The sequence below is a fragment of the Mirounga leonina genome, unplaced genomic scaffold (assembly GCF_011800145.1).
Source record: "Mirounga leonina isolate KUSES-001 unplaced genomic scaffold, KU_Mleo_1.0 Mir_115, whole genome shotgun sequence".
In the NCBI taxonomy this organism is placed as follows: Eukaryota; Metazoa; Chordata; class Mammalia; order Carnivora; family Phocidae; genus Mirounga; species Mirounga leonina.
Window position 1 is genome coordinate 71,393,574 of NW_023270268.1, and position 62,935 is coordinate 71,456,508.

At 35.9% G+C, this 62,935-nt stretch overlaps 1 protein-coding gene across 7 annotated transcripts; it reads left to right on the plus strand.

Moving 5' to 3' along the window:
- The first annotated feature begins 1,550 nt into the window (after positions 1-1,550).
- On the plus strand, positions 1,551-56,611 carry FXR1 (FMR1 autosomal homolog 1). 7 transcript variants are annotated; one of them, XM_034999571.1, is made up of 18 exons: positions 1,551-1,655; positions 17,428-17,480; positions 19,079-19,172; positions 28,363-28,434; positions 28,848-28,996; positions 29,227-29,320; positions 29,780-29,896; positions 31,413-31,583; positions 33,400-33,478; positions 37,089-37,198; positions 42,338-42,424; positions 43,823-43,880; positions 43,968-44,030; positions 48,175-48,378; positions 50,176-50,376; positions 51,098-51,178; positions 54,716-54,807; positions 55,564-56,611. In XM_034999571.1, the coding sequence occupies exons 1-18, from the start codon at positions 1,605-1,607 to the stop codon at positions 55,732-55,734; spliced, it is 1,947 nt and encodes a 648-aa protein (XP_034855462.1). In that variant the 5' UTR covers positions 1,551-1,604; the 3' UTR covers positions 55,735-56,611. The 7 variants fall into 7 exon arrangements, with proteins under 7 accessions (XP_034855462.1, XP_034855444.1, XP_034855471.1 ...); XM_034999553.1 differs by having other exon boundaries at positions 43,823-44,030; XM_034999580.1 differs by lacking the exon at positions 51,098-51,178.
- Positions 56,612-62,935: the final 6,324 nt, after the last annotated feature.

The window sequence follows — 62,935 nt, forward strand, 5'->3', positions numbered from 1 at the left end:
AAATGGGGGGACTGCCCACGGGTACAGGAATTCTTTTGGGCCTGATGAAAATGTCTGAAATTGATTGTGGTGGTAAATGCACAACTCCGTGAATGTACTAAAACCCGATGAATTGGTATATAAAGTGTTGGACAGATGAAGCCCTTAATAAATGGTGGCCATAACTCATTGAGGGAATTTAGTTTGTTTCCGTTTTCCTCACCATAATCAACATTTTATAAAGATCATTTTGGGGGCTCCTGGGTGGCTCAGTCGTTAAGTGCCTGCCTTTGGCTCTGGTCATGATCCCAGGACCCTGGGATCGAGCCCCACAGGGGGCTCCCTGCTCTGCGGGAAAAGCCTGCTTCTCCCTCTCCCACTCCCCCTGCTTGTGTTCACTCTCTCAGTCCAAAAAAAAAAAAAGATAATTTTGCATATAGCAAAGCAATACCAACACTGTTGCAGACTGTTTTCCTTCTGAACCTTTGGAGATGTAGATGTGCTGATAAGACGTTATGTACATTATTTTTAGGACCCCCTGTCCTCAGAAGGGCTGGGCCTATGGGCATTTCTTTGCGAGTATGGAGTGCCAGCAAAGCATCCTTTTTAAAGTTTTTCTGTCAAAATGGTAATAAAACACACACATAAAATAGTCCTAGGATTTTTTCCAAAGGCCTTGCTTTGGTTAAAGGTTTTGGTATTGTTAAAATAGATATTCAAACTATCTCCAACACAATGCTTGGTAGAAAGCCATACAAGATGACTCTGCTTTGATCCTTTTTGTGGAAATTTGCATGCATTGCCGAAGGGGAAAACGTGGTGTCCTGCTCAGTACCAAGTTTCCCTACTTCTAACAATGGGTATTAACGTAAACTCTCACGCAAGTTGTAAACACGTCTGACTCAAAACTAACTTCAATACTTAGCCTGACTTTTAACCAGCTGAAACGTTAACAGGTGGGGAGAGGGCTCCAGCGAACTGTGTGAGGAGGCGTGGAACTGTGGATTTGAGTGAAGAGAAGGCCACCAATTTAAATAAAAAAGTGCGAGATGAAAGAATTTGGAGGACATAGTATGTACGATTTTACGCTCCCTCCCCCGCCCCAAAGTTTGTGCCAGTGGGCAACTGGAGCCCCCAAACTTGGTCTTCCCTCGTGAGGAAGTTAGTCCGGGGCTACCAGCACTTGCAAGAAGCTTAGGGGCAGAATGCCCCAGCGCCGCGCAAAGCAGATGAGTGGGGCAGGCGGCGGCCAGACAGTTCACGCCGGGGCGGCTGGAGGTACCCACCGGCCGGAGCAGGGAAGCCGTGGGCACTGGAGGGCGGGGACGTAAGGGCGGGTCAGCAAAGGTCTGGCGATTGTGTCGGGAGGCGAACGGGGCGTTGGCAGCGGCGGGCGGAGCCCAGGACCAGTGATGTAAGGAGCGGAGGGCTCCCACTGGGAGAGTCGAAGTTGCGCTGTGAGACCCCGAGTTGCGCTGTGAGACCCCAGGCGTGTGGGGCGGGGGATCCCAGTCCCCGCCCTGTTTTCCCCGCCCCTCCCCCGCCTCCTTTACGCCCCTCCCCCCTCCTCCCCTCTGGTTGGAAAGTTTCTAGAATCTCTTCCCAGCGGCCTTTGCGGTTCCAACATGGCGGAGCTGACGGTGGAGGTTCGCGGCTCCAACGGGGCTTTCTACAAGGTACTGACCCTCTTGCCGCTTTGTCGGGTGTTCTGGGGGCTAAGGCAGGTTTGGGGGTTGGGCTGGTGGTCCCGGAGAGTGAGGTTTGGAGTCGAAAAGGGTGGCCAGGCCGAAGCCCGGTGCTGCTGGGTTCCTCGCTTCTCCCCCCTCCACCCGCGGTTTAACGGTTTCGGGGGCCAGGGCTCCGTTATGTTTTGAAACAACACGTCGGACATCTCTTGCGTTTTCCTACTTATGAACCTTCTTCTTGGATGCTAGTGCGGCCCTTCGCGGGCCGGTGAGGAGAAGCCGAGTCTCTGCTGGGCGGCGGGGAGCTCCCTGGGAGCAGGCCTGAGCGCCGGGAGGTTGGGGAGTCGTGAAAGGAGGTGGTGGGATTGTGTGGTCACAGCCGCTCCCCCGCCCCTCGGACTGGGCCGAGCCGGAGCGCCTCGGCCCGCTGCTCCGACCCCTCCCCACCCCTTTGTGTGGGGGGGGGGGCTGCGTCGCGGAATCTTAAGAATTCACCTTTGTATTAGGGTCTGGGGATAATAAACTTTAGTGTCTCACGGTGAAGCGGGTGCCGAATTGAGGGTTAGGATCGAAGAGAAAACTGAAAACCTTGTAATGTGGCGGGTTGAAATATTTTTGCGGCCTGGGAAATTGGGCGGCGCCTTAGCCCTTTTATTACGGAAGAAAAGGCTAGAGTTAGAGGCTTTAAAGAAAGATTGAAAAAAGAAGTCGATCAGGGAGAGTGGTGGGGAGGTGACTAATTTCTTAAATTTTAGTTATCCAGTGTTTTTGGAAAGAACTGTTGATTTTTGTTTCTTCCCCACGAGGTTTTTTGTTTGTTTGCACCGCGAGATGCATTATTATGGGATGGGGACTGGAAAACAGAAGAGGAATTCGAGAGTAGAGGAATTTAGTGGGGGCTTCCAGTGTAGGGGTCACATAACTGAAAATGAAATCCTTACAGTTTAATTTTCGCATTATAACGGCCCCTTGTCCCGATTCTTTCTCCAAAAGTATACCACGATATTACAAGATCAATACAAAATCTCCCCAGCTGTGTCTGTCAGTCAATCTTACTAAGCCAGGATCTCAAATGTTTGAGAGTCCTGGCTATTTTTATGAAGGGCCTCCTCTTAATACAGGAGTATTGGGTGTACGCAGAATATATTCTCTCTGGGTTTCATTTCAGCCTACCTTTTGTCCCACAGGGTGGTCGTAATTTCCTCTTGTTAGCGTTGTTTTCCCTTTTGTATTTTACTGATAAGCTATGTGGATTTGGTTTAACTGTCACGTGGTAATAACCTGGTAGGGAATCACTTGGCGTCTAAAGGATCTCCCTAAGCTTTTTACAAGTTTAAGTCTCCTTAGGTGGTCAACATAAAGTAAAAACAGTGACTGCCCGGTGGAAAGGAGTCTTTTTGCTTGACTCCATATATTAGCAGTCTAGATTTAACATTTGGTGTCAAACAAAAGATCTAAGTGAAATTTGAGTAGATATTTCATTGACTTCTGTTATTGAAACCTAGTGGTTGCCTTTTCTTACCCTAGATACAGTTGTGGCACAATGCACAAAGAATGAGCTTGCCATACTTTTCCTGTCAAGGGTATGTAAGGTTCATCATTTTTGCACACCGCCCGTGGAAAAGTTTCATATTCCCACTGTATGGTGATACAGTTGTGTAACGGAGGTACGCTTTTTTTCCCCCTGGCAAATTGAAAAAGTAAAATTTTTTTGCCTTTACTTTGTAGCATGTGGATGGTAGATAGGACATTGCTTTTTTAGCCAAGTATTGGTGTTGATCGCTACAGAAAATACTCATTTCTTATTTTTATTTTATAAGATTATTTAAGGTTATCAGTTTGAAAGTTTAAGATTGTTTACAGTTTTTTTTTTTTTTTTTTAAGATTTTATTTATTTTGAGAGTGAGAGAGCATGAGCAGGGGCAGAGGGAGAGGGAGAAGCAGAGTCCCCGCTGAGCAGGGAGGCCGGCTTGGGGCTCCATCCGAGGACCCTGGGATCTTGACCTGAGCTGAAGGCAGACGCTTAACAGACTGAGCCACCCAGGCGCCTCTGTAGTGTTTGGTTTTTCATAGATTTTTTTAAAAATCAAATTCACAGTGAATGTCCCCATTTTGGAACTCTGAAGTATTGTTGATCCTTATCCTTACTCTACAAATCTGCTTGATTCTACTTAGACGTTGAGTCCATTACTCATTTTTACTTCACAAAGAAAGGTGGTACTTTGGCAAAGGTTGGGAAGGATCCTAGCCACATTGTGTGTACTAAAATAATTGCACTTGAACGTTTGGAATTTTATGTCCTATTGTAATCCACTTGTACATTGTGGAAACTGAGGTCTTCAGAACTCTGGAAGATCGAGAATGGTGAGGTGGAAGGAGCCCTGGATTTGAAGTTAGATAATGGTAAACTAAGTACAGACCTAGAATTCCCATGTGTTTACCCATCCGTGCACTCCTGAGCATATCTTTTCTGTAAAATGAAGGGTTTGAAGTAGTTCATATCCCCAGTTTTTTAATCCCATGGAACTGCTCACTTGGAAAAAAATTTGGTTTACTGCACAAGCAATTTATTATTTTAACTACACGAATTTTTTTAGATTAATTTACATGTGGTAAAATTCACCTTTCTGGGACATAATTACGTGAGCATTCGTAAATGTCCTGTAACAACCACCAACACGATGGAGATAGAAGAGTTCCACTGTCCCCCAAATTTCACTCATGCGCCTTTGTAGTCACCTTCTCGTTTCATCCCGAGATCCTAGAGGGTTTTCCTGTACCCATAGTTTCACCTTTGCCAGAATGTCCTCTATGTAGATTGATACAGTATGTTGAGGGTTTTGATTCTGGCTTCTTTCATTTAGCATAGCAGCAATTTAATTTTAAGTAAAATTTTCTAATTTAAAAACAATATTGGTCAGTGAGGGCATTTTGGAAACAAAAGTTGCCTTTGGATAACAGCTGTTAACATTTTGGTTTATTCTCTCCCTGGTGTTTTTTTTCAGTGTGCAGGTGATTCTGATTTTCCTCATTTTCTTCCCTTTCCCCCCACAAACACACACAGCTGTAAATGCTAATCACAGTACAATTTCAGTCATGGGTTTAGTAGCCAGTATCATCATGCCTTGAGGCAGTGCTCTGTAGACATGTATTAAAGATTTTCTGGTGGAACTGAAACTTCATCTTACAAATTAATTGGAACCAGTGAAAAGCTAAAAGAAGATGTGACCTAAAATTAAGATCTTTTTTTTAATACTGTTTTGCATCTTGCTTTTCTTTTTAAACAACTGTGGATCTGTAGTTTGTTAAGGAGATAAAAACTTGATACGCTTCTCTTTGCAGCTCTGTAAATCTTTGGGGATTGGGAAGAGTGGGAGATATGTTAAGTACCTGATAGGGGATATAATTTTATATAAAAATTTGTTTATAGCCTTTTTTTTTTTTTTACCTAGAATGAGGCATCTTAGGTTTATACTACTGGCCATTGAAGGTGCTTTTATTTAAGATAGAATTTACATTTTATGGTTGTTAGTGTATTATAGAGTTGTGCAACCATTATCACAACCTTACTTTAGAACATTTCAGTTACCCCCCAAAAAACCCTGTGCCCATTTGGAGTCATTAAAATGCTTAACAACTGATGTATATGATACTGAGCTTTGTAATAGCATTGCAACTTGCATAGCCAGGGGCCGAATATAATTTAAATAGAAGTTGAAAGTAAGTCCCTCGATTTCTGGCTGATGTGAAGGAAAGTTTCCATGGTGTTCCAAGGAAATGTGTAATCTCTAAGATGGCTGAATGAAATTTCAGGCCTTCTCTAGAAGACAATTACTTTTGGAGTTCTGCAATTTCTGCTTTGACTACAAATTTTAAAGCGCTACAATATTTCCAAAATTTCCTATTACTTTACCTTAATTTAATATTAAAATGGAATTTGAGAGTAATTAAATTATGCAGTAGGCTTATTAACATTAATGATGATGACCTATAGAGTTTTAGTAGAGGAGTTTCTTGAGAGAGTACGGACTTTTCAAAGTTAGTATTGAATATTGATTTCTTTGTGCAGATTAGTAATTAAGGAAAAGATAGGTAGTGGCTGTCTTAATACTAGGGACACTTAAAAACACATTTCAGATATTTTAAAGATAATTCTCAGTTGTACATTTTTTTATTGAAATATTTTTTTAGCGAAAGATTTAACTTAATGTTGTACATATGGGGAGTCCACACACGGAAATTCCAAAGATCGCCCTAATCATGCAGGTTTTAAAATGTGTTTTTATAAAAACCTGAAAGAACTAAGATTTAACTGAAAAGGCCACTTAATTTTTAAAAATTAAACTTTTTTGTAAAGTTTCATTTTTGTATTATAAAAGCAATATGTAAGTATGAAAAAATCTGAAAACAAAAGCAAAAAAAAAATTTTACCTACCGAGAGCTATATTGTCAAGGCCTGGCTTTATGTATGTACAGAAAACATACTTTTTCCCATCTTTTCATGCGCCTCTATGTTTCTTGTAACATCAGATATTTGTGTGCATTTTGTAAGATAATAGTTTACTGTGTCTCTTATTTACTAGTCTGTGAAGCTTATACTAGTATTTTCTGATTTTGTTCGTTCAAAAACTCCATGAGATACTTTTTTTTTTTTTTTAAAGATTTTATTTATTTGACAGAGACACAGCGAGAGAAGGAACACAAGCAGGGGGAGTGGGAGAGGGAGAAGCAGGCTTCCCGCAGAGCAGGGAGCCTGATGTGGGGCTCGATCCCAGGACCCTGGGATCATGACCTGAGCCGAAGGCAGATGCTTAACGACTGAGCCACCCAGGTGCCCCGAGATACGTGTTTTTATTCCCATTTTACATACTAGGAGACTGACAATAACAAGTAACTTGTCCATAAATAAATGTAGCTGAAATGAGATTTAACTCTAGAGCTTCTCCTTCCAATGCCTAATTTAGTATAGCAATAGAGGTTCTTCAAAGGAAATCTCAGAGTAGTGGGCTTATATTTAAGTATTTTAGTTAGAAAGACAAGGCAGGGTGCCTGGATGGTTCAGTCTGTTAAGTGCCTTTGGCTCAGGTCATGATCTCAGGGTCCTGGGATCCAGCCCCTTGTTGGGCTCCCTTCTCAGTGGGGAGCCTGCTTCTCCCTCTCCCTTTCTGTCCCTCTCTGCTGCTTGTTCTCTATCTCAAATAAATAAAATCTTAAAAAAAAAACCAGGCAAGGCAAACACTTAATAATTCAAGAAGCAAGTTCTCTACCACAATGTTAAGGATGTAGTAAACTAGTTTTATTTTTAAGTTGTTTTTTTTTTTTTTTTTTTAAGTTTTATTTATTTATTTTTAGTAATCTCTGCACTCAACATGGGGCTCAAACTCATGACCCTGACTGAGGTTAAGAGTTGCATGTTCTTCTGACTGAGCCAGCCAGGTACCCCAAACTAGCTTGACTTTTTTTTTTTAAGATTTTTTTTTTTGAGAGAGCTCGCGAGAGTGCATGAGCAAGCACGAGTCGGGGCGGGGAGAGGGAGAAGCAGGATCCCCATCCCAGGACCCTGGGATCATGACTTGAGCCAGAGGCCTATGCTTAACGGATTGAGCCACCCAGGCGCCCCGCCTTTTTTTTAAAGTAGTGGGAAGAGCTATAGGCGTTCCGTGAGTGATCCTAATTCTTGTACTAGGTGGTCATAAGACCCCTCTTTTTCTTTCATCTGCAGTATTAGGCAGTTAGATTGCTTTTTAACGATTTATCAATTGGTGGTCTCTGCTAGGTTCTGTTCATTAAGGTTCTGTCTAGTTCTAAGAAAGCTATTTATTGAGCACTCAGGCTATCAGACTGTGCAGATACTTTATGTGAATTTAGTCTTCTGAATCACAGTGAAGGGGAGATAATGTTACCAGCAGCTGAGGAAACTGAGGCCATGTGAATCTAGGTCCATAAAATAGGCTGATTCAAAGTTCAGATTGGTTTTTCAGACTTTGGTAAAGTATGATTTTTAAATTTTATTTATTTTTTTAAAAGATTTTATTTATTTGACAGCGAGAGAGGGAACACAAGCAGGGGGAGTGGGAGAGGGAGAAGCAGGCTTCCTGCTGAAGAGGGAGCCCGAAGCAGGGCTTGATCCCAGAACCCTGGGACCATGACCTGAGCCGAAGGCAGATGCTTAACTAAGCCTCCCAGGCGCCCCTCTTTTAAGAATATTTATGCATGTATATACATATGTATAATTTTACATGTAGGCATTGAGTATTCACGAACTTGCTTTGTTGTAAATTTCTTTCCCTTTTTTTTTCCTTGCTCCCCTTTGCCACATAAGCTCTCATTCCCACTCCATTTCAGGTAATATTTATAGCCAGGTATACATCATACTAGATTTTTCTCTACACTCAATAGAATGGTACATAGATACATATTTGTATACACATGTAGGTGTTTTTTTTTTTCCAATATTGCTCTATAAAAATAGGATTGTCTGTATTTTGGCTGTCTTCCCTTGGAGTGTAGTTTATTTTTAAATGGTTACATAGTATTTCATGGCAAGAATTATGATATCCAGCCATTCCCCAGTTAATAGACACTCACTCTGTTTTCAGTTTTTTGCCACTCCATGTATCTGTTTCCATTGGAGAGGTTTCAAAGAATGGGAAGCTTGGTGGAAGGGAACTTTTCTTTTTTAACATTAATAAATGTTAACATTACTTTCCAAAAGGCTTAACCCTTCCTATTTTCTCTGTGGGTAAATACAAAAGCTTTTCTGTACATCCTTGCCAGAGAATGAGTTCTATAATCTTTAATTTTGGCCAGTCTGTTGGATATAAATGGTTATCTCAGCGGAACTTCCATTTGCAGGTTCCCTCTTGTGAATTTTAATGTTTGTTGGGCATTTGGATTTGCTTTTCCATAAACTGTTGTTTACTTGTTTTCCTATTGGATGTCTTTTGTCACTTTTTGAGATCTCTTAGGATTCATTTATTGTAAGAGTGCCCTCTTCTCATTTAATACCTGTTGACTTTTTGGTATCTTTGGTTATAGAGAAGTTTTATTTTTTACATACTGAACTATTTTTTCCTTATCAGGGCTCCAGGGTTTCCAGTCCTGGTTAAACGCAGCCTGTGTCATGTTTATACATAGAATTTCTTAAATTTTCTTGTGTTTTTAATTCATGTATTTTATCTTCACTACACCAGGACTTACTTTTGAATATTCATAGGCAAATGTGCTAGTACTGCGTATTAAAAAAAAAAATCATCTGTTTTTTGGTTTTTTGTTTTGTTTTTGCATGTTGGGGAGTTAGGGGGAGGATGCCCAGCATCCAGGAGAGCTCAGTCTCATTCAGGGTTGATAGAACCTTCAGAGAATTGCTCCAGAAAGTCTTTGGAGTGCTCTGGGAAGAATGTAAAGAATCCTTGAATGAGGACATTGTGACTTGCTTTGTGGCAAAAATACAGCCAGTTAGGAGTCTTATTACTCTTGCCTTACTGCCCTCACCCCTCTTGTTTTACCTGTCACATAGTAAGTGGATCTGAGACCCAATCTTAACAGTGAAACCATTGTGCTGTAGCGAGATTTTTTTTCCTTCTCTAATGAGAGTTATTTCTATATCTGTTACCTGAATACACAGTCCAGAAACATAAATGTTTGTCAATTGTTTACATTGCTTGATGTAAAAACACCAGAAGGAAGATTTCTCATGGTATTTTGGGGGAGAGGAGTAGTTTTAAGTACTTCGGGCACTTGAATGCCTGGGAATACTAAAGTTTTGATTCTTTACGTTTGCAAATTAAGACCTATATAAAGTTATGCAATGATGATTACCTGTGCTAGGAGCCTCTAAGTCAGTTTTTTAACATAATAGAGTGTCTCATCCAAATTACAATACAGAAACACTATTTTCTCAGTTCTTGTAAGGACAGTGCACAGGTAGTACCATTCTAGATGCATGGGAGAGAAGTTAGTTCATTAACCATAGTGAATGTCTTAGTGATTGGGCTGTATTCTCTTAGAACCCTGGTTAAAAAATACTGTGTGCTGTATTCAGTTTTATTTTTACTCTTGTAAAAAGGATCATAGCATGTAGAGTGCAAAGCAGGACAAGAAATGATTCTGATTGTTGACCTGTTGATTTGAGGTATGAGAGTGAGCCAGTGGCAGAGGTGTCTGTGCAGTTAAATTGGGGTTTAGAGTCTAAGGAATAGGCTACTTTTCTATACACAGATTTGGGAAGTTAGTGGAAGATCCGCACAGTTTCATCTAAAGTGACGTTAGTTCTGAGAGACACTAAGAAGTGTTGTCAGTTAACATCTGTGAATGGTAGTTCCTACTTACTTTTAAGATCTTTTAAGTAATCTCCACTCAATGTGGGCTCAAATGTACGACCCCGAGATTGAGTCGCATGCTCCACTAACTGAGCCAGCCAGGCGCCCCTGAAAGATGTCTTTAAACGCTTGCATGCATAAAATGGAAGATATAAACAAAATAAATTGGTTTAAACATCTTCATATTCAGGTGATTGTGTTTCTTATTACAATATCTTCCTCAGTGTCATGGAGAGCATTGATGTTGCAAGCATACTTTAAAAGAGCTCTCCTCTATTATCTCCAGGATTTTCTTGCAAGAATTTTCATCCACTCTGCAAGTTTTGGTGCTGGTGCTTTCTTGATTTTATCAGAAGGTGTCAACAGAACAGCCTTCTGGTAAGAAACCTTAATCCTTCCTAAAATTGGCCTTCATTGGTTTGCTGAATGAAATGTCAAGAGGTTGCAGTCAAATGGTACAGAAAATTGCAAGCAAACCAAGTTTGAACATGCCTAGTGACATATCCTGATTGCCATGTGGTTATCTGCTATTCTCTAAGATTTGCCATCAATTGTAAGATGTATCCTGGTTTCAGAGATACTAAATTGTTAGATTTAGTATCTAACAAATTGGGCTGGGAAGGTAGACTGGGGCCAAACAATGAAATCAGTAAATAAACGGATAATTGATCAAAGGATAACAAGTGATAATCAAATCTGCAGTGGCAGTTCTTAGGGGCGGTGCATGGAAGGACCTGAGGTGAATTTTATATAAATTATGCTTTATTAACTTTTCCTTTCTCTTGGTTATGTTTTCATAATCATCCTTATCCACAGCAGTAACTGATGCAGCTGGGGAAAATGGAGAGTTAGCCCATATAGAGGTAACACAGAATCTAACAAACTTGAGAGCCCAATGTCTTTAATATAGAGAGAATTTATTCTAATCCATGTATTTTTAGAAATACGGTATCTTGTCACAAGTTTACTTCAGTAATTAAGTCATCAACTGTGATGTTTTAACACGCTTGAAAAATGTTATTTGACTGTTGTGGCCAAGTAGAAAAATAAAAATTAAAAATTTCATGAAAGTGATCCTGAGACAGACTTTAGAAAGAAAAGCTTTGATAGAAGTATTAAAGGTAGAGTGAATCTTAAATTATATAAGAATATTTTGAAGGAGGCAGTGATGTGATTGTGAGAACTTTTTACTTTTTGCTTAGGAGAATAAATGTGAACTAGAGATTTTTGATGGATCCTTTGCTTTTACTACTTGAGACTGGAGTCTCAAAAAACCTACCCTCCATTTAGGAAGATTGTATGGTTTCTTGCGGCAGTTTTTGGCTCAGTCTGTTGGCAGTCAGTAAACTCTTCTAACAAGAATTTTGAGGTTGGGGTGCTTGGGTGGCTCAGTCGGTTAAGTGTCTGCCTTTGGCTCAGGTCAGGATCGAGGGTCCGGAGATTGAGTCCTGCTTTGGGCTCCCTGCTCATTGGGGAGTCTGCTTCTCCCCTCCTACCCCTCCCTCCTGCTCGTGATATCTCTCTCTCAAATAAATAAAATTCTTAAAAAAAAAAAGTTTTTGAGGTGTAAAAGTTACAGCTTTAGGGTATACATCTTAGGATTTTGGATTTTCCACTCTAAAATCTTTAAATTGAGGGTTCAAGTTGTCTGGTTTCTGGGTAGTTTGCTGAGTATTAAGGCTTTTGAGTTTGTTTTCTGTTTGATAAGGAATGTAAATTTTGTGATGTAATGAGTTGCAATTATAGGAGGTTACGAGTGGATTTTTCAGAAATTTAAAGAAATGGTCAAATTTGAAAGGATAGTTTACCTTGCAGTCAAAGGAATTTTTCTGGACTAGGATGTGTTCTTAGTGATTTAGTGGGAATGTTCTCTAAGGGATTCATCTTTTTAGATTTGTAAATCATACTTCAAGCAAGGCTTTTGATAAATTGATTTAAACACTAAAATTTTGTTTTATTTCGAGCCTTTTTTGGTTAAGATAGCTCGCCTTTCCAGTTGTGAAGTATATATTGAGATTCCCCCCCCCCTCCTGGAACTTTGCCTTAAATAGGCTTTTTAGGAAGGGTGCTTTATTTCTTCAAATTAATATTGCTACCACACTTAACCTTTTGGAATTTAAAAGTACAAATCAGGAAAAGCATTTTATCATCTGATTGGAAATGAGTTACTGAAAAGAGCTCCAGAGAGATGAGTGTTTAAATTCAGCATTTATAGCCTCCTAGGGAGTGAATTTTGGGGCTATGTAGCTGTATGTGGTTTTAGCTTCCCTTTCACTAAAATGAGGGATCTGAAAGGTCTGTAAATGAATTTTTTTTTTTTTTTTTTTTTTAAGTAAGCATTATGCCCATTGTGGGGCTTGAACTCACAGTCCTGAGGTCCAAGAATCCCATGCTCTACTGATTGAACCAACCATGTGTCCCAGTAGAAATTTTATCTTGGGAATCAGGTAACTTTCCCACAGACAGGGTCCCTGATTTTTGTCCTGATTTTTTACTATATTTATAATCTTGGTCTTTCAATTCCTGAAATAATTCATACCATGTTTCTTTCTGCTTAACCAATTGGATTTCCCCCCCATGACTGCCCTCTCAAGCTGAAAACCTGTTTTACAGCTGTAGTGTTCTGTCATCACAAATGTATCTTTAAGTTAGGTAATTCTCTGCACTTTGTTCTTTCCACAAGCAGTTTAAGCTCCCACCTCAAAATTGCTAGGTTGCTTTTTATATTCTGATACGGAATGATCTACAGAACAAAAAGTGGGAGGAGAAAAGCAAAGTTCAGAACAAATCACAGTAAACATAAGATTATTTTTTATTATTTCTGAAAGATTTTATTTATTTTTCGACAGAGACCGCGAGAGAGGGAACACAAGCAGGGGGAGTAGGAGAGGGAGAAGCAGGCTTCCGGCCAAGCAGGGAGCCCGATGTGGGACTCGGTCCCAGGAGCCTGGAATCATGACTTCAGCCGAAGGCAGACGCTTAACGACTGAGCCATGCAGGCGTCCAAACATAAGATTTTAAAAACGATTTATATAATTAAAACTACAACTTATTTTTTCTGTGATTACCCATTCACATAGTTCATACCCATTGTCACTTTCGCTTATTAGCTTGTTCACTTGTTAGCTCCCCTGAGACTATTATAAATTGGGAATTTAACTCTCCTGTGTTTCATTCTCCTTTCCTTTCTTTGTTATGATTAATTATTTTTAGCTTTTAGGTAGTATAAACTTGTCAAGCATTTTGTGGCTTTTTTAAGATTTAGAGGGAGAGCACGCGCGTGTGTGCGCATGGGGGGAGGGCAGAGGGTGAGGGAAAGAGACCCTCCAGCAGACTCCCTGCTGAGCGCATGGAGCCTGATGTGGGGCTCGATCTCACAACCCTAAGATCATGACCTGAGTGGAAATCAAGAGTCAGATGCATAACTGATTGAGCCACCCAGGTGCTCTTGTGGCTTTTGGGTTTTGTGTTTTTGGTTAGAAAGGTCTTCCTTAGTCTGAAGTTATAAGTAACTCAGGTTTCTCTTGGAATCTCTTTTGATTTAAAAAACTTTGATTCTTTCATCCATTGATTATATTTTTGGTGAAAATGTCTATTTTCATTTTTTTCCAATAATCAGATGTCCCAATACTATTTAAAAACAAACCATTCTTCCTCCTATTTGTAATTTCCTAAATAACTTAGACCTAGTTTTGGAATTTGTTTTGTTCTCTTAAAATGTGTGTGGTTTTTGTTTTTTTTGTTTTTGTCTTGATTGTTATAGCTTTAAAATAAGCTTTAATATTTGGAAGGGATAGTGTATTTTCTTTACTCTCTACTCCCACTTAAAAATTTCGATTTTGAGTGTTATTAAGATTAACCTCTTTTCCCCTAAGAAAATCATAAACTCTTAGTTATTTTGGTAGGGTCCCATTTAGGGGCATTTTAAGTTTTTACAATATCAAGATCTCCTAAGGATGTGATATGATTTACATTTTCCTGAATATTCTATATATATATATTCATTAGTCGAATTTCAAAGATTTCTGCACATAGGTCCTGTACATTTTTGTTGTTGTAGTTGTTGAGGGCATTCCTAAGATTTTAATTTTTCATTGCTGCTGCCGTTAGATTACTTTTTATCTATTTTCCAGCTGCTTATTTTATCTAGAGAGCAAACTGATTATTGATTAACTTGCCACCTTACTGAATTAAAAAAAGTTTTTTTAGGCTGTATTGCTTTTGAAAAAAATCAGTTCTTCAAATAGTACTTCTATAGCTCAGGGATTTTTGCTGTTCTCTTCATCCCTTCCCTTACCTCCATTTTACACATCGTTTGTGGCATTCCTGGGTTTTTACTATGTAATGTTCTATTCGTTGCTTTGTTGGGGACAACATTCTAAAGGTATTTTGATCACATTTTTGATGTGTTATACTTCCTTGTTGCTTACTGATGATACTTTATAGTTAAGAATTTCACACATAAGCATATAGAGGGACAATTTTATAATGATGTTTTGGAATTTTTGTGTTTGCATATATGTGGGAAGAGGAAAAAGAAATGTAAAAGGTTTTATTCTGAGAAATACAGGTCCTGGGCCAGATGGATGGTGAATAGGAAGAGAGACAAAATTCCCAAAGGTTGTATTAGAACACGAGGAGGTACAGAAGTTGTGGAGACATAAAGCTATAAGGCCCTGCTATTGTCTTGTGCAGACAAATATGACCATTGTTATTTACTGTCCCCTGACTCGGATTTTGGCAATGACCTAACCCTGCCATTTTGCGGCTTGAGTGTATAGGGAGCTAGCATCATCATTCTGGTGACTTCCGAGCATACAGAAATACCATGAGAAGTGATGTCTGAGTCCTGCATCAAATGGACACAATTTCATGGAGTTCTGGCCATTAGAAGCACCTTGTCACTAGAATCTTTGGTTTGGGGATTAGAAAGTGTTTGCTAACTAACAGTTCATTGTTAATCTATTTAATTTTATGCTTGAAGGGTATTAGTAATTTGAGTAGGTGTCTAGAGTTGTATTTTTTCTTAAAAGTTTGTGGAAAACGTACACCCCAACAAAGCTGATGGTGGTGGTGGAAGTGGGGATGGGTTGGAAAGAGTTGAGTAAACGTTGACTTTTAGATAGAAAAGTAGATTTTTATTATAATGAAGGGTAGAATTTCCCAGTGGCTTGGAGCTCTGACTTGAACTCATTTTGTAAATTATACAGAAATGGCAAAGATTTCTTAGTAAAACATTCTAGACTCTGAAAGTTGTGAAGGACTAGAAAACTTTAGTCAAAGTCGAAAAGGACTAATCTCTTGATGGTAAGGTATGTTTTACTTCATATTCATGAACTTGGAAATTCTCGGTTTCTAAATATTCCTTACAAATGTTAAGGGTATTAATAGAGATAGATTTGTTGGTAACATAACTATGAAAGTGCTGACCAAAGTGATCGCCGAAAGTGATGTGTGGTTGAAACTACTGGGAATAGAGAAACAGGCCAGGCTGTCGTTATTATAGCATGGTCAGATAATCAGAACTGGAATGGCAGCTCTTAATTTTTAACTTTGGGAAAGAGGAATAAAAATGTCTCCGAAATTGCATGGCAGGAGCTGCTATAGCACTCTTGAATGTATCCAGAGTTTAGCCTCACATGAGGATATTTGCATTGATACGTCCCATAGCACACAAATAAAGCAGATAATAGACATTTGAAGCTGGAGTGAGATCAGGGCCAAATACAAAATCATGCAATTGAGTAGCAAATGTGAGAGGAGTGCAGTGTTTAGATTTATTTAGTTACCTAAGTTTAGATTTATTTAGTTAGCTATGTTTTGTGATTGGTGAATCTGTATTAATGAAAATGATTTTATATTTAGCCACATCTCTTACCTTCTCCTTTCCAAGAGTTTCTGTTTTCTATCTTCAGATTTTCTGGGGTGGTAGTAGTGATCTGCTTACTTTTCAGTTTTTCCACTGTGGAGACGTTTCAGTTTCTGGTTTCTATTTGCTTAGAACAGTGTCTGACATATAGTAAGCATTTCAGTATTAGTAATTGTTGCTTTGTTTTTTTAAATTACTGATACTTCTGTTTTGTAAATTTCCAAATGTTGCAATTTTTTTTTTTACTCTTTATTGTCTTTATTCTTGTTGGTTTATGCCTTAAAGTTCCTTTAGTATTACTAAATGGACTTTTGGGGGAGGAAGATGAAGTAAACTGGAAATGTTCATCCTTGCCTTGTTTTAACCAGGTACTACAAGTGTGTTGTTTATTTAGCTAGTTTTTAGTGGGTGTTATGGAGTCTAGTATGATAAAGATGTTTTAGAAAATTATTTACTGAGTACCTTGTGGCTCGAAGTGTATGTCATCATTTGACTAAGGTTGAGAACTTCGCATTTCTTCTTGACAGTCATACAAAGTGTCACTTAATGTCAGTTGTAATCATACAAGTGTCAAGTGGACTGCACTCCAAGGTTATGCAGTGGCAGAGCAAGAATTTGAACAGTTATTCTACACCCAAGTCCTTTGCTCTTTCTTGAATGTCAGATCTTAGAGTTTCTTTCAGCAGTATCAATCAAATGAAGATAGATTAAAAATACTAGTTTGAAAATTAATTTTCAGACTAGAAAATGACCACCGATTTTTATTGTGAATCTTTATATTCATTCCAAAATGGTTTTGAAGCAGTGTACTTAACTATAGTTCAATTTTTTTGTTTTTAAGTGAAGGAGGAAGGGAAGTTGGTAGGAAAAATTAAATTAACTGAAGGTTAGTATTCAAAATGTAGTTATGCTTTTTACTAATGGTGGAGTGTAATATTTATTGATATTTGTAATTTCACCAAGTACTATGGTGAACATTAAATCTCAATTTTCATAATTCCATGAGGAATAATGATGTAATGAACCATTAGGTTAAAATTAGAATATGTAAATATCTGTATATATGTAAATACATATCCCAAGAATATGTAAATGCAAGAGCTTGGGATATGAACCCTGGCAGCCTGATTCTAAGAGCCTGAACTCCTAATCACATTCCTAAAGACAACCTTGCTCAGTTTGAGTATCGATTAATACCTATGATGTTTCATGGATGTACATTCATTTTTTTCCTAATTCTAGGGTAGGTGACACTATGTAGAAACAGATTCAAAGAGGCTAAGTAACTTCTGAGGTTGTGTAGCTCATAAATGATGGAGATGGAAATCAAACCCACATCTGCCTAATTCCAAGCTTTGTGTTCTTTTCGGTGTTCCATATTTGTATGTGTAATATAGGCTTTTGCAGTTAATGTAATTTTTTTAAGTGCTCTCTCCGCCCAAAGTGGGGTTTGAACTCAAAACCCGCACAACTCAAAAGTTGCATGCTCTACTGACCAAGCCAGCGAGGCGCCCTTAACGTAACGTTTAATTGGATATTGACATGCTTTTGATAATGTTTTTGTTTTTTGCAGGGATTTATCAAAGATGTTCATGAAGACTCCCTCACAGTTGTTTTTGAGAACAAGTAAGTCATTTTTTTTTTAATCGATAGAGATCTTAAAGATTGGTTGTGCTAAATTCGTGTTTGCTTCTGGGTGTTCTAGTTTCGATAACTTTTCACTTCTTTCTCTGCCCACGATATACTTGTTACTTTTTTCATGACCTTTTTTCTTTTCTTTTGCCGAAACATGTGAACACAAGTTAGTATTTTTTGCAAAAATAGATGGCACAAATGGGATTATACTATGCCTAATTCTTAAAATCCCAGAATGCTGAAATGATGTTGTAGAAGGCCTTCCAAATGGCTACTGGTGTGTATTGGGCCGCCTTTAATTTAAACTTGATATTAATAAGGAATAATATCAGTTTTATAGTTGTTGTAGGGTCTAGGTCTTGTTTAGAAAATCTGTAAGACAGGGCCACCCAGGTGGCTCATTCGGTTAAGTGGCTGCCTTTGGCTCGCATCATGATCCTGGAGTCCTGGGTTTGAGCCCGCATTGGGATCCTCACTCAGTGGGGATCCAGCTTCTTCCTCTGCCCCTCTCCCTGTTCCTGTTCTCTGTCAAATAAATAAAATCTTTAAAGAAATATGAAAGACAGTATGTTGGGCTTGGTTCAGAAGAGTTCTAAAGGAACGCTGTATAATTGAAGGTCAGAAATCTTCAACTTTCACTTTCAAGATGCTTCTGGAACGGCCTGAAGAGAGATCTGCCCAGAAGCTGTTTCATGTAGAAACATGTGTTGGGGTGATTCCTGTCTTTGAGCAGCTGCCATTTCACAGTAATGGTGAAAAGAAAGCGCTCAAAAATCTTGTCTCCTGATGTTTTGCCTAGCATCTGCAGTTGGAAGCTATAGGAATTTATTTGCTATTTTATGTGTTAGTGTGCCTCCCAGGCATATGAATGACCTCTTAGAACTTAGAATAGGAAAGAATTTTTAACTTTATTAACCCAGTTTTTGCAGTATGACACAAAAAATGTTATCTAAGCAACAGCCAAGTTTGTTTTAATTTGGTCATATTTGCTATAAAGTTAAACATCAGCTTTTCCCAAGTTTTAATATTAACGTGTGTATTCATTGCAGAAAACGTTAATTCTGTGTAAGAAAATTAAATCTAATTCAGCTATGCAAAATAACAGTAATTTTCTGCATTTCTGTGAACACGTATACAAAAAATTATGCAATTAATATTTTATAGCTCTGAAATTCTGTTCCTTTGATAGGTCATATAGTTGTAAAATTGTTTGAAATAAGTTGGTTGCACTACTCTTTATTGACAGTGTAGATGTGACATTATTTCGAGTCTAAATTATTACGATGAACTTAACCTATTAAAATGTATGTACTGTTCCCTGAGGATGAGCAATTTTGATGGCAATACATAATTAGTATTAATGATGCTAATTTATAAACTTCCATCAAGAGTCATGCAAAATCTGTTTTACCTCAACAGACTACTTACTTGGAAAAATATAATATGAATGAAGTTTGCTTTTTATTAGAGAAAGCTAAATGATTAACTTAAAAAATACACACCACCAAGCATAGACTGTATAGCTTCCATATTAGGGACTTTTAGAATAATCTGTTTCAAAATTGTTAATTCCTTTTCTGATCTTTCAGCTGGCAGCCAGAACGCCAGGTTCCATTTAATGAAGTTAGATTACCACCACCACCTGACATAAAAAAAGAAATTAGTGAAGGAGATGAAGTAGAGGTATGTATTTTAAGTTTTTTTGTGTGACTTTTTTTGTTCTAAATAAATATTCTTTTAGGAAAATCTGTTTAGCTGATAGAGAATAAATCTAATTCCTTTTCTCTAGTTTATTATTAATTGGCTGTGTAATATGTATAGCAGGGCTTGAGTTTTGGAATCAGAATTGGGATTCATGTCTTAGCTTTACCATTTTTAGCTTTGTGGCCTTGGTCAAGTTTCTTTACCATGAAAATGAAAATAATTTGGGAGTAAGAATGATAGTATATTTGAATTGGTTTGTATAGAATCTGGCACAGAGAGCTGTGTGCTGTTGGTTGCTGTTTTCCTTTTTGCTAATTACTTTAAAATTTTTCTTGTACTTTTTTTTCTTAGTATCTTTGTAATATATTAATAGTTGTCCTTCATTATAGTGATCATTAATATAGTTGATACATAAAAATGTGAAATATTGTAATTAGCATACAGCCTTGTTGAATAGTTTAGAAATGTCCAGAAAATTTTTAAAAGTACAGAAAAACCAAAAGGACTAAATAGGAATTATGTGAGAAGAAAAAAACCACTGTTCACCATTTTTGTCATTCCCAGGCTCTCTCCCTCCCCTATTTTTAAAAATAAAAGTGGGATTATATAGTGCTGCTGCTTTGTACATTGCTTTTATTCACACTTAGAGTTTGGATGTCTATTTTGAATATGTTAGTGTTGTTAAATATGCCTGATGTTATGTGAAATGAAACATGGAAATAATTGTTAAATAGAGGTGTTGTGAGTCTGTTGGAGACAGAAAATTTGATTTGTGATTTTCAAGAAATTGATGTAATTCCTTCAAGGTGCTCTAATATGCTAAATCTATTTTTCTAGTTTATGTAGGATGGGGTTGGGGGAACTGGAGGTATAGGAGAACCTATACAGATGAAATATCTGTCTGAATGTTTTTATAAGCACTTACCAGTGCATACTCTGAGCCAGTGTTCTGAGCACTTGGCACATGAAGTCATTTTAGTTATCTGCCCTTTTTATTTTTTGTAATTCTTAACAGTAAATTTTGAGTTCCCATTAATTGTAGATGTTATATGCTAGGAAACCAAAGAATGGTGGCTCGTTTTAATTCCTGGCAGCCTAAACTCCTTTCCATTCTGAAATTTGACCTAGATTTTAATTACTTGCTCTAAGTTCACTGGGCACCCTTTTGCTTTTGCTAAATCGAAGCATGTTGTAACTTAATTGTGTCAGAGCACCATGAGACCACTCTGTAATGGTATAGTCTTCACTTCACTTTTTTCTTTTATAGTTTACTTCCACCAAAAGTGGGAACTAAGAACTTTTTTCTAAGGAGATCTGTAGTTGTAGTCTAGGTGTGGTGTATATTTGTGTCCTCTAGGGAAATGTCATAGATGGTATGGGAAGACACAGGGAAAGTGGCAGACTGCTGTAAATTAAAGGAGTGTGAAATAGGGTACTGGTGGGTACTATGAACTGTAGCCATGATCCTGCTGATTACTACTGTACTTGTTCACTTGGACTTTAGACTCCAGTGAAAATGTTTTTCTCAGTATTGAATCCTTTTCTAATCAACATCTTTTTGTAGGGATGTAAAAGAGCTTGATTTGTTTTCATTTTTCAAAATTTCTGTTTTAGAAGTTTTTTCTTCTGGAATTCTGGTGATGAGTTAGGTCAAACAAGGAATGACCATTTTGGAAATGTTCTAGAATTAGAAATGTGTGGTGGTCAATTTTGAGACTAGTGCTTTTCATACTTTTTAAATTGTTGTTCAGATAATGATAGTGTAAAGGCTCAGATTAAAGGAAAAACTTGGTGGTGTGCTCATGGTGCTTTCCCCTGTCTCAGGCTAAGAAGTTCCTGGACCATCTTTTTGGCCTGCCTCTCTAGCTGTGTACAAAATATTGGTGTAAGAGATGGAATGATTTGAAAATTGAGTGCAGTGTTTTCTTTCACATTGTGTTTTATGGTTTAGTCTTGGTGAAATTTGGTCCTTAAATTGTGAGAATCATTATCTGAAATTAAGATGTCATTTTTTTCCACTTTTGAAAAATTTGAAAATTCACATAAAGAAGTTCAAAATCGATCTTTCCACCCATGGGTTTATTGGCTTTTTCTTTGTCCTTTTTTCTCTTTTTTTGGCCACCATTAGTTAGGAAACTGTCTATATGACCTGGAATGTTTAGGAATTACGGTTGTTAATTTTGAACCAAATAAATTTTTGAAACTTCCTTACCCTTTTTTAAAATTTTTGAATTTTTAAAAATTTTAATTCTAGTGTAGTTAACATACAGTGTTCAGTTAGTTTCAGGTATACAATATAGTGATTGAATAAGTTCATATATATTACTCAGTGCTTATCAAGATAAGTGTACTCAAAATCCCCTTCACCTGTTTTCACCCATTCCCCCACCCACCTCCCCTCTGGTAGTAACCATCTGTTCTCTGTAGTTAAGAGTTTGTGCTTTGGTTTGTCTCTCTTTTTTTTCCTTTGTTTTATTTCTTACATTCCACATATGAGTGAAATCATATGGTGTTTGCCTTTCTCTGACTAGCTTCTTTTGCTTAATATTATTTTCTCTAGCTCCATCAATGTCATTGCAAATGGCAAGATTTCATTCTTTTTTTTTGGCTGAATAATAATCCGTTATGTGTGTGTGTGTGTGTGTATGTGTATGTGTATATTTATATACATAAACACCACATCTTTGTCCATTCATCAGTTGATGCACACTTGGGCTGCTTCCATAGTTTGGCTATTGTAAATAATCCTGCAGTAAACATAGGGGTGCATATAACCCTTTGAATTAGTGTTTTTGTATTCTTGGGGTAAATACCCAGTGCTGTGATTACTGGACCTTAGGGTAGTTCTCTTTTTAATCTCCTCCCCCTTTAAATTCAAATAAAGTTTAATGTAAAAAATGAAATGGTACAGAATTATATAAAAAAAACGAACTTTCCCTCTTAGTGTAGGTATGTTTGTACGCTCTAGCTTAAATCTCATTTACCAGAGTTGTGTTTTTCTTTGCATTTTAAAGAATATTTGCTTTTTTTAAATTACAGAAATTGGGATTATGTTATATATTTGTGATTTCTGTATTCAGTCAGTTGGGATATAATAGACATTTTCATGCTGTACATACAGATTTACCTGATTCTTTCTAACCACCCTGTAATAATTTTTAGTACGGATGTATCATAATTAGAAATTAAAATTATTGGCAGATTTTTTGCTATTGCCAAAAAATAAATCCAGAGTTAATGTCCTTATGTAAACCATTTTCTGATAGTATGGAATCTGAGTGGTTCACTTGCTAAATTGGAGGCATGTGTATTTAAAATTTTGATGGTACCAAAATGTACCAATTTTGTCCTCCAAAAATGCATTTTGATTTACTACATACTTTTGCTAACACATGGGAGTTCAGTCATGACAGTTTAATTCTTGTAGGTCAGGAATGGTTGAATATTGACAATTTCATATGGTTTATCCTAAAAAAATTTTTTATTTGGTTTTAGTCACCATACATTATTACATCATTAGTTTTTGATGCAGTGTTCCATGATTTGTTGTTTGCGTATAACACCCAGTGCTCCATTCAGTACGTGCCCTCTTTAATACCCATCACCAGGCTAACCCATCCCCCCCAATCCTAAAATTTTACTACTATAAAAGTGTTTGGCTACTTGAGGTTCATATTTCCACTCAATTTACGAGGCTTTCATGGAATTATAGAACATAAATTAGTGTCATGGTCTAATGTCCTCAAGAAGACAGTATATGATTTATAGGAGAGAGATGGTTTTGAAAGGTTTAAAATTCAAAGCTTTATTTTTAAACCCTCTTAGTAGCTTTTTTTTTTCCTTAGTGGCTTTTTCTTTGACTTTTTAAAAAGTGGCGTATATTTTAAAATCTTTAATGTTTAGTAGAATTAAATTTTTTCAGTAAGTATTTGCTTGGTTAATTTTGCTAACTTAAGATTGCTAAGAAAATGCTCACTTTGTGGAATTGGAAGTAATGGGAAAATGATTTTCTTAAGCTGGATATATAATACAGTATTCTGGGATATTGGAAGTGCGGTAGAAAATGTTTTTTCCCCCAGTGATTTCACATGTGAAGTGTTTTGTCTCTTATTATAGATAACTGCTTTGTTCAGCAAGTTAGTGTATGAGCTCACACAAACACATTCCATAGGAAGCCTGACACTTAAGCCAGTATATAATTTTACAAGGTTTTCCTCTTGGGTTTAATATATTTGATTAAACAACTTTTTTTTTTTTTTTTTTTTTTTGTGATGCTTTCTGGTTGAGGTAAGATTGGCAAGTTTCTGTTCTTGTGACATAAACCTTTTATCTTTTACGGTGGCTTGTCAGATATTATGTTTATATGTCTTTATATTTTAATTATAATGTTGGGATAGATGCCTTGAGAGAAATAAGGGTAATAAGAATAATTTGAGATCAGAGACCCCCTTACCGGAAAATTTAAGAAAACCTTTTTTTTTAATTTATCGAGGCGGGGTTTGCGGGGCATAGGGCTTTTGAGCGCATGTGAGTGGGGGGAGGGGCATAGAGAGAGGGAAGGAGAGACTGTCAAGCGGACTCCATGCTGAGCATGGAGCCCAGGGCAGGGCTCAGTCTTACGATCTTTAGATCTTGACCTGAGCTGAAATGAAGAGTCGGATGCTTAGGGGCAATAAAGCGTCTGCCTTTTCTCAGGTCGTGAGGATCGAGCCTCTCATCGGGCTCCCTGCTCAGCAGGGAACTTGTTTCTCCCTCTGCCTGCTGCTTCCCTTGCTTGTGCTCGTGTGCGCGCTCACGCGCTCTCTCTCTGTCACATAAATGTTAAATAAAAAAAAAAAGAGTTGGATGCTTAACGAACTAAGCCACCCAGGCACCCACGCTTATGTTAAAATTTTTAAAATTCAGTATTTTTTTTATGCAAGATACATGTAGTTTCCATTCTACCTTTATTATTTTTTAAAGATTTTAAGATTTTATTTGACAGAGAGCACAAGTAGGCGGAATGGCAGGCATTCTACATTTAAAAAATATCTCAATTTGATTCTTGCAACCAGTCTGAAAATTTTACCTATCTGTATTTAGTCTGTCTTATAATGCCAAGTTTATTGTTAGTCTTAGTGCTTAGGAAATTTGCATATGTTAAAGAGGTAAACATTCTTGTTTATTATATAGGAAATGGCTATTTTCCAAGACTTAAGAAACGCATTTGTTAAAAGTGTCAGCAACGTATCTGAATGAGAAAATACTATTACTTAGGTACATAAATCACATTAGTGTGCTCTAGATGTTAAACTGGCTTTCCTAATGGACATTTTCCATTTCTTCATAATAGGTTATGATTGTAATGAGATGAAATAGTGAATATAGAGGAACAGTACTTATAAAACTGGCTGTTATGATTAAGTATTCAGCTTAATGGTTAACATTATTTAGAAATTTTCTTCATAGTAAATTTGGTGAAAACTGGTAAAAAAATTATTTTTGGTGCTCATATTTGGTTGTGACTTTGAAAAGCATAGTTAGACATTATTAACTTGACTGAAAGGTTGATAACATTAGGATCCAGACTGGAATTCCATTTAAGTAATAGTTTGGTTGTATGTTAGAATTCAGAGGCCATTTTGTAGTATGGTTTGACTTGGAATTATTTGGCAGAAAGAACTCTGAAATAGAATTCTGGAATTTGATTTTTCATATTCCATCCTCCACTCCGTGAAATTGGACTTCTTCAGCCTGAGTACTGTTGTGCTTTTAGATCTCTCATGGGTCTTTTTTTTAAAGCTCTTCCTTGGATTTGTAGACACTTAGAATGTTAAAACAATGAGGGCTATTGCTTTAGAGTGTGATTTGCTCCTTGGGAATAGTTTGGAAATTTAAAGTCTGAATAAAGGGAATTTCTATGAGGTGCTCCTATTCCAGTGATGTAGTCATAAATACAGTAGTCAACGTCTGGGGCACAGTATACTAGGGCACAGTTTTAATGCTGGAGCATTAAAGTGATTTCGTATTGTGTGAGATAAACTTCATTTTGGAAAGAATGTGATTTGACCAACTGCACTCAAGTGGAGCCAGATTCATAGTGTTTGATACAAGCTCAGGAACTTGGGTTTAGTTGGCTTTATGAGATTGACTTTGTCTTTCAGCGGTAGAGTTTTTAATGAAGCTTACAGAGGTAGGTTAAGTATAAAATGGAATCCAGCATTTTAATGTTCAGTGAGAAATATAAAGCCTCAAGGCAGTCCAGAATGGCTTTATTCTCTTTTTTTGGTGGTAAGCTTACATAGGAAGCCACATGCCTAGAAAATTGTGTTTTGGTGAAAGTAGAATTAGAGCAAAGGGATTTAGGTAATTTAAAGACCCATTCACCCCCGCCCCCCGGAAACTTTTGAGGCACCCATTCACTAGATCACCAAGAGATACTCCATTCTGTTTAGCTGAACTGCCTTTCTGAGATAGTATTTGGAATGGGCATTTTCCCTCTTGTTCTTAGGTTTTCCTTTAATCTGTGGTATACTCAGGGAAAATGGTCATCAGCACTTACCATTTGGGCCCAGTGGGCCATTTTTTAAAAAAATTTAAGTATGTTTACATATAATTTCACAGAAGTTAAAGGATGCTGAAGGTCAACATTAAGTATCTTAATGACCATTTAAACATAGCAAATATAGGGATACTTCGGTGGCATAGTTGGTTAAGCGTCTGATTCTTGGTTTTTGCTTAGGTAGTGGTCTCACAGTGGTGGGATAGAGCCCTGTGTCGGGCTCCGTGCTCAGAACAGAGTCTGCTTGAGTTTCTCCTTCTCCCTCTGGGCTCCTCCCTCCCCCCCATGTGTTTTCTCTCTTCTCTCTCTCTCCCTCTCTCTGGAATAAATAAATCTTTAAAAAAAAAAAACGCATAGCAAATACAACTTTTTATTCCATATTTTCCTGGTTTTGATAATACATATACCTAAAATGAGTACAGGTCTCTAAATATTACTTCTCATCAGCTATCATGCATAAATGCAGAATAAATTCATCTTACAAATTCTGATAGCAAATTTAAAACACATCTAGTTAAGTTCTAGTTTATCATTTCATTCTGGTTCATCTTATACTTGGATTATCAGAAATGTACTTTAGGAATATTTTGGAACTCTTAGTGGCTTCTAATTTTATTGAACAGAGCATAGTCATTGTTTTACAATTATACCATTTTCATATTTAACCAATTGCATTGACTAATCCATTGAATTTTTTGCATGTCTTCATCATTTGTTTCTTTCTAGTCATCTTTGTATACACAGCTGCCTTTGGCATTTGTCCACTTATGAGCTGTATGGGGGTACATTTTGGTGTACAATCATAAAAGATGAAAGAATATGGTCACATGTCCTTTTAGAAAAACAGAATGGTCCCAAGTCTTGTTGCAGGATTTTGTATGATGAAGTCCTAGTTTGATTAACTGGGTGAGGATACTAAATTTCCCTTTTCTACTTAGAAGTATATTATTTGGGAATATTCATCATCTGAAGGCTTTATGGTGGGAGATTCTGCTTGTAATTTCACATTCATCATTAGAATCTAGAGTGCTATTGTCTATCTCTGCATCAGTCCTGATTCCTCTAATAATTGTGAAAGCCCTTCCTCTGTAAATTTTGTCTTTGCAGTTATGGGTGGAAAATTAAAAATTCTGAATTCTTAACTGTTCAGTGAAAACCAAAAGCAGACTTCAAGAATGGTGTCTCCAGTCTTTTTATACTTTCTTGAAAGACTATGCAGTAAAGAAACTACAGGATGATGCAATAGTAACGCTATATTTCACTGTTGTGTTCTTCCAGGTGATACCATCATTCTTTTTTTTTTTTTTAAGTCTTTTTTAATGCACAGTTGGGAATAATTGATGAATGATGATGAAATAGTGAAGTGTTTCAAGATACAGAAAAAAAAGATCACTAGATTTCCCCTTAGATTTATAAGAGGTTCCACTGGATATATAATTGCAAGATAGAATGAATTTTGTTTTATTCTAAAAAAAAAAAGTAAAATTTATTGTTTTTTGGAGACTATAAGAAAGGATGAAAGTTACGAGAAATAGATTGGCTCATAAAGAAATGCAGAGCTAAAATTGAGTCCCCTGGAGCCTGATTGGTATGTAGGTCTTCCTTTTTTCTGATCATGGTGCACAGTGAAGTTGATCATGAGGTTTTGGCTTACTCAGTTACATTTCCAGTATTCCCCCACGATTACTCTCAGATCACCTCAGTGAGGCTTCAGGCTTTCCAAAACTATTTGCTTATTATCAATAGTTGTTTTGCATTTAACCCAAAGATGGGTGTTAACATATATTGGTAGATTTCTCTGTCCTCCTCTGCAGAGACATCCTTAGTTCATATAATAAAGATTTTTATGGGGCTCTTCTTGGTTGTCTCTTCCCAGATTCCCCCTCCCCCCAATTTTCCACATATTGAAAATATATCAAGATGCTGTACCATAAGAAATAACTCTGATCCCTAAAGGAAACTTCCCTAATGTGTCACGTTACAAAATACCTGATAATTACAAATACAGAGCAATATAAGATAATTTTTTTTTTACGGAAGAGGTTTGTAAGATTCTTACGTACTGTGCTAGATGTACTAATTCAGCTGAACAGTTTTAGTGCATTTGATTTAGGTTCTTCAGGAAGGAATCTAAATATCATATCCTTGAAGGTTTTAAAATTGGGTTTCTTTTTGAAAACCATTCTTGATTTCAACATCCTAAAAATATTGTTATGAGATTTGAAATGTCTTTAGTAATTTCTAGCTTATCCTTGTGTCTGATACTTGAATCAGAATGCAGTGCTTAAAAGTGAACAGTATTGACAGAAACTATGAAAGAACTCTGTTTTGCACTGTTAAACTGCCTTGTGAAAAGCCTTCTTTAAAATGATATTTATGTTTGGAAAACCTCATGAATTTGGAATTAGATTTTTAAGGAGCCAAATTACCCAAAAAGGGTTCAGTTTTGTTTTTCAGTAGTGAAATTTAAAGATACATGACTCTTACTAAATTATGGTTAGCCCATCAATTTTAATGCAGTGACATTTTTTATTCTAGAGTTTAATGGGATTTGACATTTGTAGTAAGTCATTATAATGTTGAAATCCTTCAGGATGAATGGATAAAGGCCTTTTTTTCTCTTCTCAGGTATATTCAAGAGCAAATGACCAAGAACCGTGTGGATGGTGGTTGGCTAAAGTTCGAATGATGAAAGGAGAAGTAAGTGATGTTTACACTTGCTTTGTGACTAGTTTCTAAGGAGATACCTCAACTCTTGGTTTCTGTAAATGTTACTTCAATTCTTAGTTTTTTTTCTAAACGCCTAATTTGGAAATAGTTGATCATACATTTTAAAAATTCATTAGACCATTTATTTATTTTTTCTGAATTTGCAAACCTCAAAGCTTCTCTTCAGGGATACACTTCAAGGATATGAGGACCACCAAGGTTCATGCTTGTAAGAGCCAATAATCTAGTTTAGGCAAATCAGATTGATGTAACTAAGCTGTGCTTAGTATTGTGCCACAAGGGGGAGGGTCTATTGGTTAAGCTGAGCAAGGCAATTAGAACTTCATTTAAAGCTCATTATTTTTGTTCAGATGGGATTTTTAAAGTATTTTGATGTCTTTTAGTTTTATGTCATTGAATATGCTGCTTGTGATGCCACTTACAATGAAATAGTCACATTTGAACGACTTCGGCCTGTCAATCAAAATAAAACTGTCAAAAAAAATACCTTCTTTAAATGCACAGTGGATGTTCCTGAGGATTTGAGAGAGGCGTGAGTAATTTTGTTTACTATTGAATTGCTTTGTGAATTAAGAGGATTTTTTAGTGTTACAAAAATCTTTTTTTCCCAAACACCCCATCAAAAACTTCTGATAGAAAATCTTTTTAGTAAACAAAAGTTTTAATGGGTAATGTCAAAATGAAATACTTGGTTTGCATTATAATTGCTTTCTGAATTTAATCTATTATTTAGGTCTTAAATATGAATTAATTTCTCCCTAGGTGTGCTAATGAAAATGCACATAAAGATTTTAAGAAAGCAGTAGGAGCATGCAGAATTTTTTACCATCCAGAAACCACACAGCTAATGATACTGGTAAGATAACTACATATTTTAAGGTAGCCAATGTATATTTCACAGATTTTATAATTAAATATTTGAAAAGATAAAAGCTAACTTGGTATGCAGTGTATTAATGCATATGAAAGAAAAAATTTTTTACAGCTATAAAATGTTAAATTTCTATCTTTTGTGTGGAATAAGGAAGAAAAAATCTTAACATGGCATTCTTAACAACATGAAATTCTGAATGTGTGGGATCCTGGATCCTCCCCTGCCCCTTCCCCCCCCAATCATTTGAATAGCAGAACTAAGTACGGGATTCGGGAATTCGGAAAGGAGAGTGGGGAGTAGGATTACCTGTGGGAGGGGGAATGGTGGGTGGGGAGAGAAGTGTAGTAGATGAGGATCAAGGAAGGCTTTACGTGGAAGGTTCTTGTTTGTATTATCTAGAAAAATAAGATTTTTTTGAGTGATTAACTTGTTTGTTTATAGTCTGCCAGCGAAGCAACTGTGAAGAGAGTAAATATTTTAAGTGACATGCATTTGCGAAGTATTCGTACGAAATTGATGCTTATGTCCAGAAATGAAGAGGCCACTAAGCATTTAGAAGTAAGTGGGTTTATCAGAAGGTTTTTTGTGTGTCCCATTTAGTTTCATAAGTATATTATTCAAGTTTCCTGGCTTAAACTAGGTAAGGCAACGTGGGACCTGTTTTGTGGCTAATACCAGAAGGCATTGTGCCCTTAGAACAATTATTTTTTTTTCTGTTACTTTCCCCAAACAGCCTTTGTTTGCTAAATGCCTGTTGAGTTTTTTGTTAAGACTTAGATAACAGGTGCCAAAGAACTTAGAAACTCATAAGGGTATCCAGTAGAACTGTATTGCTGGTTTTTCTTTACTCTGTCCTTAAGCTTTTTTACTACCCTGTTAGCTGTCATTCATAATACACTTCCATTAGTTAACTAGTTGACTATAATAACTCTTACGTAAGAGGAGGGGAGGACACATAGCATGTACGTTTTAAAGAAGAGCCTATTGTTTCTTTTCTATCCCATCCTAAGGTATTCCTTTGTTTTCTCTTATTCTTCATTGCCACACTATTAGGAGACACCCCCCCCGCCCCCCCCAACGCACCACATTTAGAGCTTAGAGAAATTGCGGTATGTTTATCTTTAGGACATATTTGCAAGTACCGTTACTAATTTAAAAAGTTCCAAACAAGGGATGTATGGTGAGTGAGTTTTGAAAAATGAATCCTCTGAATTGGAGAACTTTTATCAGTAATTCCAGAAAATTTGTTTTAGAATTAACTATTTTCTGTGATCATGATTAAATATACTTACCAAACTGTTTTTCCTTTTCTTTTCTTTTCTTTTTCTTTTTTTTTAGATTTTTTATTTATTTATTTACTTGAGAGAGAGAGAGAGAGAGAGAAACAGCATGAGAGGGGATAGGGTCAGAGGGAGAAGCAGGCTCCCCGCCGAGCCGGGAGCCCGATGTGGGACTCAATCCCAGGACTCCGGGATCATGACCTGAGCCGAAGGCAGACGCTTAACCATCTGAGCCACCCAGGCGCCCTGTTTTTCCTTTTCTATTATATGATCCCAAATGAGTATCTTTTATTTTTTTCTTAGGTTTTTTTTTTTTTTGGTAAAATACAACATAAAATTTACCACTTAATCATTAAGTGTGCAGTTCAGTAGTATTAAGTCTGTTCATGTTAATCAGCCAATTTCCAGAACTTTTCATTTTGCAAAACTGAAACTGTATCCGTTAGACAGCCACTCCGTCCCCCCACACACCTCAGGCAACCACCATTCTACTTTTTGTTTCTATAAATTTGACTACTCGTATAGGTGGAATCATACAGTATTTTTTTTTGTTACCAGTTTATTTCACTAAGCACAGTGTCCTCAATCCACATTGTAGCATGTGTCAAAATTTCCTTTTGAAGGCTGAGTAATTTTATGTGCCTATATCTCATTTTGTTTTTCTGTTCAGTTAGTGCACATTTGGTTTGCTTCCACTTCTTGACTATTAAGAATACTACAAACATGGGTATATGAAAAACTGTTTTTGTTTTTGATCTTTTGTAATATAAATTCTAACATGCCTCTTTTACTAGTGCACAAAACAACTTGCAGCAGCTTTTCATGAGGAATTTGTTGTGAGAGAAGATTTGATGGGCCTGGCAATAGGAACACATGGTAGTAACATACAGCAAGCTAGGAAGGTTCCTGGAGTTACAGCTATTGAGCTAGATGAAGATACTGGAACATTTAGAATCTATGGAGAGGTAAGCTATTGTCTGTCCCCCATCTCAGTAACTTTATTTAAAAAATTTTTTTTTCAGTAACTTTATTAGAACTATTGTTTGATTGTATATTATTTGGCATTTAAGTTTCCCAGTGAAATAGTTTTAAAATCAGTCAACCCCAGTAACCATTACATGTGTGCAGGTGGATTAAAATAGTATTATGTGGGGCAGTAAAAGATTTACTGTTTAATGTGGACTGTTCTCGGAAGTTTAACCAACTGCTTCTGATTTTAACTCTGTTTGATGTGCATTACAAATAATTTGCTTTTTTTGGGTGCTTGCTGTGTCAGGCACTGTCATTTGTAAACAGCGTGTAATAGAGGAGCTTTTGAAGAACTGGAATTTGGATAATATTTTGTCACTAGTTAATTGTGACATTTGTGTGGCCTGGAAAATAACAAATCTGAAAATAAGTCAGACTTCATCAAGACCATGCCTCACATTAGAATAAATGGGTGAGGTTTTTTGGGTGATGATTTCAAGTCTTGACTTTTTTTTTTTTTTTTTTAAGAAACTTACTAGAGGGGCACCTGGGTGGCTCAGTCGGTTGGGCGTCTGCCTTTGGCTTGGGTCGTGGTCTCGGGGTCCTGGAATCGAGTCCTGCGTCGGGCTCTCTGCTTGGCGGGAGTCTGCTTTTCCCTTTGTGCTCTCCCTCTCTCTATCAAATAAAATCTTAAAAAAAATATTAGAGTGTCTGTGTGTGAGTTAAAGAGCACAAGTGAAGGGGGGTAGGGACAAGCAGACTCCCTACTGAGCAGGGAGCCCAGTCCATCCTAGGACCCTGGGATCATGACCTGAGCTGAAGGTAGACACTTAACCAGATTGAGTCTCTCAGGTGCCCCTCAAGTCTTGACTTTTCATACATAGTTCTTCTCATGAAAAGCTGGGTCATATAGTGAATCTGACTAGAGGCCTGATTTTTTTTTTTTCCCCCCAATTTTATTTCTGAAACCTTTAAAAGTGGGCAGTATGCAGTAATTAAGACAAAAGGCTTTGGAGCCGCACTGCCTGGATTGGAATTGTCTCTACCACTTGGAGTGAGCTTGGAGAAAGTTACTTAACTTCCCTGTATAAATTCCTCTTTTAGAAATGAAAATAGTAGTGCTTATGTTATAGTTTGTGAGGATTAAATATGCTTAAAAAATTTTTGTGTTACATGGTGTGATGAGCACACAATACACTTCATCTATTGTTATTAAAGAACAAACAGTAAAAGTGGAAGGTAACTTCCTGAGAACTACAGATTCCCTGTAGAGAGGCCTCTTCCCCAGTCTTTCAGTCTTAAAATTATACCCATTAGAATTTAGGAGTTTTAATGATCTTATCAATAGGTACTTTTAAAAAAAGCATCTCCACAAAAACAGCTTTTTAAATAATTTATGTTGAGAGTGAAAAAACCAGTGCAGACAGTGTAGACAATATGAATAATTTGTATTGAACATTCACCTAGAGAAATTTAACATGGGAGTATGGACCAAATATATTTACGATTGGGTTAAAATTTGGCTAATGTAAGTAAGCTAAATTCTGCTATTTTCTCAGCTTAGGGTTCCTCCCCTTCCCTTAGAGATGTTCTAATACTATGTTTTTTTCCTAGTCTTTTTAATAATTCTTTTTTTTTTTTTAAAGTACTTCATGAATTACTTGACCTGAAATGTCACTTTAGTGGGCTGAGCAGAATCTTGTACTAGAGCATAATAATTCAGAATTTCTCATCTCTTGTGTAGGGTTTTTTTTTTTTTTTTGGATTGGGGTTTTCTTCAGGGTTATATTTTATGTTTATTTTCTCCTGCAGAGTGCTGATGCTGTAAAAAAGGCTAGAGGTTTCTTGGAATTTGTGGAAGATTTTATTCAGGTTCCTAGGAATCTTGTTGGTAGGTATTTCTATTAAATGTTAAATAAGTTAACTGTTATTAATTATACAACAATTTAATTGAAATTTAATCTTGTCTGATACCGTATTTATAGTTACATGGAGCATTTGATAGCTGTACTTTTCTTTTTTTGGTAATGTTGTATGTGACTTGTATCTCATTATTATCATAATAAAAAATAAAGATATTTCATTCTGTACAGGGTGCCTCACTAATACGATCCATGATTTTTGTAACAGTTTGTCATTACATTTTTTAAAAGCCATTTCACCCCTTGGGCTTGCTCTTCTTATTCACTTAATGTCTTTTTATCACTCATATGTCCATCAAAATTGTCATGGTAATTTTTGAGAAGGTGTTTGTGATATTTTTTTTCTTTTGTTTAGTGCAGAAGAAAAAGTAAGAGTGGACTAACAATAGGGTAATAAACTTCTACACAGTAGGCCCTGAATAAATAATAATTGGTTGTTGCAAAGGCATAGAATAAGGTAAGAAGTCATGAGCAGGAGAGAAGGATGGTGATGATGATAGGAGGGGAGGATTCACTATTAAGTTTCTGTCACTATTATGGAAATTATGAACCCATGGGCTATAAGTTAAGTGACTGATTTTTGAGTTTGAAGCTGTAGTTAAAGGAGCTTTATAGCTTGGGATGAGTTGTTTAATAGCTTTGTTATTAATATTCTCTACATTGGTGTTATCTGTCCTTTTAAATGCTATTTGAGACAAATGGAAAAATTTTGGTCATGTATTAAGTAAATCCTCAGTGATTATCCTAACCTTTAATATAAAAGTAAGCATTAACATAAAGCAGAGACGTTTACTAGGAGGGGCTTGAGTTTTTGTCCATTGCTGTGTCTGATGAGTTTCTTGACCTTGTTGAAACAGAGCCTCTTGGGCTCCATTTATATACAGTTAGGCCTGTTTTGCCTTTTGGAAATGATTTTTTTTGCTATAGGTGTTCTAGTTGTCAAATCCTACTTCAAAAAAACAGTTATAGAAAATACATCAAAACTTCCACTTTAAAAAAGATGCTTGTTTTGACCAGTAACAAGTTAGCATACTCTGGAACAACAACTTGGACAGTTTCTTGGTATTCAACTATTAGTTTGTCTCTTACTTTGCCCAAGCATTTGGATAGGTATGACATAGTGCCAGATAAGTAAGCTCCATTTTATTGGTTCTTGTTCACTGTAGGTTGAATGCTGGAGAGATGAGATGTTAAAATTAAGTATAAGCTTAAGAGTTTTTGTATAATTCCAACAAACATTAAGGTACAAAATATTATCACGTTTATCATTGTCAAATGAAGTCACCTTTGACAAGCTGCTTTTGAAAACGAATCCCCTATTTTCTTTAAATCACAATTATTGACACCTGTCAGTATTGACATTGTGGTTGCTGCTTTACATAACAAATTTAACTTAGGTTTCTTCACTTGTAAAACTGATTTGGAGATGAGGGTGTGAAAGGAAATCCGGGTTCTTTTCAACCCAACAATTCTGTAGAAGAGAGCCTTGGTCTTAGAGTTTGTGGTAGTGTTAATTTTGAGTAAAAATTCCTGATATTTCAGAAATAAGGAAATTGGATATATTTGTAGTTCTCTGGTTCTTCTCTTTATTCATTTGTCTGTGCAATGATGTGAGTACTTGTCTCTTTTCCTCTACTCTGTCTTGGTTCGCTTTGGTGATTTGGGTTATTTGGGACTCTTCAGAAAATACACATTAGCAGCAACTATTATATGTTGGTGAAATACTCAGAAGTAGTAATGATTTCTTGGTTGTTGTATATAATAATACTACATTTCCCTCCAAAATGTTCTATGGGTGAAGCAGTCTTTTGAAAAATAGTACATTCTTAGTCCAAGTGAAAAAGAAAAAGTGGACTGAGGAGTAAAAGGGAATGAGGACTACTTGGTGGGTAAGTTAAAGAGAATTCTCTTAACACATTCAGGTTCTAAGAGTTCTAGACCCTGACCATTCCCACCCCTCCTAAGTCAAAAGAAAAATATTATATGAACGTTGATTTAAAAATAAATTGAAACTTTTCACCTCCTGGAAGCCTTCCTTAATCACTTCTTTACTCTGTCCCTTCAGCATTTATGCTCAGTGCTCAATTTATACTACAGGTCTGCTTCAGTTTGTCAATATGCTTTGGAATTTAATGGAAATGATCATTTAAAATATTGACGGTCTCTGGTGGGACTAAATAAAACTTTCAGGTAGGTCCCTGCCACAGACCCCAGAAGGGTGATGGATGTACACTCACCACTGGTATAGTTCATAGAAGGAAGGGGCAAAGATTCTGGGGGAGGGATTATGATATATCAGTCTGATTTTTGTTTTTTCGAAAAGACATTTGCTTATTTTTAGCAGGGTCAAGGATGGAGTTGCTGCTTGAGCTTCACTGTGTTAACAATGAAGGTTGCTTTTATATACTGCTGCTAGGGCTGCTCAGAGAAGACCTACATCATGTGAATTCCCTGTCCTACTCTTTTTTTCTTTTTACCTGTTCAGTTGCTGCTGCTTTTAAACTTAGGGTTATTAATGGGGAAGGAGGTTTGAGAATAGGGATAGAAAATCCTGTAATGGTGTCTTTGCTGTATTGAGCCATTTACTCTTGCTGTTGTTCCCTTATTTATTCTTTAATGGGAACTTGTTTTCTCAAGGCATGCGATAGGAATAACTTCTATTTTAACCCCTTTCAACTGAAATTCTGTTCTGGAAATAGATTGCTGATTTAAAAAAGAATGAGGGATTTGGACTTAATAACTTTTATAAGAGATACATCTATTTCATACAGGGAAGGTTACCTGTGAATATTTACTTCTTTTACCAGGTAACACTATCTAGTACTGCTTTGCTATTTTACTAGTTTGCTGTCTTTTTAAGAATAAGCTCCTAAGGGGGAGAGAATTTCCTGTCCCCCCTTTTAGTTTCTCTTTTAGTTATTGGATACTCAGTAACTGCTGTTTGACACACTTAAATGTTAAGTGTGGAGAAGGTAAATAATTTGGAATTTATGTCAAAATATTGTATTTCATATCTAGGAAGACAGCATAACATATACATACTATATGTATTTGTATAGCTATGAAGTACTTAAAAACTTGGTCAAAAATGTTAAACGCAAACATTTCATTGAAGAGAGAGTATCATTTAAAAAGTATCTTCAAGTTAATAGGTGTGTTTTGGACGAATAGCAACTTGAATATGAAAGCAAGATTAAATTTGTTAACAGTGCCAAAATAAGTGTTTGTTTTGCCTTTATTTGTATGTCCAAAGTTTTGGAATGGGTTACATTGATATTTTAAAAATACAGAAATGATGGTAGAGCACATTAAAAAATGTTTTAGACTTGGAAAATGACTTACATGTGAGTAACATTGTCAATCCTAGTTAATAATAGCCTTAGGCATTCTGAAGAGAAGGAAGTTTTTCAGACCAAGGATAAAATTCCTCTGTAGTCCTCAGGGTGAATATATTGAGAGTATAAAAAGATGGAGCTTTGCTTGGTTTTTTGATTTGATAGCAAGTCAAATTATTTGGGCTAGTGTTGGAAGGATAACAGTATTGGTTTTAACTTGTTATATTTTTTTCTCTTATTAAAGGAAAAGTAATTGGAAAAAATGGCAAAGTCATTCAGGAAATAGTGGACAAATCTGGTGTGGTTCGGGTGAGAATTGAAGGAGACAATGAAAATAAATTACCTAGAGAAGATGTAAGTATTTAAAATGTATAAACCTCCCCCACTTTTTTTAAACCGTGTTCTGTTCCTGGCTGATTTATAATGTTTTTTTATATTTTGGAAATCATTTTGATCAGTTTTATCTAGTGAGCTACTTACAGTCTGATGCAGTGGATTTTTTTTTCTTTTAATTTTATTCCTCACAATATTGTTTTCTGTGCTTAAGAAAACAAGTAATCTTGGGGCGCCTGGGTGGCTCAGTTGGTTAAGCGACTGCCTTCAGCTCAGGTCATGATCCCAGGGTCCTGGGATCGAGTCCCGCATAGGGCTCCCTGCTCTGCGGGGAGCCTGCTTCTCCCTCTCCCACTCCCCCTGCTTGTGTTCCCTCTCTCGCTGTGTCTCTCTGTCAAATAAATAAATAAAAAAATCTTTTAAAAAAAAATTAAAAAAAAAGAAAACAAGTAATCTTTCAACTGTGGGCCGTGGGATCTTGATTGGTTTCTCAGTACTTCAGTAAAAAGTCAATTTTTGATAAAATGGTTTCAGTTTGAGAATTTTAACAGTTCTTTTTTGTACTTAACAAGTTTATTATAAAGGAATTCTTAGTAAATAACCGTGTACTTAACCTTTTTTAGAATCTGAAAACACTGATCATTTCTTAACTGAAATCTTTAACCTTTTATGTCGTTATTACGACACCAACTTTCTGACATTTCTTTTTCCGTCTCTTCTCACATGTTCATATTTTGTCTACAATACTGTTCTTTACTCCTCATCCATAACTTGAAAGATCTCTTACTTTGGTGGCTCCAGTGGCTTAAACTTTGTATGCCTACGAATGAATATAAGGCAAGGATTTTCTCCCATATTATCTCTCAGGAAGCAGCTTCAGTTTTGCACAATAGATTATTGCTTGGAGAGCTTACTAGCCTGTTGGAAAGAATGTGTCTTCTTTAAAAGAAAGAAAGAAACTAGTCAGATTAGCTCAGATAATCTCACATCAAGTATTGGATGTTGCAAAGATGTCTATTAGGGAGCCACTTCCTTTATTCCTTTTAATTAGAATGTAGAGGCAAAGCAAACAAAACGATTAACACATGCCTTAGTATTGCAGAAATGAGTACTGTGGCTGAGATTTGTTTCATCCTACACTGCTCCCAAAATTGCTATAAATCTCAAATAACCTTTACTTTTTAAGCAACCCTCCCTCCTGTTGCCTTTGAGAGGAGGATTAAAATCGAGGTGTCATAAAAATTCACACTTTCCCCTTTATACCCCCTATTTAATGTATAAAAGAAAGGTGATCCATTTAGCATACAACCACTCCATAAAAGTGGTCTGGACATCGGGGTGTTTATTGGTCAGGGCCATTATATGAGTTAACTATAAATTTCTTAGCTTGATTTATCCCTAGTTGCTTTCCAGTATTTAACATTTTGTTGCAAAGCTAATTCTTCTAAGTCTGTCTTCATAAATAAGAACTTTACTGTACTTTACTGTTTTGTAGTTTTGGTTAGTGTTACCCCCATTTCTGTGTCAGGGTTAAGAAATTTAAATGCTTATAGAAACCAAGCAGATTACTAAATGATGAAGCAGGTTGGGATATACAAGATACGGATAGGAGGGTGCATGGTCTCTTTCTATAAAGGAAGCAGATGCTGCTTAGCTTTAATCTGGTTGCTATATCTTTTGATATTATGAGAAGTTGGAAACCTATAATATACAAAATTAAAAAATTTTTAGAACATTGCATGTTAAAACAAGTTTGAAGGTTGGTATTCGCTTATTTGGGGCCACCATTTCATAATTTAAGCTGTCTAAATCCCCTGACAGACTGTTTATAACTTGTTTATGCTGAAGTCTTTTGGTGACCCACCTTGAGCCTGAGATGACCTTTCCCACCTATGTATCATTGCAATTATTGTCTATATAATTATGTAATGATTTTCTCTCAACCTTATATTTTTTGTTATCTCACCAAGCCACATTATGAACTCTGAAATCAAGAAATAAAGTCTGAATTCCCATATTCTCTGTTTTTCTCTAGCCCAGTGAAGTGTACAGAGTTAGATGCTTGCTCAGTATTTTCAGCTTTTCACTGAATTGGATTTGAGCTTTTCACTGTAGAAGAAATACACTTATGTAAAAGTTAGAATAGCACAGAAGGATATAGTGTGAAAAGTAAATGTGTATCGGGGCGCCTGGGTGGCTCAGTCGTTAAGCGTCTGCCTTCGGCTCAGGTCATGATCCCAGGGTCCTGGGATTGAGCCCCGCATTGGGCTCCCTGCTCTGCGGGAAGTCTGCTTCTCCCTCTCCCACTCCCCCTGCTTATGTTCCCTCTCTCTCTCTGTCTCTATGTCAAATAAATAAATAAAATCTTTAAAAAAAAAAAAAAAAAAGTAAATGTGTATCTATGTCCTGTCTATCTCTCTTCACTCCGTTGTGTCTCATAGATTTTAGACTGTTGTTGGTTGCCTTTTCATGTCTTTGTTTTGCTACTAAAAACAGTGCTGCAGCAAATATCCCTTAACCACTAGAGAGTAAATTCCTGGAAGTGGGTTTTTTAGATCAAAGGGTAAAAGGCATTTAAATTTTTAGATCTTAGTTTTCCCACACATTCTTTCCACCAGTGTCGGAAATGGGTCTATTTTCCACATACTTGCCAATACAGAATTTTATCAAACTTTTAATTAGTGCCATTCCAGAAGGTGTACATGTTCTCTCTCCATATGCTTAAAAGATATTTTAATTTTTCTGTTAAGGAGCTTGTCTTTTGTATATTTTTTGCCTTTATTACTAAGTTGTTAGAACTTTTGCATTTTAAGGAAGCTAGTCTTTTGTCTTTTTATATTTGTAGCAAATACTCTTTTTCCTTATTTCCCCCAATACAAATTTTTTATGTTGTTGGAATTTTTTTTAGGCTTTTGCTTTATGATTTAAGACTTTCGCATTTTGTGTCCTGCTTGGCAAGATCTTTCCTACATGTAGATCATTTAGAGATCCATTTATATTTCATTCTCCAGGTTTTTTAAAAGTATATAAATTTTTCACTCCAATAAATTTTTTTGGTGGGGGGGTTGTAAGGTATTAGGAACCAGGGATCCTGCTTTATTTTTCCCAAGTGCTAGTTGGTAGTGTCAGTGCAATCTGTTAAATATAAGTAATCAGTTATTAGCATTTTTTAAAAATCTAGAAATTTTGGGGCGCCGGGATGGCTCAGTCAGTTAAGCGTCTGTCTTCGGCTCAGGTCATGATCCCAGGGTCCTGGGATCGAGTCCCACTTCGGGCTCCTTGCTCGGCAGGGAGCCTGCTTCTCCCACTGCCTGCCACTCCCCTCCTGCTTGTTCTCTCTCTCCCTCTCTCTGACAAATAAAATCTTAAAAAAAAAAATCTAGGAAGTTCACGGAAATAACTCCTAGAAACAAATTTTTATATTCAGTATTAATCATTTACTCTTCAAATTTTTTATTATGGCTCTATAGTAGCCATTAAAGTATTCTGTAAAACATGTCTTTAAGGTTGCATTCTTAACTGTCCTTTTCTTTGGAGGTATTGGTGATAGCATCTCAACTTCAGGGTCAAAGCATTGTATTTCTCTTACTCCTTGCAGATCATCTGTCTTGGAATGACTTTTCCTTCTTTACCTCCTTGGTAAAATTCTATTTGTTTTTAACATTTACTTTAATAATATTCTTAGGAGTTCCCCTAAGTTTCCACATTTGGGATGGCATAATACACATTCTACTTAATATTGCTGTGTTTTTCATTGATACCACTAATGCTGTGCAATAAGATTATTGCAGGAATGTTTAGTATCTTTTCTGAGATTGTGATTGCCTTTAGGGATTTTATTTATCCTTTTTCATTATTCTGTATTGGGGCAAGTGACAAGTGGTTGTTACTTGGAATTAGGTAACTGGATATGAAATTGGCTGGCTCATTGGCTAATTGTATGACTTTGGGCAAATTGCTTTCTCAACTGTAAAATTGGAGTATTTTTTTTTTAATTGGAGTATTAAAGTTACTTTTTAATGAATATTAAATAAGATACAGGTGTAGAATAATATACTTCTAGAAATGTGGTATGTGCTTAAAGTATTTTAGATCTTTTTTTTACTCCTCCTCCATCTTTCATTCACTTTGCTGTCTTTCTTACCTGCCCATGAATTCCTGAGGACAGAGTCAAGACTTCCTACTTCTTAAGCTTAAGTTATAGTCCTTTTTTTCATGCCCTCTTAAGCCAATCTGTTTGAATAGCTGTTAGGAACTCATCTGTAGAATCAAGAAGATGAGACACTGAAACTGCCTGGGGAAGTTTATTTAGGCTCTACTCATTTTTCCTTAGCCATTAGGAAGGTAGAAGTGTATTTCTTTGTAAATTCAGCAAAATTAATTCTTTGATTTGCTTTAATATTGGTGACTAAATATTTGCCCATATCAGTAATTCCTTTATTTTACATGGTGTAAATATTTGTACTCTGTATGTTACACTGTTAATGGTCAGGAAGCACTACTTCCAATATACAACATTGACAGTTTTGTTAAGTGAGCACATATTAGGGATAACCTACCTAATGTGCTTTACCTTTTTAAAGCCATCATTACCAACGTGATCTATCTGGTCTATAAATTTATACCAGTTTGAAGGAAAATTTCATTAAAAGGTGGTTTATATATGAAGAAAGACTGAATTAGGAATTAGAAAATCTGATATAAACTGGTATTTTAAAGGTAATTTAAATTTTTAGCATACTTAAATTGTAGGGCAAATACAATGAGTTATTGAAAACCTCGGTATTTCAAATTATATTGATTTTTTTCTTAGTTTATTTTTATTTTTTAAAGATTTTATTTATTTATTTGACAGAGACACAGTGAGAGAGGGAACGCAAGCAGGGAGAGTGGGAGAGGGAGAAGCAGGCTTCCTGCGGAGCAGGGAGCCTGATGCGCGGGGCTCGATCCCAGGACCCTGGGATCATGACCTGAGCCGAAGGCAGACGCTTAATGACTGAGCCACCCAGGCGCCCAGCAGTTTATTTTTAAACCTTGAATTTTAGTAAGATATAAATTGCTGTGTTTTAGAAAAGTTTTCCAAATTATATATTGGTATGTGAAATTTAGGCTAGACTTTGTTAAAATATGAAATACTGAGGATATTGTGTTTTCTTACAGGGTATGGTTCCGTTTGTATTTGTTGGCACTAAAGAAAGCATCGGAAATGTGCAAGTTCTTTTAGAGTATCATATTGCTTATCTAAAGGTTTGTATACTGTTCACATTCATATTGTTGCTTCATATGTTAAACTTCAAAATACATCAATTTTATATTCATATTAAATTTCAAATCATTAAATATTTTTTTTAATTCAGCTTCAGATTTACCCTGGTCTCCTACTTGAGAATTTAGAGGGAAAAGGTCCGTTGCCATAATAAAATGATTGGCCTTAATGCACATTGTTTCTCTTTTTCTCTGAACTTTGACATTCTTTCCTTACTGTTTAAGAAATGGTCACACTTGTGTTCCTCTAATTTGACTCTCCTCACCTTACGTATATACATGTGCTATACTGAAACCATTTTGTTTTTACCTTGATGTTTTAAGTGCAAATAGGGCAGGGAGTAAGATGGGCTTTCTTGGTAACTAGTATTTGAATCAGAGGTGATATCCCATAGACATCATTTGGTAATTCTTAACCATTATTTTTAAGATAGTCTATTTAGAGTTGATAAATAAAGAGCAAAGATTTTAAAAAAGAAATGGCCCATAAATTATTAAAAGTTGCAGTTGTCATTTTCTACTTTATCTTTTATTAAGTTTCTCTTCTAATATCCTCAACAGTTCTGTCTCTAGTAGGTTTTAGTCCTTTTAATCACTCATGTCATTGCTCTTACGTTAATATTTTGAAAGCACACATGATGATGTCATTCTTTTAAAACTCATGTTTAGAAATCTCAATTCAGTCTGGCATTTTAAAGCCCATGCTTTATCTTCCAGTACTCTACTACTTCTTAGTCAGAAGCTTTCTCTGGTCACCTTACCTTCACGTTCTGTAATGACCTCGGTTTCTGAATGACCAAGTCTCCTAGTTCATGTAGGCCACAACTCAGGTGTCACCGTTTTGATGGAAAAGTAGCTTAATAGTCCCTCTCATATATGGCACCTGTATCTCACTTAATCAGAGTTTTTATTTCTTGAGGGCTGGATGAGGGCTGGATCTGGTAATATTGTGTAATTATTTGCTGTTTAACAAACCGTTAGTTCATTCATTCACGCCAGGAACTAAAACGCAAACTGTGAATATTGCTCTAGCATAAGAAACATTTATTCGGCCCTGTAAACACAAACAGATAGTTTATTTTAATGCTTGTCTGTTAAACACACCCTTGAAGGTGGAGAGTCCTTGTCTTTTTCTATATTGTATGTTTGTAGCACCTGGCATACTTAGTGCTCGCTAAAGTATTCAGTAAATGTTCAGTGAATTGAGTCAGCAAATGACCTCGTGAATTGTATTTACTAGGTACACAGTTGTATTTTACCAAATAATTGGCCAAGATCACAGCTTCTTTCATTGGTAGGGAGTAGAGCTTTAACCGTAGGCTTTAAGAAGGTAAAAATGGTACAACATAGAATATTTACACTTTTTTGTTTTGCTTATAGGAAGTAGAACAGCTAAGAATGGAACGCCTACAGATTGATGAACAGCTACGACAGATTGGTATGGGTTTCAGACCTTCTTCCACCAGAGGGCCTGAAAAAGAAAAAGGATATGCCACTGATGAAAGTACCGTCTCTTCTGTACAAGGTTCTAGGTCTTATAGTGGAAGAGGCAGAGGTCGTCGGGGCCCTAATTACACCTCCGGTTATGGTAAAAAAAACAATTTTTTTGTTAGTCGTTTTAGTTTAGGCACTTCAAAACGTTTTGCTCAATATTATTCGTTGCTCTGTCTTGGCTTTGGGGGCAGGAGCTGTCTATGGTAGTGAAGGCATACTTCATATTAATGACAGTAAAAGGTGTATGATGTTCACACAGCTTTGTAATGAGATCAGACATGTTTTTGTTAAGTTGGCAGTTCATGATCGTGTTTATTTTAAATATTTAGAATAAATATAGGTGGCATTTGTATATACATACTTGTATACAAAAATGTGTATATATCAAAACCTAGTAATGGTGATGATACTGCTAGGAATCTCTTTAGCCTACTGTCTAGGAAAAGTAAAGTTGAAAAATAATGCTAATCAGTGTGCTAAGGTTGTGTATAGTACATCTGTACTAGTTTTATAAAATACACTTTATTGATTCTCGGCAGTTTTGAATGTAAGTATCTCCTATCTGGAATTAATTTTATGAAATAACATTTCACTAAAAATGAGGGCTTTTTAAAAAGCCGGAACCAAATTAACATTTTATAAATGAACATTTTTATAAAATGTATTTCAGTGTGAGGATAGGGCCCTAACCCTTATAGGAGGGGGCCAGTGGATGGTGGTGGTCAACAATTTTCTAATCCTAAATTTTCACTTATTCTTCTTCAGCTTTGGAGTTGTTCATTTTTCTGCATTTGGACTTGGATCTTAGCAGTGACCTGATTTTTGTCTTCCCTCGTCTTCCCTTTCTATTTCCTTCTCTTTTCTCCATACCTCTATGCTCCTCCTAACTTAACTGCTTTAGAAAAATAATTCATAAGCCTTTCCCAAAATAGAAGGTATTTAGGGAAAATGGATAAACATAAAAGCTTACAGTGTGCAGATTCCACACTCAGATTTCATGTTTGAAGAATCATCTAATGACGCCAGAATTGTATTAAATTTGTCCTTTCATTTGTTGTGGAGCTGAAAGGTTAATTATCCCTTCCCTCATATATTTCCATGTTCTCATTTCTTGATAGTTTTTATTATTTAAAGTTAACTGTTGAAACTGGAAAGCAAAATTCTAGTAAAGTGTTTAGCATATGAAGGGCAGAAAATTGTGAAGTATTACTGTATTTCCTGAAAATACATTTAATACAAAAGACAACTAACCAGTAATTAAAGAAAAATTATATTGAATGATTCTAGAGGCATAAATTACTAGTACAAATAATCAGATTTGGTTTTTTGGATGATAGGGTGATGAATTCATTGAAGACTTCTGTAAGCCTCTGTGGGAAGTCAGCTTGTTGTTGAGGCCAGTTTTCTGCAAAATGCCTTTGTTGACAGTAGGTAAAATTTTTATGAGTTAGTAAGTTTTTATGAGTGGTAGAGGAATATCATCTGGATTGAAGAAAGTTATGCAAGTTGTTCAGTAGATGGCACTCTTACCTCTGAAATGTTGCGGACTGGTGGTAGCATTGCATTTCTTGAAATAGCTGTTGAATTTAAGTGGGCTTGAGAGAAAAACCATTTAAATTTGGTTATAGATGTTCTCTTACCTACTTAATGTCAGGATATTTAGGTGATAATATATAAGTTGTATAAGAAACATTTGTCATAATGTCTCTGAAGTTGGTATGTTCCTTAGAATGAATGATATTTTAAAGCTAATGGGCAACATTTTTTTTAATGGCACACAAAATATGTCTTTAAAATGAATGGATGGCATATTGGAGTTGATAAAATACGGTACTTTAGCTATTACGTTTAGTGTACATGAACATTGAAAAGGATGTGAAGTATCTTCAGGAGTGATTTTAGAAGTTTTAGGGGAAAATCTGATTTGCAATTCTGTTAAAAACAGGTTTTATTTGTTGGAGTCATTAAAAATTGGATTAGTTTCATGAATCATTTTTAGAGCTACTTAAAAAATTTTTTTGGATTCATGAACTTCTAGAGACGACCTTCATTCCTTTTGCATATGACTCCGTCTGTCTGTCTTGTAAAGCTAGTGACTTCATAGTTGTGCTCTTTGGTTCTCTGCAGCTGAGATTCATATGATTAGTTTGGCCTCACCTGGATAATCCATGATAATCTTCCCACTTCAATATCCTTAATCTTATCACATCTGCAAAGTCCCTTTTGCCATCCCAGAAACATTTAAGCTTTATTTAATATGACTAACGCAAGAGCACTAGCCAATTCATTAGCCCTTTTTGTTTTTGACTTTAGTATCTGTCTTATCTACTGAAACCTATTTATGTTTTAGACCACCCCCTTTAAGTATTTAGAATACTAGATTAAAGTTTAGGAAGAATGTCTTTGCTTGTGATGCTGAGTTTAAATACTACAATGTATTTCGGGAGGAAATTCAGTAGGGACTTGTGAAAAATTTTAAAATGAGATATTCATTTATCTTCACATTTTGTTAATGTTTTCAGGCAGTGTATAGGCTTGTCAGTAAATTCAGAAATTCTTACACATTCCAAAAGATGTTTTCGTGACTCATGAAATGATAAATTGCCATTATTCTAACAAACCATGTCATCAGCTAGTAAATTTTTTGTCATTTGGAGAAATAAGTGGGAGATTCATTCTCTTTTGCGAGACTCCCAATCCTAATAAAACTTAAGTGTGAATACTAGAAACTTGCTGTGTTTTTTTCTAAAATAATAGTTCCAATGTATTAATCCATTTTTATATAATTGAGTGGTTACATCATATTTAAGGTCATGTGGAAAAAAAAGAATGATCTTAGAGGAGAAAGGAAGTTGTTAGACTCCCTTCATTTGTTCAATTTTATTCTGGATACCTTAATACTTCTACTTTTGTACATCTGAGGAGTTAACGATGTTTTACTTTCATCATCAAATGACTGAAATTTAAATTTAGCGAACTTGTAGTTTATCATGGAATCACTTTTATTTGGGAGATAAGCAAACGAACTTCAAAATTATACAACAGATTCATTTATCAAGAGAGAATTGTTATGCATATTGTTAGGTGTCTGGGGCATTTAGAGGTAGAAGAAAGAGCTCTACCGTTTAAATGTATCATAGACCAAGTGGGATGTAAATCGAAAGGGGAAAAAATGGAAAAGAACATATGACAACATTGCATGATAGACACACTTTGCTTTTAAGGTAATAAAAGGAGAGGAGAGGTCTATTTTCAGTTAAATTGGTCTGAAACTAGAAATTGAACTGGGCTCTGAAGGAGATAGATTTGGACATATGATGAAACGGAGGGGTGGAAGTGGCATTCCAACAATTAAAGAATAAAAGAGAGTATTGTAGTGATTGAATCATCTAAATCTGGCACTTTAATTGTGATATAATAGTAATGATATTGCAAGCTTTTATAGAATATTTGCAGTGTTTAAATTTTTAAAAGGTCAGTATTAAAATAGGTCATTGAAACCTTAGAAATGGTCTGTCAACCTTTAGAGTCACGATGAATTTTTCTCTTGTCAGATTAAAGTTGTCTTCTTAGCATTCTTAAAATTTGTTCTGTAATTTCACATAGTGTATTTAAGCCACTGTTGCTCATAAAACATAATTATTTTATGTACAGCCACTAAAAATACACTCCCAGTTTATAAGAGACCATCAGTTATATAGGAAGCATTGTGATTTCAGAGATGTTAAAAGCGTGATGTGTGCTTTTAACATCTCTGTTAAAAGATGTGCTTCCAAGAATCAATGCAATAATGGTAGAGTACACTATACAATTAAACTACTCCTTTTTCTAAATATGATTAAATTTGGTTTTCAATATTGGATAGCGGTTATTTTTATTACACTAATTTGCTTCTAAAACAAAAATGAGCAATTTTTTTTTTTACTATTTTTCCATACTAACTGCATTTGCATATTATATGTAATGTTTCGTATAATCTCTTGGCTCTGTTTCTGCACATTCAAACCAACTTTTAATTTCCCATTAGTAGATCTTGTATTATTAGTCTAATACTAACATGTGATTATTTCTTAGTAAATTTCAAACTCATTTTAATTTTTATTTAGCTTTCTTTGAATCAGCCAGTTAGGGTTATTAAAATAATGGTCTGTAGGAACTAATTTTGAAAAATTTCATTCCTTTTTTTTTCCCTTTAAAAAAAAAAAGGAATCTAATTGGTTTATGTCCTCTTTCCCAAGGTACAAACTCTGAGCTGTCTAACCCCTCTGAAACAGAATCTGAGCGTAAAGACGAGCTGAGCGATTGGTCATTGGCAGGAGAAGATGATCGGGAGAGCCGACATCAGCGTGACAGCAGGAGACGCCCAGGAGGAAGAGGGAGAAGTGTTTCAGGGGGTCGAGGTCGTGGTGGACCGCGTGGTGGCAAATCCTCCATCAGTTCTGGTAGTCTTTTATATACTATGTCAGCATCCTTACTTTGTAAACAGTATAACTTTATACAAGTTAATTCATTTCCCAAGGCCACCCATTTTGGGAAGTGTCTTCTCACTGAGGCAAGTAGTGGAGCATATGGCAAGATAAGGAGAAACCCTTTAGGGTGTTTCTCAGTGAAGGTTTAGCTAGAATTTCAGGTCAGAGAAATTTTGGTTGGCTGATTCTCTTGTTTCGATGGTCAAAAATTTCTCCAGGTTTTGGGGGCTTATATGATTAGAATGTTTTTTTCCCCTAGAAAATTTGGGTTATATATTTGTTTGCCAGACCCAGAAAATTCTAACGCACAGAGAGATCTAAGTAACTTTACATACTTAATATTGAAAATTAACTGAGAAGAATTTTTGCTGCACTATGTACTATTTTAGGAACAGAGAGAAATTGTGAAATTAAAATTTTTTTTACTGTTTGAGGAATTGAGCTGAGCTGTAAAGAAGGCTGTTTAGACTGAGAACTGAGGTGCATAAGCAACTTTTTACTCATGTCTTTTTGTAGGAGTTGCGAGAATGTTTTTGCTTAGCATAATGGGCTAGGGGGGAGGAATTGTCAGCATTATGTGGACTAGATTATATGACGTATAACCTTTACATATTTTTATTGTATACCACTTTAAGAAAACCACTCTTAATGTTATAACATGTGCCCTATGAAAGTTTATAAGTATTTTAAATGTTTAAAACATACATACATATAATTAAATGTATATCAGACTTGCTTACAAACTACAAAAAACTGGAACAAATCACAAAATTTTAGGGGCTTTTAAAAGTACTCTAGTTCCAGTGATACTCTCTGAGCCCTAAGTTTAGCGTATAGGTGTTTAGGGAAATACTTTTTATATTTTACTACATTACATTGCTATTACCAAGGTTTATAGAATTGTAGTATGCTGAATTGCACAATATATGTACTTTACCTAGTGCTTATGATTAATGGATAAACTTAGTGTCTTTTGCAAAGATGCTAGCTTGCTAGCTGTTACCAAAGGAAACTTAGGAAAAATCGTGATTAGGTGAATTTCTTCTATAATTTGATTGGTGGAGGCAATAAATGCACATAGGTAAGATGGGTATTTTTTTTCTTATGAATTATACTTTAAAACTTTCCCTTTCCCACCCTCACCCCACCTTACCCCGCCTTCACTCTTTGTTTCTGGAGATGGGAGTACTAGTCAACATTGATTTCTCTATTTTCCTATAACCAGTTAGAATTTGAAACTTTTTTTTTTTAGTTTGCTTTTTTGTGTAGACTTGTTTTGATTGCTTCAGTTCAGTAACATTTCTATTATGCCACGGAGTGCAGGTGTTGAGAATTATTTGAGAATAGTCCATTAACATTAGCACAAAGCAACAGCCGACACCTTGAACTCCATAAAGGTGGCAAAATTGAATATTTCTCTTAATTCTCATTTCTCTAGCCTCTGGGCAGGATTAGCTAAGAATGTGAATGTCAAAAATAGCATGTAAATAATATACTGTTTTCTAATACATTTTCAAAACAAGTCCAAGAAATGGTAGGAAGCTGAGGGTATTTGCTCATTTTCTGCTTTAATTTTTCATTGCCATTTAAAGTTCTTCATATTTGTTATTTTCCAGGGAAAACAGTGATACAGAAAACATTTAATTTGAATACAGAGTATAGGGGGAGAATTGAAGTTTCTTTATCATTAATATAGTTCTTTAGATCAAAACATTACTAATGACTGCAGCTCTCTTAAACGAATATTTCTTGCCTCTGACATGCATATAGTGCTCAAAGATCCAGACAGCAATCCATACAGCTTACTTGATAATACAGAATCTGATCAGACTGCAGACACTGATGCCAGCGAATCTCATCACAGTACTAACCGTCGTAGGCGGTCTCGTAGACGAAGGACTGATGAAGATGCTGTTCTGATGGATGGGATGACTGAATCTGATACAGCTTCAGTTAATGAAAATGGGCTAGGTATGTAAGCACTTAGGGAAAAGATAACACTATTGTATATTAATGTATGACGCTTTTTTCAACAACAACAACAACAAAAAAAACACCCCAAACGTAATGCAATTCCCATATCGAATTTTTCTTAGTGTTTACTTCAAACAAGATAGCTTTGTGTCTGTCTGAAGTGTCTAGTTCTCAGATTTGTATAGCTAAATTATTTGAAACCAGAAGGGTTTATTAAAGTGCCCTTTGATGCCATTAAATCAATATAGATATTCAAATTGCAAGCCACTTAATACTCTTTTTGTTCCTAAGCCAAAATTGGGCTTTCAGCTTGCCTCTTTAAAATTTATTATAAATGACAGTAGTGAAGGTATGTGTATTGAGTAGGTATTAACTTCCAAAGGGCTAAAATGTTAACTTTGCTTAAAAACAAAAAACCCAAAAACTAAATTGTATTGGAAAGGAAGACTTTATTCCTGAGTGATGGTAATTAAGTTGTTGAGTTTGTTCAGTTAAGAGTTTAAAACCCTCTTTATTTCCAGGTGATAATTCCCTTTTGAATCTATTTGAAATGTTTAAAACTACAAAATTATTTTCCTGTTAGTAATGTATATTGTTTAATCCTCCCTGTTTAATTAAAAAGTTCTCTTTCCCCATTCTTAAATCTTTGAAGGAAAGAAGTTTTTTTTGTTTTGCTTTTGTTTGTCAGAATAGTTCATGGTAAACTTTGCAATTACAGATGATAGTGAAAAAAAACCCCAGCGACGCAATCGTAGCCGCAGGCGTCGTTTCAGGGGTCAGGCAGAAGATAGACAGCCAGGTAACTTGAGTGGACCTGTTGACACCACCAGGTCACAAGCATGAAAAAAATGTCATGTGTCTGCTTTCTAAATATATTATACTTACATGTACACATGTGTGCATATACATTCAAGATGTGCATTACATAAATTGTTTACTCAACTAATAAGACTACTACTCTTAAGAAAATGCATTCTTCCTTCACTCCGTAAATGTTTAGTAACCTGTCTAATTGAACTAATGTTGTGTCTTAATTTTTTTTTTACATGGAAATACTGTTGAGAAGACCATTATTTTGTCCACTTGGCAGATTCTTCATCCTTGAGTTTAGGCCTGCCATCCCAGAGACTGCGTTGTAGATTGTGATTGAGGTTGATTGGCAAAACTGGGCAACTTTTGCATGGTGCTGCTTATTTTATCTGAATTCAGCACCTCATTTTTGTGGGAATTTTAATACCCACAGTTAAAAAAAAAAGTATAAATGAGAAAAATACTTGAAAGTGTCTTTTTTCTAATAAGAGGAATGCATGTTATGTTTTGTTCATTTATTGTGGTGTGTTGCCTTTTCCCTTACACCTACTAACTATTCAAATTAATAGTACTTATTTATTAGTTTTAGAATGTTAATTTAAGTAGTCATAATTTTTAGTGACTTCAAAGAAACTTGTTTGCTGTGTCTATATTATTTTGAACATAATTCCATTTCCTGTATACAGAGAATCACGTGTATATTCACAGTGAAGAAATTGTGTGCACCAAAAATAAACCCCTTTTAAACTAATCAATTTCTGCATTCTTTCCAAAGCAAATTCTTGGGTGTGTTTTCCCCAAATAAAGAATGTAAATTCAAGTATCTTTAATTAAGTTTAGTGGTTGTGTAGAGACATTTGGGAAAACTGATTAAAGGTGTTAGTTCCCATTCTTGAAGAAAAGTTCATGTTTTAAAGATAGTTGTAAGTTTAAAAGGAATTAAATATTGTCAAAAAGAGAAAGTTTCCAGAAAGTGTTTCTTACTGTTTTCCCTTCTCTTCCCTCTCTCTCTGTAGTGTCAGAAATATTCTTTAGATCAAGAGGTCATATTTACATTGTTTAAAGTTGGCATGGCAGTGAATACAATTTCAGCCGTACTTCATAAATAAGAAAATTCAAACTATCCTTGTGGGCTTAACATAGGGTAACTAACAACACAATTTGTTAACTAGATGGATGGTGGTTTAGTACCAAGTCAGTGGACATAAAAAACACAGTGGTGTTCTCTTGCAGAGAAGTGAAACTTGAGTAATTTGGGGTGTCCAGTAATTTGATAATTGTTCCATACTTGCATTTATTCCAGTTTTACTCAGTTCTTTGGAATTGCTGCTTTTCCTGTTTAGAAATCCTTGTCTTCCCTAGCCTGCCTTCCCTGGCCTTCCCCTAAAAACTTTTAAAAGCCCCCTAAGATAGCATCGACGGAATAGGCACATCATTTTCTCCTTGCCCCTGTCAGTACTTCTAGAAAAGTAGCTTCATCTAAAAATACCAACATTCCCTTACATACACAATCATTTCATTTGTTCTCATTTGCTCAGAATCTTTTGTTGTCTTTAGTGTAAATGAAGCAGTGAATATTCCTTATTCTACTTAGAAAGTGCCTGTGCAGTTGTGTCCAGTTGATTTACTTGGGTCCCTTAGGAGGAAATTCTACAGTCCAAATTATGCTGCACAAATCGCTTATTTCTCTTAGATACCATGTTTATTAATATTTAATATCCTTTTAAATGGCTAATATTATATAAGGACTGGCTGTAAATAGGCTTTGAGTCAGCTAAGTTTGTTTTTGGTTGTACCTCCCTTCAGGGGGGAGGGGCACTGATAAATTTTTACCTTTCCAGCTAAGTGCCTCTTAATTCAGTTGATACCCATATCAAAGTATTACTCTATGAGTGTACATAGTGGATGAAGGGTTCTGAGAATTGTCACATACTCAAATTTAGCAATATGTTTGTGCAGCATGGTTTCCAAGTTGCTGAGTTCTCCCAGGTGTCACTGAGGGCTGAACTGTGGAAACAGAATGAATTCATTTAGGTGCTCCCCAAACTGGAATCATTTCCAGAATGTTTTGCCACCATATATGTAGACATAATAATGAAATGAATTTGAACAGTATTCCTCTTCTCAATTTTGGAAACTATTACTAAATGTATTTATAAATTAACAGTGGATTTAAATGATTTTTTGAAAGCTCTGAAATGAGCACACTGAGTTTCTTACAGTTTGGAAAAAAAGAGGCAGTTTTAGACAGGAAACCTCTTTATTTAGTGCTGTTTCTTATAAATGATTTGTATTCTGAATTAAGTGGTTTCTGTGAGATTTAAGATTCATTTAGTAGTTTCAGAAAATTCTTGGATCTTACAAAATATTATGTTAATTTGTGGTCACAAAAAATGAATTGTAAATACTATTAAGCTTCTTTATTAAAATGATTTATTTTCATATAATTTGAACCTGGTGGACCATTTCTCCCCTAGTGACGTTTAATAAATAATTTAAAATTTACTTGAGTTTTCATTCTTTACATTAACTTGCTCTCATCCCGTAAATTAAAATACACTATATTTCATATTGTCAAGAGATTTTCCTGCCCAGTTTCTGATAGAAAATATTTCTTTGAAAGAGAGCAATTATTTTGATATTTCTCCAGATCAGTAAATTCTAAGCTCTAAGTCCTGAAGAGAAAGGATTGAGGTGTAAAGTGAGGCCGGAGTACCTGTAGAACAGAGATGTTGCACTTGGGTTGGCAGAAGGGTGTTAGCTTGCTTTAGTCTTACTCTTATGTCACTATTGCCATCCACTTCCTTGCAAACACACATCTACTTCAGTCAGTCCCTTGAAAGATTGTCAAAGCGGGGAAGAGGAGGTTACTAAATTAATGGTGGCCCTTTTCCCACCAGGATCATTGTCCACATTTTAGGGTGCTGTTCCGCCATCTTTAGTTGGCTTGTAGTTTTTTTATTTTAAATCAGAATGGTTTCTAGTGTGAAATGTGAAAAAGAAACCATAAAATACCACACTTGGATATCTTACTTGTGCTTAAAAAAAACCAAAACAACAAAAAAACCCTAACAATTTGAGTAAATCTTTTATATCTGATGAAATTTTCAAATTGAAGTATATATAGTACACCATGATTGCACCAAGTATTGCCTTTTTTTCCCCCCACTGAGAATTGCAGACACTGGGCTTAGAATGCTGTATTTCTTATTCTTGGTTGTGGATTTCTATATCAAGCTTTATCCCACAACTGTAGAGTCCGTCAGAAGCAATGGCTGGATTCCTGTGAAAGCAGACTTAAATCTAGGCTTCCTTGGATCTCCAGCTTGGAATTTTCTATTGTCAGCACTAAATCACAGGCACATTTTTCAACTTTTGTTTTTGGTTGGAGGTGGTACCCAGCTTAAAATTTTGGAATTGGGTTACCCACCATCAGTTTATTTTAAAAGTAAAATTACTCTTTATCCATAAATAAACTTTAGAAATATTTTTTCAACACCTGTAATTTTTTTCTCATCTTCAACAGTCACAGTTGCAGATTATATTTCTAGAGCTGAGTCTCAGAGCAGACAAAGAAACCTCCCAAGGGAAACTTTGGCTAAAAACAAGAAAGAAATGGTAAGGAGAATTTAACCTGTAGGTTTTGTTGTTTTTGTTTTTTGGGTTTTTTTTTTTTTTTGGTTCTGTTTTGGTTTTTTGTTTTGGTATGGTTCAGCTTTATTTTTACTTCTTGACTTACTGTATGATCGATCACTTGTTTCCCCAACTAGACAAATAATATTTTAAAGATTACTCTTGATTTTGTTCTTGGCCCCAGGTAACTGAAGATATGCATGCTTGAGCCTGGAATACTTTTCATTTAGAATTCCAAATAGCATTTGTAAAATTCAGTCTACCCAGAGATATTGGGCATAAAGACTGTTGGCTTAATTTGGGGAGCAATAGGCTATATACCTCTTCTCAGTGATGGATGTAGACCTTTTTTAAGTTTCAATTCTTTAAATGCTTTAATGTAAATGAGTTTCAAAAAAAAAAAAAGGTGAGTAAAATAGGTGTTTATTTGCTTAGGGTAACTTTATATCTTTTACATGGTGAGCTTTCCAGTGGTTAAAATTAGGTTCAAGTTTTCAGTAAACAAGTACAGATGCTTCTGTGATTTAGCACTGCTAGGTACTAGAGATAGAGTTGAAAGACAATAGAGGTGGAGTACATTGGTATATGCTTTCAAAACTTAAGAACATTTTAATCCTTTGATCCAATGTGGTTATGAAACTAAAATGATTTATTAGCTAATTAATGTTTATATAGCTGTTTTCCTCCTCAGCTGTAGATTTCATTTATAAAGAAGTTGAAAAAGTTGTCTCCCTTTGGCAGGCAAAAGATGTGATTGAAGAGCATGGTCCTTCAGAAAAGGCAATAAATGGCCCAACTAGTGCTTCTGGCGATGAAATTTCTAAGCTACAGCGTACTCCAGGAGAAGAAAAGATTAATACCTTAAAAGAAGAAAACACTCAAGAAGCAGCAGTCCTGAATGGTGTTTCATAAACTGAAGAAGTTCCTAGTTTACAGTTCTTTTACATTACATTTTACAATAGTGCTTGTACAAGCTTGCCAAAGATAGAATATGGATCGCCAGTCTTTACATCGCACTTTCAGTTCCTCCATTTGGAATTCAGAAAGGGGAGGGATCCTGAAGAAATCATATGTTAAACATACTTTGACACCTACTGTGTTATAAAATATATCATCAGATGTGCCTTGAGAATAGTATATGTAACATTAAAAAAAGTTGCTGGCTATAGGAAATGTTATTTTGTTTTCAAAATATGGCAGAGATGGGGGGAAGAGGGTGGGGTGGGATCCCTAACGTAATATTCTTTATGAAAGCATTAGCTGCTTTTGTTACATTTTTAATAATATGCAACCACTTCTTCACCTGAGGAAAACTAGAATGAAATGCAGTCTAAAATATTTTGCACTGAATTGTAATTTCTCCATTAGTTTAGTCTGGAAACTGGTCTGTTTTAATGTGTTTTTTAAATGCTGTATGTAGAGGAAAATCTGCAGACCACTGGAATACATTTGTTAAACTCTCATCTGCAGGGACACTGGGTGATATTGGCAGTGACTGTTCTACATTGAGGCTTTGTTTGGTTTATTTATTAAAGTGTACAGTATTTAAAAATCAAACATAGCTTTAGTTAAAACACTAAGCTGAATTAGTCATGTCCATTTCAGACATAACCTGAACTACTGAAAAGATCAATTTCCAGGAGGTTTATTCTGTATAAAAAGTACATGTTAGTCTTCAGTAGAGTATCTTTCCTTTTTTCTTTTCCTTTTTTTTTTTTTTTTGATTTTGGTTGTTTGATGTGCAATATGTTTTTGTATGCAGGTAGTAAATAAACTTTGATCTTCCATTTGCTGATTAACTTTCTACTTTTTATACCAATTGTAGCAAAGTAGTTGGAGCTAGTAATAGGCCTAGAATAGTTAATGTGATTGCTTTTTAAAAAGCATTTATACTTATAAATAGTATTAAAATATTGTTTAATCATTTTGTAATATATTCTCTGAAATCTTAGCACTTAAAATTTAGTCTGTTAGAATAGATTGGCTTAGGGAATTGATCATACATTTGATACTAGTAAAATCTTTATAATCTTATCAAAGGCAACTTTTGGAAGGCAATGGGGTAAAATCCAGAATTTTGCTTTGGCCTTTGATAATTAAAGATTATTTTTATAAAGAAGCATGGTGAACAATTTTTAAATAAGAAACAGACCATTAACTTAGTTTTTGATTCTCAAGGAAATAATTTTGAAGGTTGTCATATTAATGATTGTATTTTTTGTATGTATTTTAGCCACATGGCTTAACTTTAGGAAGATAAAGACTTTGCATAAAGTGTGTTCAGAGTGACAGTGATAAAGTAATTATGCAGATATATGTGAGGTCATATCAAATGTGGATTTACTGGAGGGTTCCCCCCCCCCCATAGAAACACATAGACCACTGAGCAAGAAAGAGGCATTTCTGTCATTTGGTGTTTGAAGTGTTTTTTATGTGCATAAACGGTCTTAATTTGTTATGTGCATAAAACTATTAAGTGATTTTAGTTAATTTATGATGACTGAAAGACAATTGAAGGTATTGCTAAAATGTAATATTTGCCAGGTCAGCGTCCATATAGCCCCAGACCTCAAATTTATTATCATTGCAGTTAAGATGTGATGGTATTAAATGCTTTTTCCTAAAACCCTAGTAACAGAATTTATAAGATGTGGTATGAAAAAAATAGGGCAATCCTTGTATTTTGAATAACAGTATCAATAATTTCATATCCTGATTTTTAAAAACGTAACCCACAGACATCTTTTTTAACCATGAAAGGTTAGAAGTAAAATTGTTGGTTTTTTTTCTTTGTTTTCTTCAGTAACAGGGTTACAGATTAATTACAAGGTATGAGAATTTTCATTAATTCCCAAATTGGTAAATATGGTATAAATAAAAAGTGATTTTTCATTTTCTTTTATATAGAATAGATTCACTAAGATCCTTCTTCCATTAAGATTGTTTCATTGAGAAAGTAACATAAAACCATCTTAGAGGGCGCCTGGGTGGCTCAGTTGGTTAAGCGACTGCCTTCAGCTCAGGTCATGATCCTGGAGTCCCGGGATCGAGTCCCGCATCGGGCTCCCTGCTCAGCGGGGAGTCTGCTTCTCCCTCTGACCCTCCTCCCTCTCATGCTCTCTGTCTCTCATTCTCTCTCTCTCAAATAAATAAAATCTTTAAAAAAAAAAAATCATCTTTAAAAAAAAAAAAACCATCTTAGAAAATGGGCATAGTACAAGCAGTTCTTTAGTAGAATAACCATATTCTAGGAAATAAGTATCAAGATTTCATTATTTACAAACGACTAAACCTAATGCCTTGTGTACTGTAGGACCATAATAAGCTTGCTTTTTTTTTTCCTTCTTAAGAAGAGAGAGCGAGAGGGGGGAGGGAGGAGCAGAGAGAATGGAAGAGAGAATTTTTAAGCAGGCTTCACACGGCCAGCACAGAGCCTGATGGTTTGATCTCATAACCTTGAGATCATGCCTTACCCTGAAATTGAGTCAGATGCTTAACTGACTGAGCACCCAGGTACCCCCATAATAGGCTTTTCTTGGGGGTAAATACTCTGATTTAGAAGTGAAAAGGCCCACTCCCCGAAGGTAGTAACCATTTGATTCAGGTAGCCTTCCAAATTATCTTGAGAGGGGTGCATCTTTTTTGGCTACTTCTACACCAGTTAGATAAGGTGTTGCTATGGGAAAACTTACTGGTAAGTTAGGACATGCTAAAAGACACTTAAGCAAAAATAAAAAACAAAGGTCTTGTGCAGCCCTCAATTGTTTCAGTATACTTAGGTGAAATCACGGAAACTTACTAAGATTACATGGGGGCAAAAACCTTTTCCTGAAACTTCGGGAAGCCTAGTATTCTTGTGTGGCATCAATTTATTTTTCATAGGTTTTATTTTTAAGTCCTGTCTATACCCAGTGTGTGACTCTCAATCCTGAGTGAGTCACATGCTCTACCGACTGAGCTAGCCAGGTACCCCTGGCATCACCTTTTTAAAGCCTTCAGTAGGTCTAAAACTTGCAAAATGGTGTAAATGAGTCTTTGTTGATAGCTCCGTCACTGTTGGTAAAATTATAAATTGTGTATTTTAATGTGGAGCTGAGAAGCAGCACATCAAACTGGTGAGTTTATGAAAACCTAACAGGCATTCCTTAGAACCAGGCTGAGGGAGATCATTTAAATGATTTTGCAAAAGTACAGGTATATATAGGCAAGTAAAGTAACCTGAGAATAGATAACACTAAGCTAGGGAGGAAGAGGCAAAGTAGCTATAGCTAGTGTTTTATTGTATTCCAGGTCTCCCTGTCAGCCATTCTTTTGTAGCTGGGATCCATCACCTTATGCTGAGTCACAGGTGTTTTTGTAGCTGTTGTTTTCTAGGAGTCCAGCGTGTAACTTGAGAAAGGTCTCTGCAGAGTTGGCATATAAACTGTTGCAGTTAGCTTGGGAAATTGTACCGTTTGTCTTCACACAGATTTGCACTTTGAGGTTGAAACCAACCTAGTTAGTTTTCTCATAGGCAATGTCTACAATATAAGAACAGATGAATGGAAAACTAGCTATAATGCAGTAAGTCCTACATCGGATGGTGGTTATTGGAATGAGGGTAAAGGAAACTTTACATTTGGATTTTCTAGAAGGCCTCAAGGAACTTGAATTTGAACTGGATCTGTGTGTTTGACAAAATTCCAAAAGGCAAAAGGATGTTTGATGAGAAGCCTCACTGTTTCCTATCTTTGCTGTTATGGTTTGGATCCCCGATACCTTTTATAAGGATATCTGGTATAGTGAATTTGGTGACTCCTTTTTAAAACTTTTAGTTATTAGGAATGTGTTCTTGAATGGATAGTAGTTAAAACCTTTGATGACATTTGGGTTTTATTTCAGGATCTGCAATAAAGCAACAATCACTCTGTAATAGTTAAACTTTGGCAAGTGAGTAGTAATTTGAAGTTGCACTCAACTGTTGGTTGAAAATAGGTCAATTTTGTTGAGCCATACGAAATTGCCAGTAGTTCACCATTTTTGACCCAGGAAAGTGGCAGTTAGTTTCCTATGGCTCAACCTAAATACATTTTTAAGTATGATCATTTACTTTAGAAATCCAAGCAAGAGCCTAATCATCCAGAAAGTCCTTTATTTCTCGATGAGGCATGTACATTCTATAAGGAAATATATTAATTTTGTAAGAAGGGTTCATCAGTGGATTGCTTTAGATTCAGAATCATCTGTACTTTCTGTTATTACTACTTCAAGTACTCAAGGTATAGGCTATAATGCAGGCTATAATCTTTGTAAGAGGATTTCTACCAGTCCATTTGGCTTGCCTCTTTCTTCCTTTGATAATTTGAAAATTGTAGGTATAGGTGTACAGAATTGGGAGTTTCTATATACCTAACCGAGACGTTTTCCAACTATGTTGTATGCAATCTAAAGACAAAAAAAGCAAGGGCAAGATTATTTTTCACTGACATTCTCAGTCTTAAAGCCCCACTATTAAGTATACTAGTGAATAGCTTCTTAAATTTGTGTTCCAGTGATTGGTATGTTTTTCTTGGGGGTGAAATTATAGGGATATTTTCCAAATACTTTGTACCTCTTGGACTGTCAAAAGAAGCTACTCTTTTTTTTTTAAGAGTATTAAAAAAATTTCCCAGTTTTTGTAGATAGACCAATTTAATTTGTCTTGTTGCCTGGAGCTTATGCCTCAACCTGGCTGAGTTTCATTTTTCAGCCTGCTGTTTACTTGGTTGTAAAGAAGAATGTAAACATTGTTTGAAATTCCATTAATTGTAACTGTACTAAAGTAACAGCAAGTGCTAACATTCCAGATTATACCTTAACACTGGACTATGGACCTTGTCATTGGGTCAGGAATAATTGTAACACTGGGTAGAAGCTCTTCCTTTTTTTTTTTCCTTTCTTAAAGATTTATTTACCAGAAAGAGTGGGAGAGAATCTTCAAGCAGACTCCCTGCTGAGCATGGGGCTTGATCCCACAAACCCATGAGATCATGACCTGAGCTGAAACCAAGAGTTGGATGCCTAACTGAGCCACCCAGACGCCCCTGGATAGAAGCTCTTCCTATAGCCTGTTGCTAAGGTAACAGTTAGCTATAAACAGACACTGTACCCTAAACAACAGTGCCAAAATAAAAAAGAGCTTAGGTCATTTAAGTTTCCTGGTATCAAGGTTACTGTCAGTTCAGGATTCTTTTTAGAACCAAAACCCACTCTAGCATTTTAAATAGTGTTTTTGTACTTTACCTCAAATTTAAATTTTTTTCTATCCTACTTTTCTCCGATTGAAACAGTTCTGTATTCTAGCCAGAAATGTGGAAACTTAAAACCTGACTTCTCAACTCTAAATGAAGCATTCTGCCTGAGTGAATTTTTTAAAGAATTCTGATGCAAGGTTTTGAGGTAGGGCATACATTTTTCAATAGGCTGAATACAGCTTTTTAGTGTGGCACAGTTCAAAATGCTTAGGGTTTTACTCTTGTGTTAAGATGTTAGTTAACTGGGGCGCCTGGGTGGCTCAGTCATTAAGCGTCTGCCTTCGGCTCAGGTCAGGATCCTGGGGTCCTGGGATCGAGCCCCGCATCAGGCTCCCTGCTCCACGGGAAGCCTGCTTCTCCCTCTCCCACCCCCCCACCCCCGCTTGTGTTCCCTCTCTCGCTGTGTCTCTGTCAAATAAATAAATAAAATCTTAAAAAAAAAAAGTTAGTTAACCTAATATTTTCCAATTAGTGGTTTTCTAGCTGCCTTTTACCCTTTTTGTTTTTGTTATAAACTAAGGTTAGCAGAGAAAACCTTATAATCAGGCTTTGTAATTAGAATATATGCGTATTCCACCTGTTTTCATACAAGTTTTTAATCATTTCTTGAATGGTTTGGGTGTTCTGGGATACTGATTTGTATAACTAGACTTTTTTTTTTTTTTTTTAAATGCTTCCATAGGTATTCCCATCATTTGGAAAACAGTTGAAGGCAAGAGAATTTTCCTAAAATTCTAAGAGTGGGAAAAGATTTAACTTCCAGGACCATTCATTATAGCCCACTTTTATCACCAGCAAAGCAGTTTTTACAAAGCAGCACAGGACTCATAGTAATGTCAACCCAGAGGCAGTGAAGGCAAAATGGAAGGGACAAAGTAGGGTAACTAAATCTCTGGTATGCCAGATCTAACATTAAGGCTGTGGATAGGAATTCCCCATAACCTACCTAAATAATTCAGGACTAATATAGAGAGAACCATGTTACAAATGAACAGAATAAATTGGAGAAGACCCCCCAGGGCTTGCTTACAGTTTCATTAGCTGTGTAACCTCTGAAATAATTTGCTCTTTTTGTTTCCCTACCCATAAAATATGGAGGAACCATCAACTTTTTTTTTTCTTTTTTAAGTTGGCCATTAACAGATGGGGAGGCAGAGGCCTAACAATGTAGTGTACTCAAAGTTGCCTGGCTATTACTGCCCAAGTTTGACTTGAAACCTGCATCTCCTATCTCTCAGTGTTGTGTGCATACCTTCCTCCCCCTTGAAGAAGAAAAAAGTCTGAGTACCTACTGATAAAAAGGCCCCAGGCTAAAGGTGTAATGACAGCTGTCAGACTTGAGCATTCATTACCACCCAGGAAAACATGCTTGGTTATCAGATTTGTGATAGGTTATCACAGGTTAACAGCATGGACTTTAGGTTTAAGAAAGATCAGCCTTCTCACCCAGAATATTGTTTTGGGCGTTACTTCACTATTGTTTCCTTACTTGTAAAACATACTTAAATGCTTACTTAAGCACAATGCTAGTATACTGTAAGTAGCCAATAAATGTTAACATTACACATCAACTATTTTGTTAAAAAACATGTAAAGATGAAGGCTCTCTTACACAGATCATACTTGCGCCAGTTACCAACTGTGATCTGGAGCCCTCACACAGGTGACTTTTTCCCAAGAAAAATGGTAGGTTTGGTTCATAATCTACAATGAAATGTGGATTCTTCTACTTAAAGGTAAGCCTAGAGGAAATAAAACTGATTACTGAAAAATGTGCTCTGTTCTCCTTAGTGTTATTTGAAAGCATTTTTCATTATCTTAATAGTTGTCTTAAAACAGGT

Excerpts from the sequence above, each read along its gene's own strand:
- FXR1 (XM_034999553.1), top strand. The coding sequence starts at position 1,605 with ATGGCGGAGCTGACGGTGGAGGTTCGCGGCTCCAACGGGGCTTTCTAC. Across the intron at positions 28,997-29,226 it reads CCTGAGGATTTGAGAGAGGC|GTGTGCTAATGAAAATGCAC; the intron begins GTGAGTAATTTT and ends ATTTCTCCCTAG. Across the intron at positions 50,377-51,097 it reads AGTTAATGAAAATGGGCTAG|ATGATAGTGAAAAAAAACCC; the intron begins GTATGTAAGCAC and ends TTGCAATTACAG.